At 42.3% G+C, this 72089-nt stretch overlaps 3 protein-coding genes across 3 annotated transcripts in view; 2 read left to right on the forward strand and 1 right to left on the reverse strand.

Annotated features, from left to right (window-relative positions):
• Positions 1-9402: 9402 nt before the first annotated feature.
• Positions 9403-11686, forward strand: ier5l (immediate early response 5-like). Its single transcript, XM_084158865.1, has one exon. It carries the CDS (start codon positions 9531-9533, stop codon positions 10449-10451), a length of 921 nt encoding a protein of 306 aa, XP_084014991.1. The 5' UTR covers positions 9403-9530; the 3' UTR covers positions 10452-11686.
• A 2966-nt stretch (positions 11687-14652) lies between these two features.
• ptpa (protein phosphatase 2 phosphatase activator) lies at positions 14653-31718 on the reverse strand. The gene is made up of 10 exons (XM_084158902.1): positions 31661-31718; positions 28717-28826; positions 28209-28295; positions 26746-26871; positions 26464-26581; positions 26117-26216; positions 25864-25988; positions 25573-25673; positions 19692-19799; positions 14653-15790 (listed from the first exon to the last, which is right to left on the reverse strand). Exons 1-10 carry the CDS (start codon positions 31683-31685, stop codon positions 15716-15718), a joined length of 975 nt encoding a protein of 324 aa, XP_084015028.1. The 5' UTR covers positions 31686-31718; the 3' UTR covers positions 14653-15715.
• Positions 31719-35394: 3676 nt separating this feature from the next.
• crata (carnitine O-acetyltransferase a) overlaps positions 35395-72089 on the forward strand; it is a 43507-nt gene continuing 6812 nt past the window's right edge. The window contains exons 1-7 of the mRNA XM_084160316.1: positions 35395-35973; positions 46292-46579; positions 50447-50565; positions 54179-54232; positions 64236-64401; positions 64763-64937; positions 65189-65367. Of these exons, the coding sequence (XP_084016442.1) occupies positions 35947-35973; positions 46292-46579; positions 50447-50565; positions 54179-54232; positions 64236-64401; positions 64763-64937; positions 65189-65367 (1008 nt within the window). The 5' untranslated portion in view covers positions 35395-35946. The remainder of the gene's footprint in view (positions 35974-46291; positions 46580-50446; positions 50566-54178; positions 54233-64235; positions 64402-64762; positions 64938-65188; positions 65368-72089) is intronic.

Consider the following 72089-nt stretch of genomic DNA (forward strand, 5'->3'; position numbering starts at 1 on the left):
AGACAGACCGACAGACAGACAAACAGGCAGGCATGTAGATGAGTCTGAACAGGTCACAGGAAAATAAATCCACATTCCATCCTGGCGCTGTCTGCCTGGCAAAGTAGCGAACACAGGAGAGCACTGTGGAGCACAACACTAACACTACACGAGAACAAATAAATAAACACACACACAAACATACACACACACAAACACACACACACAAACCTACACACACACAAACACAAACATACACACACACACAAATTGCATAGCGATTCATGCACAAATAAACAAGTATGCACACATACACATGGACATACACAACAGGGGAGTCACATGCACCCACAAACAAGTGCATGCATGTACACAAACACACACAATTAGAGTGTATTTATGTTGTTCACTGCTACACAAGTAATATCCCGTTTAGGGTAATGATGACACACATCTATAGCGTAGCAGTACTATGCACATCCAATTGGGTTACACCAATACTATGCATAAGGTTAGGAAAAGGGTAAGGGAAAATGCTCTCCTGACCTGCTACGAAAAGTAACTTCCAGATGTAGCTGTATCGAAATGGCGTGTTTTTTAAGGAGTCCCATTCGGATAGTGGTAGGAGAAAACGTATTTCTGACCATTGCCTAGACCCACTTTACGGGAATGGGAACATGTTTGCGGCTAGAGACATCTCCATGGAAACTAATCCATTGCCTGAGGGGGGTGGAGGGGATGTGGAGGGATATGGAGAGGTCAAGACGTGCTGTTCCTTGGAAACTGTGCACATAGCTCAAGCCGTGAGCCCGCCCTTTTCCCGACTGGCGCTCACGAGGGGGTGGTTAGGGTTTTTTAATTGGCTGAAATTCTGCCTCTAGGCTTGACACCTCCTCCATGACAGGGTCTCCAGCTCTTAAAGGGGAAAGGAGAGACAATCCTATATCCATGCATTGGGCGCGTTTGAGTGGTAAAGCTAAAGCAACTCACTGTAGATGAAAAGTTGAGGAGTGGAGTTGGAGGAGGTGCATCTGCGACAGCGAAAGTCAGACACTAATGTGGTTTTCAACAGCAAGGCTCAGATCAACATGGCAGTGTTTCCATTGTTTATGTAAGGTTTTATTTCTAATGTTGAAATAAACATGTATCTAACCCCCATAGTACACACTCACAAACTGACATAATAATATAATATTATGTGTCAGAGATGGGCTCAATCCAAATTGAAGTTTTTTATTATTTTTTTATTTCACCTTTGTTTAACCAGGTAAGCCAGTTGAGAACAAGTTCTCACTTACAACTGCGACCTGGCCAAGATAAAGCAAAGCAGTGCGATAAAAACAACAACACAGAGTTACATATGGGGTAAAACAAAACATAAAGTCAAAAATACAACAGAAAATATATATACAGTGTGTGCAAATGTAGCAAGTTATGGAGGTAAGGCAATAAATAGGCCATAGTGCAAAATAATTACAATTAGTATTAACACTGGAATGATATATGTGCAAGAGATGATGTGCAAATAGAGATACTGAAGTCAGTCAATTCAGAAAGTCATTTCAATTTGAAATCCAAAAATGTAAAAACGTTTTACATAAACCGCTTCTCCTTTTCAGTTTATTGAGAAGTAATAGGAAATATATGCCCTTTTATCAATCATTGAATTGGAATTTCAGTTTACTTCCTGAATTGACTACCTTCAATTTGAATTGAGCCCAACCCTGGTGTACATTGTACAATCACTTAGTGAGAGAGAGCCTGAAATATCACATTCATTTGTATATGTCCACAGTACACATAAATCGAGGCAAATTGGTTCCTGTTTCAGTCATGTCTTTGGTCACATTCGCTGGGGTCAAACAAAAACATAATGATTGGTTGACAATAGAGCCTCCCACAACGCAGGCGATGGCTGCCGGATGGAGTTGGTAAAGAGCAACTGCAGAAACTTGCAGTCGACTGCAGTCAAAACTTCATGATCTTTGTTCAAATGATTTTTTTCAAGTTCATGCCATTGACATGTAGGTGCAAGTCAGACCATTTTTATCCCCAGAATGCAACACACTTTAAGCTGCAATATGTAACTTTTTGGCCGACCTGACCAAATTCACATAGAAATGTGAGTTATAGATCTGTCATTCTCGTTGAAAGCAAGTCTAAGAAGCGGTAGATCTGTTCTATGTGCATTATTTCTATGCTTCCCATTCTTACGTTTTGTCTTTGCATGTTTTACTATCGGTTTTGTACAGCAGCTTCAAACAGCTGGAAAATACAATATTTTGGGTTATGGAAAATATATTTCACAGCAGTTTAGATGGTACAATGATTATCTACACTATACTTGCTTGTTTTGTCACATAAACTGAAATTAGGCGAACTATTAGCATTTTAGCAACCAGGAAATTGTGTAGCGATTTCTGCATAGTGCATCTTTAATAGACCAATGATGGTCTACAACTTGCCAAAAGTGATCTGCTCAAACGCTCCCATTAAATTCGTGACTCTATGCCAATTCACCAAGCATAAATATTAAAGTCGGTGTAGTTCCTTTCATGGTTCCTATTGGTTGTTTTATGGAGTTTGCATGGACTAAAATAATGTAAGCATAAACCACTTTCAAGCTATGTATGCTGTAGTTTAGTGCCCAATACAAAGTATCTTTCCCAATAATCCATTGTAAGGGACAATAAGGTTATTATTTTTCCTTGATCATGTTGTGGGTATTTATTTAATCATAAGCCTACATAGCATATTAAAAGCATATTAATACATGTGATAAATCGGGAATATGTCACAGCTGGGATTGTACAAAGCAACGCCTGGTCAAAGCCTCATCAATCAACCAGCATAACCTATCATATGGTTATAGGCTAACAAAAAAGCTCGTTGGAAGCTTTTTAAATTCATAAATCACAAGATGAGGATATACATTGCGCAACATATATTTATTTATCTAGAGGACTCTTGCAATAAAACATGAATTGGTCGATAAAGAGAGAGGATAGAACCTTACCGTAAGGTTACAACACATCATCGTCATAGGCTACGACGCATCGGCTAAAGGCTATCTACATCTAACCAAGAACAACCAAAGAACTTTGCTATTTGGGTCAATAACGTGCCTTTTATATGATCTATCCAAATTCATTCACATAGATATCAGATACGGGTCGAGGGAAAATAGGCTTCTACTCTGCAAACGCGGTTCGCCCTGTGGAGCGTTTCCTGTCCAAAATGACCCGAAATAAACTGAACAGAGGCTGGCGGCACTATGAACCAGCAACTGCCGATTTATGTTTAAATTGATTACTTTGCCTTTAAGTTCAGAAAACATTTATCTGCCAAGCACCGCCCCTGATATTTTACCTTGAAGTCATCCTGCCACCGGAGTGCCTGCGAGTGTCCAGGGTAAGATAAATCACAACTTCAATTCCCACAATGCTTTCATGTGAGGTTTCCTAAAATTGACCGACCATAAAGCGGGACTTGTAGTTTTCTGACTGTTAATTTTGGGGGATTTTGATGAATGAGGCGTCATATCACACTAATATTGCATGTTGCATCACTTGCAAGAGTTTGAGTTCACACGTTTGTTATGTCTGGAGTTAAAAAACAAGCATGCATATGATGCAGGGATTCTATAAGTAGTTAATCTTATAAAAAAGCATTGACTAATATGTGATTATAAAATCAATTAACAGTATTTAGCTCCATGTTACCTCCAAACAGTTTAAACAACTTGTTGTTATATTCAAATGTTATGTTATTGTAATATAATTTAACCATTGTGGTTTTGCGTGTAAAAAAACACATTTGTGCATGAAAACATTACATTGAGTAATATGTTGTAGTCATAAAAATGTTTAAGACTACATTCGTTGCAAGACAGGTGTCATGTATGAAAAACACACGTGTGAAAACATGGCTGTATTGTCAATGAACAGTCGACTAACGTGATGCGTAATGACGCATGTCAAAAAGTGCATAGCACATTCTAAACCCAGGCAAGTCAACTCATAGTAAGCTAGTCCCACCATCATTTAGAATGGCTCTGAAATAGATGTATATTTCAACAGAAATTAGAAGTAGGCTATTCATAACAGTTAACATGCATGGGTGATCACAAATAAATAGCCTATTTATAGACTATTTATAAGCAACTAACCAAACTTGGGCATGGCTGACACAAAACAAAAAGACATAGGTTCCATGAATTACAGGACTGGGTTGACAAACTGATGTAGCCCACATTTCCGATTGATGCTGTGCCAAGATTACATGAGATCATGTGTTTATAGGTGTTATGTAGACTACAGATGTAGGATCTTAATTTGAGCCAGTTTGCTACAGCAGGAAAATTATCCTGCAGCAACAGGAAATGTGAATTATTGGTTGGATTATAATTAATGGAAATGTTTGTAGGGGTTGATACATTTTTCATTAGGGAAAATCAAGTCTGAAATTTAAAAGTGGAAATTACAAACTTCAGAAGCCTTTTTAAACTTCAAATATACTACACGTTTTACATTTCCTGCATTGCAGGAACGTTTTCCTGCAACAGGGTGATCAAATTAAGATCTGTACAAATATTCAGGATGGTCACCCGTGATACAAGTCAGTATTCGACGTCCATCCATGTCTGAGGACGTCAGGAGATGACGTGGAAACCGGCCACTGGGGGCAAGAGTGAGCGCTTGTTACCTTCAACACAGGGATGGTGGACAGGCGAATGAACATTATTGATATTTTTGCTTTAAGCCTATCGCTTACTTTAACCATTCAGAGTTAATGCCTAACCTTAAGAATTTGGAGTTAATGCCTGAACTTAACACTGACCTTAAAAATTCTAAATTAATGTCTAAACGTTACCTTAAACACTTCGAAATTTGACGTTTTGAACAACATCGAAATGTATTTGATGTTTGAGAAACACGGATGAACGTCTAATTTTGATGTGAGACTGTGAGAGCTGGTTGAAAGATTATGTGACAGGTAATTCTTACATCTCAAACCATACTAGGCAGTCCACTGTCCAAAGTAGAAAAGGTTACATGTAGGTTGCACAAATGGGGGGAAAACACTTTATACAATTGTAGAAGAAGTTAGGTAGACAAATAGTGCCATTTCCTGTGAGCAGCATCATGGAATTGATGATGAAATGGTTGGCAATCAGAATTATTCAGATGAGTGTGTTCCAAACACAAAACAGAACAATGAACTTATAACATTTGCCTCACTTGGTTGGCTTACAAATATTTAGACATTTCAGAGAGAAATGTAATCATGTCTTATTTACCTCAGAAAAATAGCATTATAGTACGGTGGGGTTCTTCAGAACAGACAGAAATATAAGGTTATGTAGACAGGATTGGAGAGAACAGTGTTGTTGTGCAGAGTGTGTGCATCCCAAATGGCACCCTATTCCCTATTTAGTGCACTACTTTTGACCAGGGCCCATGGGGCTCTGATCCAAAGTAGTACACTAAAGGGAAAGGGGTGCCATTTGGGACGCAATGTTGTTATGATCAAACTCAAGGGTGCCACCAATTAGCTTCAACAGTACAATGTCTCTCATAAAATTAATAGATTTGTGAAAGGTGCAGATATCTAAAACAACTTACTTTTTCAACTTATCTCGTATAGAGAGTGGCATCTGAGGAGGTCGAGCACTAAAAACATTAAATGTAGAGAACATGGAAAGAGGTTTAGACCTCTTGGCATAACGGTTTAGGTGTTGCATTAACAGTCGACAGTTCCACTGCAAAAGTAGAACTGTACAGTTTGGTATAGTAAAATCATACACTCTTCGGAAGGGACTGCTTTGGAGCAATTTAAAGGAATATTTCATAGCAACAAGACAACAGTGAATATCTTAATGTTTCCAAATAACATAGAGTCACATGGCAGGTTACTATTTGTTTTCAAATATGACATGTTATCAATGTAGCCTGTTAACCTTGACAATAATGGATGACACTAGGTATCTTTCGTATACATTCATTAAGCCTTATTAGGACACCTACAGTAAAGTGTTACTGTTTCTCTAACACTATACATTAAGTTGCTATTATATCTGTGTAGTAACAATGTTATTACACAAGTAACAAAATTGAATTAAAGTTTTGTTGCATAAGTCTAAAGCAAATACACTTTGGCCCTGTCCAGAAACAACCCTGACCACTACCCCTTTAGATTGGATAGGTGTGTGAACATCATGGCAAAATTATATCTGGCCTACCAGAGAGCAAAATGGAGCTACATCCATAATGCTTACACCTATCCAATTCTTTCAGATCTACATGGAGTACCTGTGGTGCAGGGACTAGGGATATGGGTTGTTTCTGATTATACAACGTGTGGGTCTGATCCTGAATGCTGATTGGTTAAAACCACATTCCAGCCGGTGTCTATTCCACAAGTTACCACCGGCTAAATCTATGACGTTAAAATGCCTACTTACTCTGTTCCATCTGACTTCGCAATCCACTGTCTCATCAGCCCTGCCAGGCAATTTATAAACTTGATCAACTTGAACCACCATAAATTAAAAGTATAATAATCCTGATAATTGATATAATTTGAAGATGAAGATGCTTTGGCAACACTTTGTAACATTGTTATGAGCATGTATGACCCCCTTATAATGTTATATTATCATCTCATAATGATCCTGACTAAATAGCAGCCATTTTTACTGAGTCACAAGACATTATAGAGGCTTATACATGCTTATAACATGTCATAGCGCATTATACCAATTATACCTGTTATAAGTAAAGTGTTACCGATTCTTTCCCTAAGGGTCATGTTATGGAGCTGCAACACTTCCAACAAAAAGTTATGATATCAGTTATTACAACACCTCAAATAATCATAAGAATTACATTGATGTGTGTGTGTCTGTCTGTGTGTCTTTCTCTCTCTCTCTCTGTGTGTGTGTGTGTGTGTGTGTGTGTGTGTGTGTGTGTGTGTGTGTGTGTGTGTGTGTGTGTGTGTGTGTGTGTGTGTGTGTGTGTGCGTGTGTGTGCGTGTGTGTGTGTGTGAGTGTGCGTGTTGGGTCAGTATAGTGGTGTTGTGTAGAGAAGTGTTGGCAAGGTGTGATAATTGTACACTTTCTGTGATGGATTCCGTATCGAAAACACACCTTTCACAACACACACCTTGCTCACTAAGGGCCCGCAGGGAAATGATTCACCCCCCCCACACACACACACACTCTCTCTCTCTCTCTTCCCCCCACACACACACACACTCTCTCTCTTCCACAAACACACACACTCTCTCTCTTCCACACACACACACACTCACCACACATACACCATCCCATTGTGGTTGGTAGGCTTATCACCATTCCAGTTTGGTAGTCTGTCTTAGTTACACATGCAGTTATTGATTTCTTCCCTCCCTCCCCTATCGCAATGCATAGCTCAGAGAAGAGAAAGGCCCTGGGTTCCCAAGCATTGTTAAGATGCAGCAGTGCTACTCTCTCTGTCTGAGGAGGAGGAGGAAGAGGAGGAGGAGGAGGAGGAGCCGAACAGGCAGCACCATCAGAGGCAGCGCTGCAATAGATCTGCTGTATCTGCATGATTCCCCCATCACTCCCTCTGCCCTTCCACACCACTTCCAAGCTGAGGTGGGGAGGGAGGGAGGGAGGGAGGGAGGGAGGGAGGGAGGGAGGGAGGGAGGGAGGAAAGGGAGGGAGGGAGGAAAGGGAGGAGAGAGGGGGAGAGTTAAGAGGTAGCTGGGTGAGGTGTGTCTTGGGGGTGGTGGGGGAAGGTGCTGTGTGTGTGTGTGTGTGTGTGAGAGAGAGAGAGAGAGAGAGAGAGAGAGAGAGAGAGAGAGAGAGAGAGAGAGAGAGAGAGAGAGAGAGAGAGAGAGAGAGAGAGAGAGTAGGTGTCTGAGGTGTGAATAAGGTGGATCATTTTGCATTTATTTCCGATATTGGGTAACACTATGTTACAGGTGTCACTGTTTGATATCATCATTAATGAGGTATGAAAGCCTTTAGACAAAAAAAACGTGGGTCATAGGGCACAAAATAGGTTAATGGCCCTATTCATTGTCCAGGTGGGTTGTAGACCTTTTTAAATGCCCACTGTTCAAATGGAAAATCAAATTTCTTTAAAAAGATATGTTTGACATGAATGGGATGCAATACATATTATACAGCTTTCTGGTTTGACAATCAGAATGGATAGACATGCACTACATCACATGCATGTTTTAACACATGAGATACATTGGCCAGACATGCATGACAGGGATAATTAAGGGACACACCACATCCAAGGCTAATGTAAGAATAGTGTAAACAGAAAAGTTGCATATTTGATATTGAAGAAAGGCAGATCTTACTTCATATATTTTGTTAATGGAAAGATAGCTAAAGACTGTGAGAAAAGATTCTCACTCTATAAAACAGAATAGAAAAGTATAGAATATTACAGTATAGAATATTACAGTATAGAATATTACAGTATAGAATATTACTGTATAGAATATTACAGTATAGAATATTACAGTATAGAATAGTACAGTATAGAATAAAATAGAAAATAATAGAATAGAATAGAATAGAACAACTCTACTTTATACTTCCCTCTGATAGTTTATATATTAAAATGTAATAAGAATAGTTCTGAGATAAATACGTTGAAATTAAATGTAGGTTGTCTGTCCGTTTGCCGTTGTCTGGATCTTTATCGGCTTGTTAAAAAAATGCACAGAGGTGGCTTGCGACATTACAATATTCGTTATAACATTATAAAAGCCATTTCAAAGGCATGTAACATTATTTATTATAACATTATAATAGAGGTACAGTATAACATGCATAGGCTAAAACAAAGTAATAATGAGCAAGTGGAGAATACAAATTAAAACAGATCATTTAACAATGAATTAATCAATCAAATAAGAAATTAATATCATTATGTGGACATGGACAAAAATAGTCAAGTATGTTCTTATTCTAAACACTCATTTTAAGTGCCCTAGACTTTATTATTTGTTTGTGGCAGAATTAAGATCTGAAACGAATTCATCATTCAAGATTAATGTACTAAATATTACTGCCATTTTTTTCTTTAGATTAATCTATCAGAAAAGTTTCATTCTCATGTAGGCTTGTCATAGCCACACAAACGTAGACTTCTATTTGACCAGGCGCTCTAGCCCAGTGAGTCTCATGAGAGCATTCCAGTTTGGTAGTCAGTTTGGAATTTGAATAGCACAGAAGAACCGCCTCTGTCTGATTGGCCCTGAGCACCACATATGGGTGGAGTTTGCATGTCAATCAATAGGGAGCCCGGGTCCTCATTGGCGCAAGCCGAGGTGGGCCGACTCCTCCTCGTAATATATATACTCTGGCTAAGTATCCCTAGCAAATGATTGCTTGCTCGCATACAGAGGGAAGCGGACAGCCGTGTTCAATGTTTCACCACCGAGCTGACTTAAGCCTTCGCCCCCGAACGAAATATCGTGACTTCCACTGAGAGAAAGTCGCTTTTCTGCGTCGGAGAGCAGCGGGAAACGACTATTTCATCACCATGATCAACACAATGGAGTGTGCAGTGGATGCACAAAGTCTAATATCCATTTCCTTACGGAAGATTCACAACTCCAGGACGCAGAGAGGAGGGATCAAGCTGCACAAAAACCTCCTGGTGTCCTATGTACTGAGGAACGCCAGACAGGTCTACATGAACGAGAAGTACGCAGAGATCTACAGGATGCAGCAGTACGAGGAGGTGATGACCGTCTGCAACGAGATCCAGGAGTTAAACCCGCTGGATTTGGCCGAGGACTGCGAGGAGCAGAGCGGGGACTGCTGCGGCAACGACGGGGTGAGCGAACCGGCGAGTCTCTGCTGTGCGCTGCTGCCAGTAAGCCACCTAACAGCAGTGCAGTCAGCGCATATCCAAGCCCCATCCGCCTGCTCCGCGCCTCTCTCTCTCCAAAGCGACGAGGTATGCAAGGAGACGGAGCCCTCGTTCTACCGGAGCTGTTGTGCGGAGGCTTACCCTGTATCAAATTGTGACTTTTCCCCGGTGAACAACAACCTACACTGCAACAAAACGACAGTGCTCGATCTGGACACGCACGTAGTGACCACTGTGGAGAATGGGTACCTGCACCAGGACTGCTGCGCGTCGTTCCAACAGTGCTGCCAGGGCGCACAGTCCCCAGCCAAGAAACGCAAGGTTGACTTTGAATATTATATATCCGATATTGAGGAAGTACCGGATTTCACGCCATGTAAAAGGGCGAAATTCGAGGACTGTTCCTACGCAAATTCGGAACACTTGGACACGTCGAACATTTCCAATCTGATCTCGATTTTCGGCTCGGGGTTTTCGGGGCTGGTGAGCAGACAGGCGGACTTTGAGCAAGCCATGAACGGACAGTTCTGTAGCAAACAAGCCCTAGCGAGCCTAGGGGCATGGACTAGAGCTATAGTAGCTTTTTGACTCCATGGTCAACTAGAATCAAACACTTTATGAAATTGTACAAAGTCTAAATCAAATTGACTTTATTTTTGCAAGAAAGGCTATTTAAACATTGAACAGTTTTTGTTTGTTTGTTTGTTGACTCTCGTTTTTACGGAGAGGGAGAGGAAGGTTGTGCCACATATGATGTGCAGGCTTTCCTTTTAAACCGAAAATGTCTACATAACACATTTTTACATGCAGTTGTGAATTTTATCTAACGAAGTTGATTTCGTTGCCTTAAACCCAACGCATACTACTGCTAGCTATTGTTGCAAACATTGAAAGTGGTTGAATGTCTCGCTCGCGGATTATGTTTTGATTTGGTCTCACCTACAGAACACTTTTGAACACAATGTCTCGTTTTAAGACGCTACACAAGTATTGTGACTGAATAGCAAGCATTTAATGTAGCCTCAGCTCCAGGCTAAATAGAAAAGTGTGCCCATGGATGGCTTTTCAACATGCTTTTGTTGTGCGTAGTGGTTTAATACGGTAAACAACTAACAAAAAGCTATAACAAACATAGGCTACACAAATACTGTTGTGTTGTACTTGGTTTAATATCTTGTATTTCTGGGTTGATATTTAAATCTTGGATATCGAAACTCATATTCTAAGGAGTCGGACACCAGTAGGCTATGTTACATGGGAACTACATGGCACATTCTGACCACACATAAATTGACAGGTAAAGGCGCAATGGCTCAGACTTAAATTTCCCTCTCAAACTCGTGGGTGCATTAACTCTGAACCAGCTTGCTGCGTCTCTCTCTATTGATGTGCTAGTTGTAGGCTACCCAACTTTCCACCTCATCTCTGATCAGAACCATTAATTCCTCCAAATCCCAGAATGCACGTGTAATCGACTCAATCCAGGTATTTGTTTTTGACAGTTCGATCTGTTGAGCGTTCCCCCTCCCCCTGAACCTATAACAAAAAGTTACTGATCAAGCCTTCACAGTAATTCATGATGCCAACATGGCTTGGTTTTGTGAGTTTTGTTTTATTTTCTAAAAATTTAAGACCTTTTGTTCTAAAAAGGCAAGCTCATAATTTTGCCATACATCCACACATTATAAGCACTATGTGTACTGAAATAAAGATGTCTTTACAGACGTCCTCTCCATATTTTGTTGGTATTCTTGTATTTTTGTGCATATTAAATTGTATATCACCGGGTAAAACTGTTTAGAACATATTTGTTAAGAATTTATAATCTTAATAAAAAAAATGCAACAAATCCACTCTCTCCTTGATTTATTGTTTGAATGGCATGCTGCCCAAACTTTGTGCGTTGAAGTCATATTTTGTCTCAAATATATGTTTTAATTCCCTGAAACTACAGTCAGAACCATAATCACCTGACGTCTGTGAGGGATTCTGTCCCACTCAGATGCTGCAATAAGGGAGAGATGTAGGCCTATTCTGTAACCAGTGTTAGAAAAGGGGATTGGGGCCTTCATTCATATGTTCCATACACCATACAGTTTATCTTCTCACACCACTGTGGGTAACTTAATAGATATGCAGCCATCAATGGCCATTTTTAACACTTCCTCTAGATCAGAAAGACCTGGTTATCAACACAAATATCCATGACATGTATCATGTATTTTGGGCTACTACATTTCATTTTATGAGCCTCTTCGTCTAAAGACTTTACATCTACCAGGTCTCTGCTTTTTGGACTTGGCTATTATTGACAACATTCATGTTATTGACAAATGGGGAAAAACAGGTTTCAATCTAAAACAAAAGTAGTGTATGAGGTGATACAATTTTACAAATTGGTTGTTAAAACTATGTGGAGTGCAACATTGTAACAACAATGCAGGATATATTTTGTATCTAATAGAGATTGTGTTTAAAACTGTTCCACTTGAGAAAAGGCAGTGGTTAATTTCTAGTCCAAACTCACATATGACTGACTGTGCTACGTGTGCTTGGTTGCAGTGCTGACTGGGATCCGGCTGTGAGCTCTGAGCTTTTTTGCCAGGCATTTCCCCCAAAACTTGCAGTCGTGTTATCTCCGCTATATGCCACTTGGTGGTGTTCTTCAAAATCAATGAATGAAGGTATTAGAAAGCCTATGTAGCGGCACCTCAGGCTGACCTCAGCTTCGCTGCTCCCCCCTCGACACCCTCCCCAACCTCATCCATTCCGCTTCCCATCCCTCCTCCTCTCTCCCCGTCTCCCTCGTTTTTATTCCAACCCGAAACCTCTCGACTCTTCTCAATTTGAGATAGCGCAGTAGGCTACGTCCAACACATCAACGCAGCTATACCTTTAGCCTAGGCATCTCTTTCAAGTCTCGGTTGCCGGCACTGTTTTCCATTTTCCGTTGTGCATAATAATTTGGCATAGGTAGGTCGTAAATAGAAGGCATCACTATGCGCGTCGGTTTTATTAGATTATACTATTATTTAGCATGATTTGAGGATACTACGACTAATAATGGAAGATCAGAATGCGTTTTATATAGGTTACAATTAATGTAGCCATTTTAGCCAAACGGGTAATGGACATCTGATTATGCTTTTTTAATTCTCTCTCTAATTCGATTATTATTTGGAGCATTTGGTCGTGGTAGAGGGGTTTCATCTCCAAAAAGCGATCTGGAAAATATTTTTATATAAAGCTTTAAAATGAGAGCGTTCTCCTCCCACTGTGACAAATGGTGTGGATTAGGTTTCGTTTAGTGGTGTAGAGCGAGCTCCTCCGCGTGGATTCCAAAGGAATAGCATCGGTCTCACAAATAATTCCAAAGACTGGTGCAGTCGGCGAGAATGTGGTTTCGCGTTACAATTTTGTAACACACATTTATAGTGACAACTGGCTTTACTACAATAGCCGTATAATAAACACATTAAAAAATGCTTAACGTGCGTAGTGTGCACTGGCCCTCGCCAAAATATCAAGCAGTTGCTCCTGTCACACACGCATGTGCTTATGTTCAGGCGGTTTCGTTCGTTTTGAGAAGTTTATAGCCTATCATCAACAAGAGTATGCGTCTAGTTTCTTTTAACCCATTGAAGTGACAGAAGGCCGCTTTACCCGCGCGCATGGTCTAAAAGCCCCTCCACCATCCCCATCCTTATCTGCGTCGCCAGCAGTTGATGATCACAGCACAACAGTCGCACCATGCATTTGAATATGTGGGGGGGCTGGGATGAATATAGGGTGATTCCGAACGCTATGCTCAGGCTCCTCTCCTCTCTTCCCTTTAATTAGGCAGCAGCAAGCAGCACTTTCAGGGGCCACTTTTCTGAACGCGCACAACCCGACAGTGACGAGGCAGAAATTAAGAACGGAATTTGCGTGGAGAATTCGGATCAACTGCAGAGAGGGAAAGAGAGACAGAGGCCTATGAGTGTTTACATTTAACTATGAAATGATGAATGCCTGGAACTATCTATGCCTATAGATCATTTGTGTTACCTGGCCTTCCATATGGACAAAAGAGGTTGGGTTTACAAACTAAACTAATGCTATCAGCACACTGATGACAGGATTGCACCTTTTGTAAAATGTGCAATCTGCTCAAAGCATGAGGGCTCCACAACGGTACAAAATGTAAATGTCCTGTTATTCTCACCTACCAGGAAGAAAAAGAAAACCAGTATGCCAGATCTGTGTTCAAGTTTAAATATCCTATAGCTCCATTGAGTAAGCCCCACCTCTTCATAATTTATAATTCATGGGTGTTGTTGCTGGTGACCTACTGAACCCCAATATACCAAAGTCTGGTTGATAATTGTGTACCATCAGAGGTATGGGCTCCCGAGTGGCACAGCGGTCTAAGGCACTGCATCTCAGTGCTTGAGGCATCACTTCAGACCCCCTGGTTCGATTCCAGGCTGTATCACAACCGGCCGTGATTGGGAGTCCCATAGGGCGGCGCACAATTGGCCCAGCGTCGTCCGGGTTTGGCCGGTGTAGGCCGTCATTGTAAATAAGAATTTGTTCTTAACTGACTTGCCTAGTTAAATAAATAAAAAATGACTATAATTATTTTCACAATACTGAGCAAACCCAAACCAAGCTGACCCAAACCAAGCTGAGATGAGATGTACTGCCCTGGCATGGTTACACATCCACCATGGATACACATCCACCATGGTTGCTGGAACAGTGTTGGAAAAGACAAGGCCTATGTGAAAGGAAAATGACCAAGCCAGCACGGTACAGTTCGGGTTGGTATTATAGTGTCAAAAGGGTATATTACAATTATTTCATTTTTCATTTCTAACCCTATTTCAGTTGAATGAGTTTGTCGAGAACCATGTAGACATTTTCAAAACCAACCACCAGCTTCCACAAAATAATGACCAAACACCAAAATTATTAACAAATTATTATAATAGGACTTACAACTTGGATGATCGTACAGGCAATAATGACATTGATACATTATGCGACAAAACTGAACAGTTGGCCAAAACATCAGTGGACACTCAAAACAAAAATCTGAGAACTGCTAAAGAAATTAGAATATCTCAAATCATCCAATTCATCAGAGAAACACATGCAAATCACATTCATATCACAACCCCTTGTAATGAAGAACCAAATATAAAAAAAACTGCTCTGTATCAAGGACTCAAGTGTCCAGTATGGGGTAAGAGATATACACATCAGGCCACTCACAGTAAAGCCAAGCTCTTGTCTCGGCAATGTTTATCCAACAAGGCTAACCTATCCCCTCTACACCAGGGGCGTGTTCATTAGTGCACACAATGGAAAACGTTCCAAAATATTACGCAACAGAAAACGAAAATGCGTTTCTTATTGGACAAGTTCAGGTAGCCCCCTCTTTCAGTCCATTTTCTTCCATTTGGTGCCTAATGAACACGACCCTGGTCAGCACTTGTACATTTATAGAAATAAATAGACACACTAGTAAAGGTACACACTCTCTCAGTGTTGCATTGAGAATGACTAACAGCTTTCCATAACACGCTTACACGCTTACACACACACACACACACAAAAACGCTTCAATCTCCAGGGGGACAGTAAGAGAACAAAACCAAACTGAATTGAGTCACTGATCATCGTGGTGCCGTCATTGGCAATTTGGGGAGGGTCTTTTTTTGTCTAAAGAGAAAACTTTGGGGTTGGTGTCTGTGCTAATATTGGGGAGGAATTTGGGGGTCTTTCTTGTGCGAGGATCAAGCGTTCATCCTCAAGGGATGCTGGGAGTTTTGTCTCTCCGTCACACACATGGTTTCCTTGGATGGCCGTCAGGGCTTCACAGGCTGGATGGAGATGAGACTGCCAAACTTGAAGTGCTGAATGACGGGGAACTTCTCCAAGCACTAGGAGTAGATGAGGAGAAAGAGAGAGAGAGAAGGGAGGGAGGGAATTTACAAGGATGATTAGAGATAAAAAGAAGATGGTCAAAGAAAGAAGGAAGAAAGAAAACGTTGGGGGGGGGGGGGGGGTTAAAAAGTAAGAGGGAGAGACAGGAAAGAAAGAGAGATGGGGTATCAGATAGAGATGAGGAGAGAAACATTTGAGATATTTGTTTAACCTATGAGAAATACATAAAGCGAATAGAGGACGGGTGGTGAAGAACAGAAGCGGTACAATTTGCTTTACTTTGTCTAGTGCGAACTTGGTTTAGCATAATCCATACACACCAACCAAAGCCAAAGCTATGGACTTGGCTAGAACAAGCAACTTCGTGCAATTCACATACGGTGGTCTAGGTCCTAAAATAAAGGTGTCAAAGCTTGCTAGCGAGAGCTTCCCTCCACTGATTATTATCACAAATTTGCGTCGCTGAATATTTGCATACATTTGAAACTTTCCCGGCTCTAGGATAATACAAGGGTAGCTTCAGTGACTGAAGCTACCACAGGGCAGCTATCATTAGCCCTTATCAGCGCACCTTTCATCTCCTCCACAGCTGCCAGTCCATGGCTCAGTTACCTCTGGCTGTGACAATTTGGTCACATTTACATTCGTCTAAACATTGAGAGTTGTATCTGCCTTTCGTGTGGCTAGCTAGCCACTTTCAGACCCGACATTGCTCTTTATACTCTCCATGGACCTCTCAAAATCAGGGCCGTTGTACAAAACAAATTCATCATTGGATCGTCTCTAACCAATCAGAGTATCAAAGCCAATGACGACTCAGGACCAACCCATCGGTATCTGTGACCAATCAGAAGGGTCAGAATGTGTTCGCATTCTACAAGGCATCAGGTAGGAAAGCATAGCCAGACTCACTGTGGAGAAGAAACGCTAGCGGGCGTGGCGTTGGGCCGGCGTGAACCAGCTAACTTCACACTCAGATCATTGGCATATGAAACTTTGATAAATAAAATGGGAGTTTTTGAGTACAATCTGTTTCTACAATCGTGTGATCGCCATTGAAAACAATTAAATGGAGATGGCTTTCACCTGGCCAGTAGTTCACACTCCTAGAGGTGATAGACTGTTGGGGAGATTGAGTTGCCCAGTTCCAAATTGACCTCTAGTCCCTAGTTAAAATAATAATATAAAAAATAAAATATATATAAATATATATATATATCCCAAAAAATATATATATAAATATATCTAAATAAAAAGTAACAGCTGGATGGTATCAGCAATATTGCTTCTACTTACTACCTTGTAGCACCACATTGCCAAAATCTCCCCTCGTGGGTGTTTCTTCGGAACGGCCTGTAAAACTGGTCTAAAACTAGTCTATCAAGCAAGGTGTCAAAGCTTGCTAACGAGAGCTTCCCTCCGCTGATTGTTAACGCAATGTTGCGTCGCTGATAATTTGCAAGAAGTTGAAACTTTCTCGCCCTGAAGAATGCACACTGTGTGCCGAAATGTTTGTTTACCCATTAAAATGTTGGGATCATATATAGTGTGACTTTCTTTTCATACACATCTCTAACTGCGAAGAGTGAAAATATTAAATGTCTCATTGTGCCTCCATCCATTGGAAATGACTGATTTACAGGGGGCCAGTATGAAAAATGTATGCACTCACTAAAACTGTAAGTCGCTCTGGATAAGAGCGTCTGCTAAATGACAAAAAGAAAATGTTTACGGTAGTTCAGTGGCTCAAAGTAATAAACAATGTGAATCCACAGCAAATGCTAAAGTTTTAGATGTGTGGAGTCAAAATTATTATTGCGCAACCTTGGGTAACACTTAATTTACCTAGTATTAGTGCTGAAATATTAACCATTTTTAAACATGTAATTGACCGAAGTAGGTTCAATTATTTGAATTCTATTTTGTTCTGTTTTTTTCTGTGAGCTCCATGCACATTTTCTCACTGCAGTTTCTCAAGAGATAAATCAGATCAAGCCCGAACTGGATCAAGAGGGATAGAGAGATCGAGAGGTATAGAAAGCAGTTGCTTCGTGAGTTCTCTACCTGAAAATACATGATCTAAGTGATTGATAGTTAGTTAGAATTCAGCAGTCATAAAAGTATATCTTATTTACTTAGAAGAACTACTAAAATAGTGATTTTGTCAAGACAGCATAGGCAGCAGCTCTATAGAGATGAGATGATGACTTGGAATGAAATAAAAGCCATCAAATAAAACAAATGTAATATACACAACGGAAATATTTTATTAAAGTAATGTGAATAAATAATGGTTAATAAGTGATAAGCAGTAAAATAATAAAAAATGAAAACCGCTATTATTTTTTGTAATCGAACCGAAACCGAACTGACCTCAAAAAGCACTAATCACTCAGCACTACATTTTACATTTACATTTTAGTCATTTAGCAGACGCTCTTATCCAGAGCGACTTACAGTTAGTGAGTGCATACATTTTTCATACTGGCCCCCCGTGGGAAACGAACCCACAACCCTGGCGTTGCAAGCGCCATGCTCTACCGACTGAGCTACAGGGGACACTACCTATTATCTACTTCAATATTCCAAGGTATTACATGGTAATAGCATAACAATACTCAATAATAACTATTTTAGTATATTTGTGGTTCATACAACTGGCACCTTGACATACTACACTTGTACCAGTATCAGAGGTCTCTAAAAAAAGGTAAGTACTTCTTCAATCAGCATTTGTTCAGTCATTGTCAATTGACTATATAACATCTGTAAATGAACACCAAAAAAAAAACATCCACACCAGGGTCAGGATAAACATTTGAACAGAACGACTTGTCTGAGTTGCATATTTTATTGTTGAGCCCTGGCAGAAATGGAGAAATTGCGAAAGGGCTGAGGAGGGAAGCAAGCAGCAGGCTAGAGGCAGGGCAGTGGTAGAGAGAAACGCAGAAAAGAGAGGGAGAGAGACAAGAGCACAGAGCTGATTCCCTATGTGGGGCCGGGGGAGGGAGAGTGGAATGCGAGCCTGGGAAGGATGGGGGGGGGTGTTAGCAGACAGCTTGGCCCCTCAGCTCTGGGAAGACTAGCAGGCCCACTCTTGAAAACACAGGATGTGGGCTCAGGCAGGAGAAGGGGGTGGGGCCAGCGATGCTCTCACACACACACACACACACAGACACTGTTCCGCTCTCTCAGTTCCTCTCTTGTTTAACCCTTGCCTGCCTCTTAACTTCTCAATAGAATCATTAGCCTACTATCTCTTTAGAACAAATGTGCAGTTATAAATCACACTACAAGACAGTTTCTATTTTCTCTTTCTTCCATTCCACTTGGGAGGACTACACTTCTGTTTGAATGAACTTGTGTAAACTTTAACGATTAAACTACACTACCCACACACTCAACAAAACTATTTCATTACCCCTGACATGAAATTGAATCCCTAATATGTAGTACCTCAAACTGCCCCTGGGGAAATCCAAATGACAGAATCACCTTTAAAGGCACAGTCTGTGATTTCAACTAATGAAACTTACCCCTTGATTTGGAAGGGTATGACTCATAAATATCTTAATGGGATAAGTACAACTGCCTTGTAACCTGACTTGACGTATGACTTCACTGTTTATGTCTTTGTTGTCATAGGATACTGTGTTAACTAAAAGATCTACATCTTTAAATCGTGTTTTGTGAAAATAATGTCGCTCGCAGGGAATGTTACTCTTTGAAACTACAGATGTATCATAGAAATTGCTATTTCCATGTTAAAATGTTATGGGACACATTTGCTTTATCGTTTACGTTTTATTTTAGGGGGACCAACTCTGTCAAGGTTCATCATCTTACAAAGTGCACTAGACAGATTGTTTTCACTCTGTGGGGTGTGTCTCCTCTTACCTCTGCCTTGTACATTCGGATCAGGCCCTGGTTGACTTTGGACCAGGTGGGGACAGCACTGATGTTCCACAGCTGATTGGAGTGCTCAGCAAATGGACCAGTTTTCATCTGGGGGGGGGGGATACAGAAAGCGAGAGAAAGAGAGAGGGGGGAGGGAGAGAGAGAGAATAATGAATAATAAGAGAAAGAGAGACAGAAAGAGAGAGGGGGGAGGGGGTGAGAGAGGGGGAAGAGAGAGGATAATAAGAGAAAGAGAGAAAGGAGGAGAGCAGAAAGATATACATTTAATTCATCTATAAGCTAACCAGCCAATATGGAATATATAAGCCTAAGACATTACAAGACATAATGGTAGGCAGGTCAACATCTCATTCTTTTTGGGGTGCCAGTGAGGAGAGTGCATTTATTTTTTTCTTTCTTTGTGTGTGTGTGTGTGTGTGCCCTTATATTTGCCCCAAGGGAAGAAAGAGAGAGAGACAGACAGAGACAAAGAGAGCAAGAAGGGCCCTGAATGAATGAATGGATGTAGTGGTAGTGTGTGGACACTGTCTCCCTCCACAGCTCCCCCATTCCGTTCCCAGCACCTCCCCCCCACCAGAACCCTGAGTGCGGCTTGTGACCGGGGCAGGAACCCAACCCCAGCCCCTGGCTTCCCCCGGGCCTCCACAAACACACACACACAGAGACACCACCAGAGAGGGGGTGGGGTCGAGCGAGGGTACCCTGGAGGAAGGAGTGATTCACAACAGCATGTGGGGAAGGAAATGACTCTCGTTGTTAGTACACTACACACAACCTCCCAGAGAGGCTGAGACTGTTTGAGAGCATGTGTGTGTGTGTGTGTGTGTGTGTGTGTGTGTGTGTGTGTGTGTGTGTGTGTGTATATATGCACGTTTGTGTGTCAGCATATGAGAGTGTTCCGGTGAAAGGGTAAGAGAGAGAAAATAGGCAAGCAGAACAACTGTACGTCTGAGCGTCTGAGACAGTGGATGAAGGAGAGACCATCCAAACACACACAAACAAACAAACAAACAAACAAAAAACAGGAGCACAGAGAGTGGAATGTGCTGAACGCACACATCCATAAACATAGGGTAGAGCTGAAGAACTAAAAAGATCTGCATATACACAGAGAGAAACTCATTTCTTCTGCCTCCTCACATAAGGAAAGAAAGAGAGCGAGCGATAGAGAAAAATCTCACTCACAACACACTACGGAACACAAAGCTTTTACAATCTCATCCTGGAATATTCAAGGTCTGAAGTCATCTGTCTTGACACTCTCAGCACACAGGGGAACAAACTCCTATCTGGAGGTGACAGTATTCCCTCCCAAATATACCCTCCTAGACACAACTATGACAAAACAACCAACAAAACCGGGTCACAACTCCTGCAGATCTGTCGCACGCTGGGTCTGTACATAGTCAATGGTAGGCTTTGAGGAGACTCCTATGGTAGGTACACCTACAGCTCATCCCTTGGCAGTAGTACTGTAGATTACTTTATCACTGACCTCAACCCAGAGTCTCTCAGTGTTCACAGTCAGCCCACTGACACCCCTATCAGATCACAGCAAAATCACAGTCTACTTGAACAGAGCAATACTCAATAATGAGGCATCAAAGCCAAAGGAACTGAATAATATTAAGAAATGCTATAGATGAAAGGACAGTAGTGTAGAAACCTAACAAAAACTAATTAGGCAACAACAAATTCAATCCCTTTTAGATAACTTCCTGGACAAAACATTTCACTGTAATAGTGACGGTGTAAACTTGGCAGTAGAAAGCCTAAACAGTATATTTGACCTTTCAGCTTCCCTATCAAATAAAAAAATGTCAAGCAGACAACCTAATAAAATTAAAAACAACAAATGGTTTGATGAAGAATGCAAAAACCTAAGAAAGAAATTGAAAAACCTATCCAACCAAACACAGAGACCAAGAAAACCTGAGCTTATGCCTTTACTATGGCAAATCACTAAAACAATACAGAAATACACTACAGAAAAAGATGGAACAGCATGTCAGAAAACAGCTCAATGTGAATCCATAGAATCTAACCACTTCTGGGAAAATTGGAACACACTAAACAAACAACACAAAGCGTTATCTGTCCAAAATGGCGATGTATGGGTAAACCACTTCTCCAATCTTTTTGGCTCTATAACAAAGAACAAACAGCAAAAACATATACATGATCAATTACAAATCTGAGAATCAGCTATTAAAGACTACCAGAACCCACTGGATTATCCAATTACATTGAATGAACTACAGGACAAAATACAAACCCTTCAACCCAAAAAGGCCTGTAGTGTTGATTGAATATACTTAAACTCTTTAACATAATCCTTCAATCTGGCATCTTCCTCAATATTTGGAACCAAGGACTGATCACCCATATCCACAAAAGTGGAGACAAATTTGACCCCAATAACTTCCGTGGAATATGCGTCAACAGCAACCTTGGGAAAATCCTCTGCATTACCATTAACAGCAGACTCGTACATTTCCTCATTGAAAACAATGTACTGAGCAAATGTCAAATTGCCTTTTTACCTAATTACCGTACGACATACCACGTATTCACCCTGCACACCCTAACTGATAAACAAACAAACCAAACCAAAGGCAAAGTCTTCTCATGCTTTGTTGATTTCAAAAAAGCATTTGACTCAATTTGGTCTGCTATACAAATTGATGGAAAGAGGTGTTGCGGGAAAAACATACGACATTATCAAAAAAGGTCCAGTTGCCAGGACCACAAATACAAATTCCATCTAGACACTGTTGACCTAGAGCACACAAAAAAACTATACCTACCTCGGCCTAAACATCAGCACCACAGGTAACTTCCACAAAGCTGTGAACGATCTGAGACAAGGCAAGAAAGGCCTTCTAAGCCATAAAAAGGAACATAAAATTTGACATCCCAATTAGGATCTGGCTAAAAATACTTGAATCAGTTATAGAACCCATTGCTCTGTATGGTTGTGAGGTCTGGGGTCCGCTCACCAACCAAGAATTCACAAAATGGGACAAACACCAAATTGAGACTCTGCATGCAGAATTCTGCTAAAACATCCTCTGTGTAGAAGGTAAAACACCAAATAATGCATGCAGAACAGAATTAGGCCGATACACACTAATTATCCAAACCAGAAAAGAGCTGTTAAATTCTACAACCACCTAAAAGGAAGTGATTCCCAAACCCTCCTTAAGAAATCCATCACCTACAGAGAGACTAACCTAGAGAAGAGTCACCTAAGCAAGCTGGTACTGGGCTCTGTTCACAAACACAAACAGACTCCACAGAGCCCCAGGACAGCAACAGCAACACAAATAGACCCAACCAAATCATGAGAAAACAAAAATATAATTACTTGACACATTGGAAAGAATTTACCAAAAAACTAGAATGCTATTTGGCCCCAAACAGAGAGTACACAGTGGCAGAATACCTGACCACTGTGACTGACCCAAAATTAAGGAAAGTTGGACTATGTACAGACTCAGTGAGCATAGCCTTGCTATTGAGAGAGGCCGCCGTAGGCAGACCTGGCTCTCAAGAGAAGACAGGCCATGTGCACACTGCCCACAAAATGAGGTGGAAACTGAGCTGCACTTCCTAACCTCCTGCCAAATGTATGACCATTTTAGAGACACATATTTCCCTCAGATTACACAGAACCACAAAGAATTCGAAAAAAAATCCAATTTTGATAAACTCCTATATCTATTGGGTGAAATACCACAGTGTGCCATCACAGCAGCAAGATTTGTGACCTGTTGCCACAAGAAAAGGGCAACCAGTGAAGAACAAACCCCATTGTAAATACAACCCATATTTATGTTGATTCATTTTCCCTTTTGTACTTTAACTATATGCACATCGTTACAACACTGTATATAGACATAATATAACATTTGAAATGTCTCTATTCCTTTGAAACTTTTGTGAGTGTAATGTTTACTGTTCATTTTGTATTGTTTATTTGACTTTGTTTATTATCTATTTCATTTGCTTTGGCAATGTAAACATATGTTTCTCATGCCAATAAAGCCCTTTGAATTGAATTGAGAGAAAAAGTGAAAGAGCGAGAGAGAAAGAGATCGGGAGAGAGAGAGGGAGATCGGGAGAGAGAGAGGGAGGGAGAGAGAAAGAGAGATCGGGAGAGAGAGAGGGAGATCGGGAGAGAGAGAGGGAGGGAGAGAGAAAGAGATCGGGAGAGAGAGAGGGAGATCGGGAGAGAGAGAGGGAGGGAGAGAGAAAGAGAGATCGGGAGAGAGAGAGGGAGATCGGGAGAGAGAGAGGGAGGGAGAGAGAAAGAGAGGGAGGGAGATCGGGAGAGAGAGAGGGAGGGAGAGAGAAAGAGAGGGAGGGAGAGAGAGAGGGAGATCGGGAGAGAGAGAGGGAGGGAGAGAGAAAGAGATCGGGAGAGAGAGAGGGAGATCGGGAGAGAGAGAGGGAGGGAGAGAGAAAGAGATCGGGAGAGAGAGAGGGAGATCGGGAGAGAGAGAGGGAGGGAGAGAGAAAGAGAGATCGGGAGAGAGAGAGGGAGATCGGGAGAGAGAGAGGGAGGGAGAGAGAAAGAGAGGGAGGGAGAGAGAGAGGGAGATCGGGAGAGAGAGAGGGAGGGAGAGAGAAAGAGATCGGGAGAGAGAGAGGGAGATCGGGAGAGAGAGAGGGAGGGAGAGAGAAAGAGAGATCGGGAGAGAGAGAGGGAGGGAGAGAGAAAGAGAGATCGGGAGAGAGAGAGGGAGATCGGGAGAGAGAGAGGGAGGGAGAGAGAAAGAGAGATCGGGAGAGAGAGAGGGAGATCGGGAGAGAGAGAGGGAGGGAGAGAGAAAGAGAGATCGGGGGAGAGAGAGGGAGATCGGGAGAGAGAGAGGGAGGGAGAGAGAAAGAGAGATCGGGAGAGAGAGAGGGAGATCGGGAGAGAGAGAGGGAGATCGGGAGAGAGAGAGGGAGGGAGAGAGAAAGAGATCGGGAGAGAGAGAAAGAGATCGGGAGAGAGAGAGGGAGATCGGGAGAGAGAGAGGGAGATCGGGAGAGAGAGAGGGAGATCGGGAGAGAGAGAGGGAGATCGGGAGAGAGAGAGAGAAAGAGAGAGATCGGGAGAGAGAGAGGGAGGGAGAGAGAGAGAGAGGGAGATCGGGAGAGAGAGAGGGAGAGAGAGAGAGAGAGAGAGAGAGAGAGAGAGAGGGAGAGAGAAAGAGAGATCGGGAGAGAGGCTGCAGCATCTTTTTGCTGTTCAGGGGAAGGAACAGGACATAGCAGCACCTCCTCCCCTCCCATCCTGCCACAGTCTCAAAATCACATTCCCCTCTCTCCGCCAGGTTTACTGGCTCACTGATGTAAAGATGGATATGGGGTACTGTGTGTGTGTGTGTGTGAGAGAATCTTGTCGGTGGAATGGCTTACACAAATCAGTCCTATATAATCAGTCCTTACTAGCACTGAATTTGCTTATAGCTGCTTTAATCACTATGACTGAGATGTGGTCGTCTCACCTAGCTACCTTAAGATGAATGCACTAACTGTAAGTTGCTCTGGATAAAAGCGTCTGCTAAATGACTAAAATGTAAAAACAAATATGTAAATATACATAACAAGTCCAATTCCTCTGTCTCCCAAAATGATCAGAGTTCTGTGAACCAAAATTCAGTCAACTCAATTCAATTCAGTGATTCAATTAACACATAAAAAAATTGAATACAATGCATAGAATGCAATAGGGAGAAAAGATCAACTCACGACTCGCGTCAAACACAATTCATGTTGTGTATGAGCTGAACTGCGGTGGCATTGACACTGAACCGTGCAGAACACCCATTTTCAGTTTGTCTTTCTTCTGCCTCTATGTCCATCTCACCTCATTAATGAATTTGATGCACTCCAGAAACATGTAGTCCTGGTGATTCTCGTTGACCACTTTCTCATCGATGAAGTGCTTGGGCTCCAGCGTGGGGTGGTCTGGGACAAAAGGAGGGGGAGGAGAAGAACGAAGGAATGTATTAGACACACTGACCACTGGGTGTCACCCTCTCCCTTGCAACACTGCAGTATACCCTTCATAACTATCAAATATGCATGACACATATTTTCAAATACTTGCGCTGTGCATGAGTAGACTTAGCCGGGGCTAGGGGAGTAGGCCTCTTACCTACAAACTGGGAGCTGCCCCATATGAAAGGTAGAAATTGGAAATCATCCAACCCCCAGACCCCCTGGCTGCCGGCAGGCTCCATTCTGTACGTTTTCTGAAGCTTGCGCATGACCTCCAGATACCTGGTGGGGTTTTAAAAAGAAGGTTGTAGTTTCATTTATAGTCCATACGAAGTACATACAATAGACATACAATCGTTTACAGATTGTGCACACATGCACGCACACACACAAAACAGTGCCCGTCTCACCTGTCAAACACCTTGAAAATGATGGCCAACTGGTCATCTACCCTGAGAGCTCCGATCTTGCAGAGACAGCAGAGGAAGATGGCAAAGGCAGCCTCGTGACCTGACAACACAACAACCTGTGTTATTCATGAACAGGCACACACGCAGATGTGATGAATATAAGTATCTCCTACTGTTACTAATGGAGTTACAATGGGCAATACCAAAGTCAAAGTCAAAGTATATTTGTAAAGGACAGCATTCTGAAGAGGGAAAGAAGGGGATTTGTGTTTCAACAGTGCCCTCTAGTGGGCATATGAAAACAGGGACGCACACACGTTAAGGACGTGTCTGTGTGTGTGTGTTACCTGTTCCGTAGTCTATCCTGGTGGAGTTGCCCACCGCCTCCTTCAAATACACAGCTATCTCTGGAGCCGCAGCTGCCTTGTCTTCTGGGATGACTGCTGCAACCAGGCCCTCTGCTTCCTACACACACCAGTTTTTTTAAACATTTTTGTCATTTAGCAGAAACTCAGAGCGACTGCATATCACAACAAAACCTTCAACACACAAACAATTTCAATTCTATCTATTTTATTAAAAGACTTGTGGATAGGATAAACCCTTTGTGTGTGTGCGTGCGTGCTTACCTGGTCGAGCTTGGCGTACCAAGTCCTGTAGGCCTTGTTGCCGAAGCGAGAGGGCTGGTCTTCAGGAGGGGTCTCATCTATCCAGCGGTCCAGAGTCCCCAACAGAGCCAGAAGCTTCTCTATGGTCTGAAATGAGAACAGAAACATTCACAAAAACCCTGCTAACACATTTAACTGTTGTTATTTGGATACATTTGATTCAATTTTGCCAAGAAGGATAGATAATTATTATTGAGGTGACATGAAAAGCTAGTGGAGACCTATCCAAAAAGACACAAAACTGTAATTGCTGCCTAACGTGCTTCCACCATGTATTGACTCAGGAGTAGGCGGTATACTTCAATATCATCAAGATATGTTTTTATTTCAAATTAATTAATACATTTGCCATCAATTGTTACTTCCCAAGGCTCTAAGGGAAAGAAATGTGAAAAGAACACAAAGGGAGTGAATACTTGTAGTTTGTGTACCAACAATGACCCCATTCTCCCTATAACTCTCTCTCGGTCTCCCTGATGATGGAAAGAAAAGTTTCCTCCAGAGACCCATTACGGAAGGGGGGGGGGGGCGTCGCCCATCTTTCACACTGACTGACAGCGTCGCTATGGCTGCAGATGCCCCTCCCCCTTCACCTCCCAAACTACTCCATAATTCATGAAAAGGCTGGACAGTAGCAGTCCGTGTGTGTGTGCCGCTACCAAAGGCAAGAATACAATATAATGGATTTACATTTATTTTTTACACATTAAATTTCAGCCTGTTCCGGTGGGATGGAGTTTTTGGCCCACAGTATAACATCCCAATCTGATCTGATTATTCTTATCAATGACCAGTCATCTTTTATTTGCATTTGTATCTTCCTACTTTGAAGGAGTAAGCGGGGTAGGCTCTAGAGAAAGGGGCGGCAGGTAGCCTAGCGGTTAACCGAAAGGTTGCTGGATTAATCCCTGAGCTGACAAGGTGGTAAAATTGGCCATTCTGCCCTTGAGCAATGCAGTTAACCTCCAACAACAACTGCTCCCCAGACACCGATGACGTGGAAGTCGATTAAGGAAGCACCCCGCACCTCTCTGATTCAGAGGGGTTGGGTTAAATGCGGAAACACAGATTTTGGTTGAATGCATTCAGTTTTTCAACTGACTAGTATCCCCCTTTCCCTTCCCTTAGAGTCTAGACGATCCTATCTGCCAATCTGGGCGGTGTATGTAAATATATTAAAATTTGCATCAACACACCCACATGATCAGACTGAGCATTTTAATGGCAAAAGGAGGCTCAGGGAAATACATTTTGATTTATTAGACATACAGTGATTTAAAAATTCAATTAAAAAGACTGTATGGTGGCTTTCAATGAACAATGTGTGTATATCAATACAAATATGTAATAACAAGAAACACATAGTTTCCATCTGAAGGGATATGTCACTAAATCAAAGTGTTGTTAGAAGGGGTGCTACATACCTCGGACACTTTGTATTCACATGTAAGTTTCTTCCCCTTCACTCCCTCGTTCAGCGTCAGAATGAATCCCATGTAATCAGCGTACGCCTTTGAGGGAGAAAGAGAGAGGGAGAGAAAGAAGGGCAGAGAGATATGGTCAGTACTCTGAATGAAGGACCTGATCTTTTCTAGTTCTCCAATCACAGGTTTCTTGAAACCTTTGTTTACTCTGTTGGGATAATAAAGACTAATCTATTTGAACATGAACTGAGGCACGCTGAGTATGTGGGTTGTGTTCATTAGGCTATGCAACGTAATACGTTTTTTAAAGCTTTTGCAATGGTAAACTAAAAAGAGTTTCTTATTGTCCAGGTAGTCCCTCCCTGTTTAAGTCAATTTTATTCAATTTGGTGCCTAATGAACAGGACCCTGGAGTGTTTCCAATTCCATGTAGTGGGTGTCTAAACCCTCTGGGTTATAGATGGGTTTAGAATTGAACCTATATAGACCTATCATAGGTGTGGCGTACCTGGGAACGTTTCCACTTCCCCATATCAGGAACCATGCTGATCTCCTTTTTGGGCACCATGAAGTTCTGACACACAGGGATCGGTGGTGTGTCAAATTCGGGGGAGGAGCCTGAAGAGTAGAAGGGGAAACTAGTCATGGCATGTCAGCTGTGTCCCAATAGCTTGAGTTGCATGCTAGCTGTTCCAGTCATTGCACTAATTAGCAATGGCTCGCGAAATTACCGTCAGCTTCCTTCAAACTGCACGCAGAGACATAAAAATGGTATCCATGAGTTCATCTGACTCTGGGTAAGTAGAAAAAGCTAAATTGCCAAAATCTTGCACTATCCCTTTAACCAAAGGGTCAGATTAACATATCCGCACTCTGACCCTGTTTCGATTGGAGCAACTTCTGCTCCTACTTCTAATGCTGCACTGTTAGATGCCTGTTTCTGAGACAGATAATAAAATACTGTCCGCTTCACCCCAAAAAATAAATAATAATCCTTGTGTTTGAGTAATCCCTCTGGAATAAATAAATAAAATTGTAAGAATAACCACACACAAAAATACATGACACACAATACACATGCACACTTTAAATGATTTCATGTTCTGGGTTTTCACAGTCTTTGGACCACTCAGCAAAGTGACAGGGCAAAATAAAGAATGTAACATTGCATAGTGCAGGGGAGTTTTCCAGTTGCAAGTACAGCTTGAATGGAGGCAAACCAAATACAGTAAAATAATTATTTCAAGGACTGAAGGCCTACAGTTGTGTGTGACTGTGTGGAAAACACCCACCCACATAATGCAGACTATATAGGGCATTCTTTAGTTAACCTTTATTTAACCATCATCAAGCATTGGCACATCATCCCTACAGATGTTTTTTAAACATAGATGCAGGCATTACATTATGACAATAAAATCATTACTGAGCAGCACATGAAAACATTGATATAGTCTAGCTAATGTCAGTTTTCCCTGTATAAAGCTATGGCACCATGTATGACAAAGCCTAACACCGAAAGGGAAAGGCAGTGACAATAATGAATTTTTCCGTCCATTGACAGTGGCAGTGCATTAGCACGTTCTATCAATAGCTAGCTAGCTAGGTTAGCAAGTTATGTAGCTAGTGTAACAGTCATTTGCCATTAATTGGCTCATGCTGACTGTACAAAATGAACATAGCTAACGATCATCTATATCATGCATTATACAACGGGTGGGTCTAATCCTGATTGGTTAAAATCGCATTCCAAACGGTGTCTATTCCACAAATTATCACCTGCTAAATCTATGACGTTAAAATGCCTATTTACTTATAATAATAATAATATGCCATTTAGCAGACGCTTTTATCCAAAGCGACTTACAGTCATGCGTGCATACATTTTTGTGTATGGGTGGTCCCGGGGATCGAACCCACTACCTTGGCGTTACAAGCGCCGTGCTCTACCAGTTGAGCTACAGAGGACCACACTTGGTTTCATCTGACTGCACAATCCACTGTCTCATCAGCCCTGCCAGTCACTTCATAAACTTGATTTCTACTATAAAAAGCATCTAGACATTATCTCACATTTCTTTTAGACTAACATTTAGTTAGTCTAAAAGAAATGGGTGGTCCTCTGTAGCTCAGCTGGTAGAGCACGGCGCTTGTAACGCCAAGGTAGTGGGTTCGATCCCCGGGACCACCCATACACAAAAATGTATGCACGCACGACTGTAAGTCGCTTTGGATAAAAGCGTCTGCTAAATGGCATATTATTATTATTATTATTATTATTATTATTATTTAGTTTTCAACAGCGGATATTTGTATAAACCTTAATGTCTGTCTCTCCGACATTTGCAACATTGTTTAAATATTCAAATTCGATCTCCAGCTGTCCCATAGTAATGGACGTGTTGGGAGTCCGGACAAGACAGACAGCATTTCTCAGCCAGTCGAAATCATGAATCAGCAGGTATCATTTTTATGGATATATACAAAGAAATGTCAATTGAAAAAAGGTAAAACGAAACGAAGTGCAGCTATTTTGCAGACTTTCCAGCTTCAGTTTGAAGCGATTGTGTTAGCTGTGTTATTGGCTAGTTCCTCTGAACAACAGTGTCCTGATGAGTGAGCACATTTTCTATGCCAGGCGAAATCACTCCTCATTAGCTCATTGTTATGTCCCAAAATAAATCTCACTAGAACACAGCTTAAACAAATGCGACTACTTTGTTGTTATTCTGGGTACACTTTGACGTGACTGTAAGTTAGCCATAGTTGGCTAGCTATCAAGCAAGGGATAAGAACATTGCCAGCCAGTATGGCAATGGAACATTTAGAACGTTGCGTTCATAGATACAGAACAAAGACTTAACGACTGGGTCGGGTCTCTAGCAACCGAACCGAGCATAGCACATGAAACATTGATATAGTCTAGGTAATGTCAGTGTGCCCTGTATAAAGCTATGGCACCATGTATGACAAAGCCTGACACCGAAAGGGAAAAGCAGGGACAATATTGCGTTTTTCCGTCCATTGACTTCATGCCCAAATGGCTATCTAGTGGCAGTGCATTAGCACATTCTATCAATAGCTGGCTAGTTAAGCAAGTTACGTAGCTACTGTAACATAGTCAGTAGCCATTAATTGGCTCATGCTGATTGTACAAAATGAACTTAGCTAGCTATCATCTACATCATGCAATAGATGATACAAGGTTGTTCTATAATTTGCTCACTACTAGCTAGCGCCTCGAATTAGATAGCTAGTTAACCACTACTGGCACTAGCAGATAGTCTAGCTGGCTAGCTACATTGCTAACCAGGACCCATTCATTGCATTGGCTCACGAAAAGTTAAGAGCAGCATTGTTCCACATGGGGAATCTACTTCTTTCTAATGAGAAACCATTGCATTCATTTAAATACTCCAGAAAACTCAGCATTAAACGATTAAATTAGCTACCTGAATGGTGTTCAGTCTCCGCCATGTTTACAAGAGTTGAGGCAGAGCTAGAACGATGAGCCAGATATTTCATCGGATGTATAAATGTGAAGCATCCGGTTGGCGTTTCCACTTACTACCGAATATGGTGATGAGAGGAAGCCAAGCGGGAGAAGATGGCGCGAGATTGATTTTGGCCTACATTCTGCAAATGTTCTCATCGATGAAACATTTGATCTCAATACAGTTTTCTGTTTCCAAAAATAGAATCGGACTGTTTTGTAGACTTTACCCTTTGGCAAAGTAAAAAAAATAAAATGCGTTGTTTAGAAGGGCGAAGTGAGTTATTGCACACGCGCGCTTCACAGAGTAGGCGTTCCCAAACGGAAATATGTAAATACATGCTAGAACAAGCCAATAGGATCTCGCTAGCTCGAGCTTGGCTCTGCCCACCTCCTTGCTTGTTCTTGCCATTATTATTAATTTGCTCCCATTGGAAACAACAGGATGTGGTCTATCTTGGGTTAGCTATAAAAATCTTTGGTTGAGGTTTTGACAACATCAGTCACCTTTCAACTTTCACCCTAGTCTTGAGCGTCTTTTGCAGCGCCCTCGTGCGTTGTTGCGGTGCACTGCACGAGACTAGTGCGTAGGCACCATAGAGGTAGATAGAATCGGATTTGATTTGAGTCCTCTATTTGTCACATGCACCAAATACAGCAGGTGTAGACTACAGTGAAATGCTTACTTAGGAGCACTTTCCCAACAATGCAGAGTTAAAAAGTAAGAAAATATTAGCAAAAAATAAGGTAATATGAACACTATAAAATAACAATATTGAGGCTATATACAAGGAGTACCGGTACCTAGTCAATGTGCAGGGGTGCAAAGTAGTTGAGCTCATTAACATAATATGTACATATGGGTAGGACAAAAAGTGTCTAGGCCAGGGTTGCCCAACTCTGTTCCTGGAGAGCTAATTATTAGAATCAGGTGTGCTAGATTAGGGTTGGAGCAAAAACCTACAGGACGGTAGCTCTCCAGGAACAGGGTTGGGCAGTCCTGGTCTAGGCAATCAGGATAGATAATAAACAGAGTAGCAGCAGACCTGTCTTTATATCTGTGTCATTATAGCATCTGTGACAGCATGGGCAGCGCCATTGAGGCTACAACCCATAGGAATCCCCACCCAGTTGACTAATTTGACTACTTTAAAATGGCAGAAGCATGGTGGAAGCCCTCAATGGCGCTGCCCATGCTAAATTGGCCTTTTGGCCTCTAGAGGCCTTTATTATTCTCTATGGTAGCGTTATTTTCTACAAGCTCTTGGTGCTTAAAGACAATTTGGACCTCTGGAAAACAAAACGAGGTCAAATCATGACATCAGCGATCTTCAGGTCGAAGCTCTAGAAAGATGCCCGAGTTTCCGACATGGAATTCAGAGTTGGATGACCATTCAGTTCCCAATTGTCTTGAACGAACTGAAGTCGGAGGTCTGAGATTTCCGAGGTCGTAGTTGTTTTGAACGCGGCATTAATGCAGACGCAAGATTCGATGTGTTGCAATGTCGTTTTCGCCACAAAAGAGGCGGCTCCTTGTAGTACGCTCCGGCATTCGATATAATTGTTTTACTACCTGAAAATTGAGACACGCCGTATCATGCCTTCCGCAGCATGGCGGCAGTGTTGTCACTTAGTTCCTTGATCTGATCTACACAACATTAGGAACACCTGCTCTTTCCATTACATAAACCACGTTTCCATCCAGTTTTTATGGGAGTAAAGTCATACCATAATTTTAAAAAATCACTACAGCTGTGAAGGAAACTAAGTTTCGGTACAATTGTATAAATGCAGACAGATCAGTTCGACATGGTGGGATCTTTTTGTGTTGGTAAAATGTATTATAAGAGAAATGGCGGTGGAAACGCCTTTATAAACAAATATGATATAACAACCATCATATCGAAGTAAACTTGGAGTCAGGCCATGACATGGTGCGTGGTCCTCCCACTACAACTCGGGAAACAGTTTATTAACAGATTAAATAATAAGGTATGATCAGTGGTGTAAAGTACTTAAGTAAAAATACTTTCAATTACTACTTAAGTAGTTTTTTTGGTATCTGTACTTAACTTTTTATATTTTGGACTACTTTTACTTCACTATATTCCTAAAGAAAATAATGTACTTTTTACTCCATACATTTTCCCTGACACCCAAAGGTACTCGTTACATGATGAATGCTTAGCAGACCAGGAAAATGGTCCAATTCACTCACTTATCAAGAGAACACGTGGTCATCCCTACTGCCTCTGATCTGTCAGACTCACTAAATACAAATGCATCGTTTGTAAATGGTGTTGGAGTGTGCCCCTGGCTATTCCTAAATTTTAAAAACAAGAAAATGGTGCCATCTGCTTTGCTTAATATAAGGCATTTGAAATTATTTATACTTTTACTTTTGATACTTAAGTATATTTTAGCAATTACATTTACTTTTGATACTTAAGTATATTTTGAACCAAATACTTTTAGACTTTTACTCAAGTAGTATTTTACTGGGTGACTTTTACTTGAGTAACTTTCTATTAAGATATCTATACTTTTACTCAAGTATGACAATTTGGGTACTTTTCCCACTACTGAGTGTTGTCCACATTATCCTGCTTTTTATTCTCATGTTCTGACAAAAGATGGCTTTGTCCTATTTCTGTCTTCTTTCAGTTTTCACAGGCAACAACTGTAGTTTAGATATTTGTGATCTAACTGCGCCACAATCCAAAGTAATAAAGTTGTAGTCTATCAAAGTAATTAGACCAATTATTTTCCTATATTTAACTTTGACTACATGTAAGTGCTTTGATTTGAATAGTAAAGTAAAACTTTTAAAAGAGCTAAAGAAAGACATCTAGTTTTTAATTATACATCAGATTATTTCACATGAAGATGTGGGAAGCTAAAAAGTTTAGTTAGCCACGCTGCCAGTGCATCTTCTTCTTCTGTGGATTTCATATGGCGGTTGGCAACCAACTTTAAGGTGCATTACCGCCACCAACTGGACTGGAGTGTGTACCAGAGACAGTGAAGGTCTAAATCCTACCCAATAATCTCGTCTCCCTAAGGAAACTAAATACATAATGAAATGCTACATCCCCTGAAGATTTCCCCAGCAGTTCACTTAATCCTGGCTCTGCAACCCCATTACTCCTCAAATCTAATAACAATCGCTCCCTTTCTCTCACATATTTCTGGCACTGAAATAGAACATGTTCCACTGTCTCCATCTCCTCCTGACAATGATCACACCTCCCAGTCGGATGTTTCCCCACCACTTTCAATGTACTATTTAGCCTTGTGTGTCCCAGTCTCAGCCTTGTGACTACACTTTCCTCCCGTCCCTCTCGGCCTGAGGACCTCCCTGTCCCCACCTTTTCCTGGATCTTATACAGGGGTCTTCCCTTACTCTCCCTGTTCCACAACTCTTGCCACTTATTTTTAACCACTGCTCTTATTAATCCCTTGGCTTCTGCTATACTGATTGACAATTATATCTCAACATTAGGATGTTTAAGAGCCTGCTTGGCAATAATATCCACTTCCTCATTCCCCTCTACTCCCACATGAGCTTGTGCCCAGAGGAACATCACAAATACCCCAATCTGTTTCACCCTATACAAACGCTGCAAAACCTCATACAATACATCCTGTCTGCTCTGAGACACATTAATTTAAGCTCATCAGTGCTGCACAGGAGTCAGAGCAGATGACTACTCTGTCTGGCCACACCTCCTCCACCCACTCTGCAGCCATCTGTGAATATATTCAAGAAAGCATAGTATTGCGTTATTAAATGTTCACTTACAACTGAATCTACTCCTTCCTCAACATCTCTTACCCTCTCAAGCAACCCTAGATATATAACTGGTTGAGGGAGAAACCAAGGTGGGATAGCAGGAAGCTGCCAGTGCCAGCGAGGGAAGGCGACTCTTCCTTGCTTTTACAAAATGAAAAGACCAAAACTTTGCCATCGCCCCTTGTGAATGGAAGTGGGAACGGCGAGGATATCATGTTACCAAAAGGTGTCAATATAGTGAAGCTGCAACTGCGCTAGCTAGTACTATCTTTGGCGTAGCTGTCATAAAGATGGCAGAGTTGTTGTTTTGAAGGGTGTTCCTGAAGTAACTATTCGCATTTGAATACGCGTTGTGGTCCGTTCATTGAAGTTCAGCTCGGAATAAGAAACCGATTCATTCCTGTACTTTGAGCACCGGCCTTTTGTGGGCGGATCTTTCCGAATCATCCAGAATGTTGGGCATTTTAGCCAGGACGATGGTGAGTACACAATCAACCATGTTAGCTAGAAAAGCTCCCTTGTAGTCCGCAAACTGTTTAGCAAGGAAAAAACAAGTGTTCGTGGGGTGTGTTCTAGTTAACTAGCTAACGTTATATATCGAAAATAATGGGCATTGAGTCAAATAACTGTAGCTAGCTAGCTAACGTTACGCAATTACAGCCTCGCTGTGTGTGTCAGGCAAACTGTAACACGTTAACTAGTCGGTGCAAAGTCAAGCTGGAGATAGGTTTGTCTTATTGATATCATTGCAGCAGTGCGATGTAATTAACATTATATTAAAGATTTGGACTTTGCTCGTTAATACCAATTAAACGAAACGTGTAAGAATGGTATACATGACATTCTGAATCAGCTGACTATAGCGAACAAGTTACACCCCTTGTTTTTGCAATTCGGTGTGTATTTTGTTTTTGGAGTCGAAATGTGGCTAAAACGTTGCTCCCCTCCGCTGAGGGTTAAGGTGGACGGTCTTAAAACTGCAACGCCTTTTTTTTTTTTTTTTTACTTTGGCTAGTTTCTATTAATTTAATTTAATTATGTCATACTTGCTTAAGTCAATAGCTTTCACCCCACTTGACTTTCATGAATACTACCAACTGTTATTGGTTCAGGGACCTTGTCTGTACAATCTGCAGCAATTACTTTTGTATTTTTTGACTTAGGCTATTGTCAATTAGTTTAAATTGAACTTACATAAAAAATACTTCCATAACTTTAATAGCGTCCACCCCATATCACTTTCATGAATACAACCAACTGCTATTGATTGAGGGACCTCTTTCCGCCAATGCACAGCAATTACTTTTTGACTTATCAATGTTAATTGTATTTACACGACATACTTCAATTACTTCCACCATATATGACTTGAATGAAAAAAGGACAGTTCAGCTTTCGCTCCACTGGCCGTTTCAGAGCAGTGTGTCACCATTTGGCTATCTAAAGAGGGTCATAGTTACTCCCACCCTTTATCAGCCCTTTATTGAATGATAGAGCTCCAGAGGGCCATGGAGGGCTGGGGTTCCAGGTGGTGCCACTCCATCCATCCAGCCAGCCCCCTGCCCCAGGGAAATTTGGGGAGAGGGCTGGGGACCGACCTGTGGCCTCCAGGGGCCGCCACTCAGTCCAGCCAGCTCCTGCCCCAGCGAAAGGACCAGGGAGGGCTGGGGCCACCCCAGGGACCCTGCTATGCCCCCCAGAAGGACAGTGTCAGTCACCCAGCCCCAGTCACCCACCCAGCCTGCTCTGCCCGCCCACTCACAAACAGACCTTCTCCCTGGGGCCTACCTGACCTCCAGGCAGACACTGGTGACGTCTCTGCCACTTGAGGCACCCGTGTCTGGGCCTCACTCCTACCTCCTTGGACCTCTCTGGGGCTCCAGTCAGGCCCCCACTGACCTGGTGACCTCTCCCCCACTCAAGGCACCCCTGTCTGGCTCTAACTCCTACCTCACCCTCTCTGGAGCACCACGCCTTACACTGTAGCTTCACAGCCTGTCCAGACCTCTAGACCTACACTGCCTGCCTACCTGCCCTCTCCCTTGGCTAGTCCAGCTTACTCCCACCCATGGAGCTCCACTTTTTCCTCTCCACAGCCTAAGTCCAGACCTCCAGGCCTCTAGGTCTGCTCTCCCTGGGCTGGAGTCCAGCTTACTCCCAGGACCTCCAGGCCTCCTAAATCAATATCAGTTGGTTGTATTCATGAAAGTCATATGGGGTGGAAGCTATTGATGTTTTAAGCAAGTACAGTGCCTTCAGAAAGTATTTATACTCCTTGACTTTTATTCCACAGTTTGCTGTGTTACGACCTTAATTCAAAATTGATTAAATATGTTTTTCTCACCCATCTACACACACTACCCCATAATGACAAAGCGAAAACATGTTTTTAGACATTTTTGCAAATTTATTGAAAATGAAATACAGAAATATCTAATTTACATAAGTATTCACAACCCTGAGTCAATACTTTTGTAGATGTGCCATTGGCAGCGATTACAGCTGTGAGTCTTTCTGGGTAAGTCTCTAAGAGCTTTCCGCACCTGGATTGTGCAACATTTCCCATTTATTCTTTTCAAAATTCTTCAAGATCTGTCAAATGTTTGTTGATCATTGCTAGCCAAGCATTTTCAGGTCTTGCCATAGATTTTCAAGTAGATCTAAGTCAAAACTGTAACTCGGCCACTCAGGAACATTCACTGTCTTCTTGGTAAGCAACTACAGTGTAGATTTGGCCTTGTGTTGTAGGTTATTGTCCTGCTGAAATGTGAATTAATCTCCCAGTGTTCAGCAGACTGAACCAGGTTTTCCTATAGGATTTTGCCTGTGCTTAGCTCCCATTTCATTTTTATCCTGAAAAACTCCCCAGTCCTTAACGATTACAAGCATACCCATAACATGATGCAGCCACCACTATGCTTGAAAATATGGAGTAATGTGTTGTTTTCGATTTTCCCCAAACATAACACAATGTATTCAGGACAAAAAGTTAATCGTTTTGCCACATTTCTTGCAGTATTACTTTAGTACCTTGTTGCAAACAGGATGCATGTTTTGGAATATGATATCTGTATATTTTAAATTCTGTACAGCAGTGTTTCCCAAACTCGGTTCCTAGCACTAGATAGCTGATTCAAATAATCAAAGCGTTATGATTACTTGATTATTTGAATCAGCTGTGTAGCGCTAGGGCAAAAATCTAAACGTGCACCCCTTGGGGTCCGAATAACCAAGTTTGGGGAAATGCTCCTCTACAGGCTTCCTTCTTTTCACTCTGTCATTAGGTTAGTATTGTGAAGTAACTACAATGTTGTTGATCCATCCTCACTTTTTTCCTATCACAGCCATTAAACTCTGTAACTGTTTTAAAGTCACAATTGGCCTCATGGTGAAATCCCTGAGCAGTTTCCTTCCTCTCCAGCAACTAAGTTAGGAAGGACACCTGCATCTTTTTAATGGCTGGGTGTATTGATACAGTGTAATTAATAACTTCACCATGCTCAAAGGGATATTCAATGTCTGCTTTTATTTTTTACTTTTACCCGTCTACCTTCTTTGCGAGGCATTGGAAAACCTCCTTGGTCTTTGTGGTTGAATCTGTGTTTGAAATTCACTGCTCGACTGAGGGACCTTACAGATAATTGTATGTGTGGGGTACAGAGATGAGGTACTCATTCAAACATCATGTTAAACACTATTATTGCACACAGTGAGTCTATGAAAATTATTATGTGACTTGTTAAGCAAATGGTTACTCCTGAACTTATTTAGGCTTGCCATAACAAAGGGGTTGAATACTTAGTGACTCAAGACATTTCAGCTTTTCATTTTTAATTCATTTGTAAAAATGTCTAAACATAATTCCACTTTGACATTATGGGGTATTGTGTGTAGGCCAGTGACAAAAACATATATACATTTAATCTATTTTAAATTCAGGCTGTAACACAACAAAAGGTGAGAAAGTCAATACTTTCTGAAGGCACTGTATTTTTGACATATTATGAAATAAAAAAAATAGACAGTCCAAAAATACAAACGTAATTGCTGTAGATTGTGCAGACAAGGTCCCTGAACCAAAAACAGTTGGTTGTATTCCTGCAAATGATATGGCGTGGAAGCTATTGAAGATTTAAGCAAGTGTTTTAGATATGTGACCCACCATCTCTTTTCAGTCACATGTTTTACATTGGATAAAAATACAGACTTAGAGCTTCAAAATGGCATGTCATAAACTGTAGTTGGAGGAAACATGGGGAAGTAATGCTGCTTTAAAAGTTGATACATTTATAATCCCATTTAGGAGAAAAGGGCATTCAAACATTTTGCTGTATTTTTCACTCTAGCTCTACATTAATTATTGGGAAACATATATTTAGAAAGTAATACTTACACCAAATTGCCAAAAAGGACTATCTGAACATTATCTCACCAAGTTACCCCATTTAGGCAAACCATGTACATTATTACATTGCCTGTTGTATAATGAAGATAACCTTTCACATTGAACAGCTACAGTGCTGTTCTTTGTGTACGCCCATTTTAACACCGTTCACACCCTCTAAAGCCTTAGACCCACCCATCTCTTATATTATTCACATTGGAACACATGCGACTGTGACCATGTGCTAAAGCAGTGAGGTAGTGCTTAAAAAAAACTTTCAAAAATGCAATAATAAATACTTTATTAACTTAAAGTGCTGAAGGTAGTAGCCTGCAATTAGGAAAAACTTAAAACACCATAAAGACTTAGGTAAAAACAATATGTACACCTATATCATAAGATCCTTTGAGTAACTTTGGTTCAGGTCATGTTCTGATATGATCAAAGGAATCTAGCCTGGGAGCATATTTCTGTCCTGCCCTTTGGAACAGGACATGTAGTGTCCTGAACAAAAATATAAATGCAACAATTTTACTGAGTTACATTTCATATAAGGCAAGAAGTAGAGGGTGCTCAACCAATGTGAGTTGGTGCAACCTAAAAATGTGTAAACTTGATTGGACAGGAAAAGGCGCAACGCTCGCTCACCATAAATCTGTAGTTTTATTTGGCAAGTTTAAAATATTGCAGTTTCTTCAGAATAATCACAAAGGGAATGGACAAGTTCATACAGGGCATGGGGAAGACAATTGGGGAGAAATCTCTTCAGCTGGTGCTGCTGATGAGAGACAGTGCGGTAGACCTTACAGGTTTCAAATAAGGAAATCAGTCAATTGAAGTAAATAAATTAGGCCCTAATCTATCGATTTTACATGAATGGGTAGGGACACAGCCATGGGTGGGCCTGGAAGGGCATAGGTCCACCCACTGGGGAGCTAGGCCCACCCACTGGGGAGCCAGGCCCAGCCAATCAGAATGAGTTTTTCCCCAGAAAAGGGTTTTATTACAGACAGAAATACTCCTCAGTTTCATCAGCTGTCCAGTTGGCTGGTCTCAGACGATCCTGCAGGGGAAGAAGCCGGATGTGGAGGTCCTGGACTGGCGTGGTTACACGTGGTCTGCGGTTGTGAGGCCGTTTGGTCGTACTGCCAAATTCTCTAAAACGATGTTGGAGGCAGCTTATGGTAGAGACCACCTTAAGCTGAATCTCGGCAAGACGGAGCTGCTCTTCCTCCCGGGAAGGACTGCCCGCTCCATGATCTCGCCATCACGGTTGACAACTCCATTGTGTCCTCCTCCCAGAGTGCAAAGAACCTTGGGGTGACCCTGGACAACACCCTGTCGTTCTCCGCTAACATCAAAGCGGTGACCCGATCCTGCAGGTTCATGCTCTACAACATTTGCAGAGTACGACCCTACCTTACACAGAAAGCGGCACAGGTCCTAATCCAGGCACTTGTCATCTCCCGTCTGGATTACTGCAACTCGCTGTTGGCTGGGCTCCCTGCCTGTACCATTAAACCCCTACAACTTAACCAGAACGCTGCAGCCCGTCTGGTGTTCAACCTTCCCAAGTTCTCTCATGTCACCCCGCTCCTCCGCACACTCCACTGGCTTCCAGTTGAGGCTCGCATCTACTACAAGACCATGGTGCTTGCCTATGGAGCTGTGAGAGGAACGGCACCTCCTTACCTTCAGGCTCTGATCAGACCCTACACCCAAAAGAGGGCACTGCGTTCATCCACCTCTGGCCTGCTAGCTCCCCTACCTCTACGGAAGCACAGTTCCCGCTCAACCCAGTCAAAGCTATTTGCTGCTCTGGCACCCCAATGGTGGAACAAGCTCCCTCATGACGCCAGGACAGCGGAGTCACTGACCACCTTCCGGAGACACTTGAAACCCTACCTCTTTAAGGAATACCTGGGATAGTATAAAGTAATCCTTCTACCCCACCCCCCCCCCATTAAAAAAAAAAAGTAGTGGTTGTCCCACTGGCTATCATAAGTTGAATGCACCAATTTGTAAGTCGCTCTGGATAAGAGCGTCTGCTAAATGATGTAAATGTAATGAACATTCAATTCTCTGGCAGCAGCTCTGGTGGACATTCCTGCAGGCAGCATGGCCTTTTATTGTCCCCAGCACAAGGTGCTGTTTAATTCAGCTCTTGATCAAGAAGCTGTTTAATTCAGCTTCTTGATATGCCACACCTGTCAGGTGGATGGATTATCTTGGCAAAGGAGAAATGCTTACTAACAGGGATGTAAACAAATTTGTGCACAACATTTTAGAGAAATACGCATTTTGTGCATATGGAACATTTCTGGGTTATTTTAGTTCAGCTCATAAAACATGGGACCAAGACTTTACATGTTGCATTTTATGTTTTTGTTCGGTGTATATACAGTGCATTCGGAAAGTATTCAGACCCCTTGACTTTTTCCACATTTTGTTAAATTACAGCCTTATTCTAAAATGGATGAAATAGTTTTTTTTCCCCCGCTCATCAATCTACACACAATACCCCATAATGACAAAGCAAAAACAGGTTTTTAGAATTTTTTGCAAATGTATTAAAAATAAAAAACAGATCACATTTACATACAGTATTCAGACCCTTTACACAGTACTTTGTTGAAGCACCTTTGGCAGAGATTACAGCCTCGAGTTGTCTTGGGGATGACGCTACAAGCTTGGCACACCTGTATTTGGAGTTTCTCCCATTCTTCTCTGCAGATCCTCTCAAGCTCTGTCAGGTTGGATGGGGAGCGTCGCTGCACAGCTATTTTCAGATCTCTCCAGAGATGTTCAAGTCTGAGGTCCTGAGCACTCTAGAGCAGGTTTTCATCAAGGATCTCTCTGTACTTTGCTCCATTCATCTTTGCCTCGATCCTGACTAGTCTCCCAGTCCCTGCCGCTGAAAAACATTCCCACAGCATGATGCTGCCACCACCATGCTTCACTGTAGGGATGGTGCCTGGTTTCCTCCAGACGTGACGCTTGGCATTCAGGCCAAAGAGTTCAATCTTGGTTTTATCAGACCAGAGAATATTTTTCTCATGGTCTGAGAGTCCTTTAGGTGCCTTTTGGCAAACTCCAAGCGGGCTGTCATGTGCCTTTTACTGAGGAGTGGCTTCCGTCTGGCCACTCTACCATAAAGGCCTGATTGGTGGAGTGCTGCAGAGATGGTTGTCCTTCTGGGAGGTTCTCCCATCTCCACAGAGGAACTCTGGAGCTCTGTCAGTGTGACCATCGGGTTCTTGGTCACCTCCCTGACCAAGGCCCTTCTCCCCCGATTGCTCAGTTTGGCCAGGCGGCCAGCTCTAGGAAGAGTCTTGGTGGTTCCAAACTTATTTCCATTTAAGAATGATGGAGGCCTCTGTGTTCTTGGGGACCTTCAATGCTGCAGACAATTAACTCATCCCAAACCATCTCAATTGGGTTGAGGTCGGGTGATTGTGGAGGCCAGTTCATCTAATGCAGCACTCCATCACTCTCCTTCTTTGTCAAAAAGCCCTTACACAGCCTGGAGGTGTGTTGGGTCATTGTCCTGTTGAAAAACAAGTGATAGTCCCACTAAGTGCAAAACAGATCACTGACAGTGTCACCAGCAAAGTACCATCACACCACCTCCTCCATGCTTCATGGTGGGAACCACACATGTAGAGATCATCCGTTCACCTACTCTGCGTCTCACAAAGACACGGCGGTTGGAACCAAAAATCTCAAATTTGGACTCATCAGACCAAAGGACAGATTTCCACCGGTCTAATGTCCATTGCTCGTGTTTCTTGGCCCAAGCAAGTCTCTTCTTATTATTGGTGTCCCTTTAGTAGTGGTTTCTTTGCAGCAATTTGACCATGGAGGCTTGATTCACACAGTCTCCTCTGAACAGTTGATGTTGAGATATGTCTGTGACTTGAACTCTGTGAAGCATTTATTTGGGCTGCAATCTGAGGTGCAGTTAACTCTAATGAACTTATCCTCTGCAGTAGAGGTAACTCTGGGTCTTCCATTCCTGTGGCGGTCCTCATGAGAGCCAGTTTCATCATAGCGCTTGATGGTTTTTGCGACTGCACTTTCAACATTCTTGAAATGTTCCATATTGACTGACCTTCATGTCTTAAAGTAATGATGGACTGTCATTTCTCTTTGCTTATTTGAGCTGTTCTTGCCATAATATGGACTATTTGGTCAAATATAATCTTCTGTATAACACCCCTACCTTGTCACAACACAACTGATTGGCTCAAACACATTAAGAAGGAAAGAAATTCCACAAATTCACTTTTAAGGCGGCACACTTGTTAATTGAAATGCATTCCAGGTGACTACCTCATGAAGCTGGTTGAGAGTGCCAAGAGTGTGCAAAGCTGTTATCAAGGCAAAGGGTGGCTACTGTGGCCCCGTGTAGCTCAGTTGGTAGAGCATGGCGTTTGCAACGCCAGGGTTGTGGGTTCGTTTCCCACTGGGGGCCAGTATGAAAAATGTATGCAATCACTAACTGTAAGTCGCTCTGGATAAGAGCGTCTGCTAAATGACTAAAATGTAAAAATGTACTGAAGAATCTCAAATATATTTAGATTTGTTTTAACACTTTCTTTGGTTACAAGGTTCCATAAGTGTTTATTTCATAGTTGTGATGTCTTCACTATTATTCTACAATGTAGAAAATAGTAAAAATAAAGAAAAACCCTTGAATGAGTAGGTGTGTCAAACTTTTGACTGGTACTGTATATATAAAAAATATTAAGAGTTCCTGGTTAGCCAGTTTGGCTAAATATAATCAGGGTTAGCAGGATTAGGTACTGTACATGTAGCTATCTTGGCATTTTAACTATAGACTCTTACCGGTGTATGGATTATGATGATTCACGGCAGACTGAAACGCTTTCAAATCCTTCCCACTCTGCTTCAATCACTTCAGACTGCTTTAGCCACAGAAGACAGAGCTGTGTCGATACCAGCAGCTGTATTCAGGACAATACTGGTAATGAAAGCTGTGCATGTAGTCCATGATGAAAATATTAGTAAATTCAATGGATCTTTCAAATATCCGCGGTAGCAGAGAGCAGGATGTGCCATTTGACAGAGAAGCCTTGAGTGACAGAATGGACTCTCTTTCTCATGAATGTCCCAGGCCCCCTAATTATCTCAAATAATAATGGCTAGGAAAGATTCAGTATTTTCTCTGTGTCTAAACAGCTTCGTGATTTTTCACATTTTATTTACAGTTTACATAGAAGTTTGTTATTAAGGCACATCAAAGTTCACATGTTCAAGAAGGTATATCTGCAAAAACAGTTTTTGATAAACTTTGTATTTTTTAAAGTTAAAATGCCTCCTGTCAAGTAGTGACGTAAGCCCATCTTTCTGTAACGGGTCACGTATAATGACATTTAATTTAAAATAGCCAAAATATAAATGTAATTGCCATAGATTGTAAAGACAAGATCCCTGAACCAATAACATTTTGTTGTATTCATGCAAGTGATAGGGGTTGAAGCTATTGAAGTTTTATTTATTTATTACAGAATTAATTTAATTGAAAACAGCCAAATAAGAAAATAATGCAGTGGATTGGAGAGGTCCATGAACGTATTACAGTTGGTTTGAGATTTCTATGTCGTGGTTACAAAGCTATTGAAGTTTTTCACTTAACACTAGGTTTAAATTGCACTTTTTAAGACTACAAGGAGAATCAGTCATAGAAATTAACGTAAAATATATTTAAACGGAAGGGAACAGCAAAAACAAGGGGTGTAACTTGTTCTCCATCATACGCTGATTTTAGAATATGACACTTAAATAATCCTGGCATGTTCCGTTGAAGAGGTATTGACGAGCAAAGTCTGAATCTTGAATATAAAGCTAACTACACCGCACATATCTTTGCCTAGCTAGCTATCTGACAGCACAGCAACAATTTATTTAGCTAATTCATTTGTTTACCTAATTCCTAGCTATAGCTAGCCTTTTACAATTTGCTCTTTTTACATGTTGAATGTCTGTCTGACAGCTCTGACATGTCATGTGACCATTCTGTCCTTCATTGGTTTGTTGGAGTGTATTTGCCAATGTATATTGCCTATGATGACCAGTAGGTAGTCATATCGTCTTTGCAGAGCTAAATTCTTCGATAACAACTTTGGTAGTCAACATGTAATTACAGCAGAATACCTAGCTACTAGCCATACAGTATTACAGGCTAAAGAGAATGTGTTTTTATTTTTACATTTAAAAAAAACATTTTTAATCATTTAGCAGACGCTCTTATCCAGAGCGACTTACAGTTAGTGAGTGCATACATTTTCATACTCTCTGCATGGCTACAGAATACCATATAACTAACTACATTACAGTAACTGTGCCTCAGGCTCTGATCAGTATTTCCCCTACCTCACTCTATTTCCCAGGCTAAGGACCTATGGTACAAGGTGAAACCTTGTGGCCGCCTGGTGAGGCCTGTGGCGCCCACACGCATCCCCGGGCGCTACCTGAGCCACCAGGAGGGCCTCCCCAAGCTCCCGGTGCCCTCCCTCCAGCAGACGTGCGAGCGCTACCTGGCCGTCCTGGAGCCCATCGTGGATGAGGAGGAGTTGAGCCACACCAAGCAGCTGTTGGCAGAGTTCCAGAAGTCTGGGGGGGTTGGGGATAGGCTGCAGAAGGGCCTGGAGATGAGGGCCCGCAAGACTGAGAACTGGGTGAGTTGGCTGAAATCAAACCCTTACCCCATGATGGCATTTATAGATTCATAGGCAAAGCCATCCAGAGGGCTAGGGGGACAATTACCTAGGGATTGGGGTTAGGCTACAGTTTCATTTGAAATGAGGAGTTAGACTGAGGAGGCATAGGACAGACAAGATTAGGGTCGTCTGGTGATGGACAGTCTGTCTCTGTCAGTCATTGTGGCAACCACGGTAATGATGGTGTCGCTGAATGCAGATAACATTATGTACTCAAAGGTAGTACAGTATTTTACTATATAACGATATTGATGCACGGACCGGTTTGGGTTTTGCTTTACCTTCTATAACAGTATTTGAATGTTTGTTAAATATGATATGCCGTGTGTATTTTTTTAAATAGTTTACTCCGCTACTTGAGTCATCCCTCTCCATGCTGCTTTCCACAAAGACCTAGCCCCGCCCCCTGTCACTCAAGGAGCGCATTTGTTGTTGCTCGACCATGAGACACTTGCGTTCAGACTGCATGGTCAATGCAGCACATGCAGCAATGTTGATGACTATGATACTGTTTCCACTTTACTTCTTATAAATCCACAAGCATTCTTCTACAGCTAGTTTGTCTTTTCTTAGCATGTTGTGGCTAAGTCGTGTTAGCCGCTAATTCTCATCGCTAGTTAGATGGCTAACTCAAGGTTTTGCTCGCCTGAGGTAGAGTATCTCATGATAAGCTGTAGACCACACTATTTACCAATATTTTCGGAGCTGTCTATTTACCACCGCAAACCGATGCTGGCACTAAGATTGCACTCAGTGAGCTGTATAAGGCCATAAGCAAACAGGAAAACGCTCATCCAGAGGCGGCTCTCCTAGTGGCCGGGGACTTTAATGCAGGGAAACTTAAATCCGTTCTACCGCATTTCTACCAGCATGTTAAATGTGCAACCAGAGGGAAAAAAACTCTAGACCACCTTTACTCCACACACAGAGACGCGTACAAAGCTCTCCCTCGCCCTCCATTTGGCAAATCTGACCATAACTCTATCCTCCTGATTCCTGCTTATAAGCGAAAAGTAAAGCAGGAAGCACCAGTGACTCGGTTAATAAGGAAGTGGTCAGATGACGCAGATGCTAAGCTACAGGACTGTTTTGCTAGCACAGACTGGAATATGTTCCGGGATTCTTCTGATAGCATTGAGGAGTACACCACATCAGTCACTGGCTTCATCAATAAGTGCATCGATGATGTCGTCCCCACAGTGACCGTGCGTATATACCCCAACCAGAAGCCATGGATTACAGGCAACATCCGCACTGAGCTAAAGGGTAGAGCTGCCACTTTCAAGGAGTGGGACTCTAACCTGGACGCTTATAAGAAATCCCGCTATGCCCTCCGACGAACCATCAAACAGGCAAAGAGTCAATACAGGACTAAGATTGAATCGTACTACACCGGCTCTGACGCTCGTCGGATGTGGCAGGGCTTGAAAACTATTACAGTCTACAAAGGGAAGCACAGCCACGAGCTTCCCAGTGACACAAGCCTACTAGACGAGCTAAATCACTTCTATGCTCGCTTCGAGGCAAGCAACACTGAAGCATGCATGATAGCATCAGCTGTTCCGGACAACAATGTGATCACGCTCTCCGTGGCCGATGTGAGTATGATTTTTAAGCAGGTCAACATTCACAAGGCTGCAGGGCCAGACGGATTACCAGGACGTGTACTCCGAGCATTCGCTGGACCAACTGGCAAGTGTCTTCAGTGACATTTTCAACAGTCTGTAATACCAACATGTTTCAAGCAGACCACCATAGTCCCTGTGCCCAAGAACACTAAGATAACCTGCCTAAATGACTACCGACCCGTAGCACTCACGTCTGTAGCCATGAGGTGCTTTGAAAGGCTGGTCATGGCTCACATTAACACCATTATCCCAGAAACCCTAGACCCACTCCAATTTGCATACCGCCCCAACAGATCCACAGATGATGCAATCTTTATTGCACTCCACACTGCCCTTTCCCACCTGGACAAGAGGATCACCTACGTGAGAATGCTATTCATAGACTACAGCTCAGCATTCAACACCAACAAACTATTGTGGTCCAAACACACCAAGACAGTCGTGAAGAGGGCACGACAAAGCCTATTCCCCATCAGGATACTGAAAAGATTTGGCATGGATCCTCAGATCCTCAAAATGTTATACAGCTGCACCATCGAAAGCATCCTGACTGGTTGCATCACCGCCTGGTATGGCAACTGCTCGGCCTCCGACCGCAAGGCACTACAGAGGGTAGTGCATACGGCCCAGTACATCACTGGAGCCAAGCTTCCTGCCATCCAGGACCTCTATACCAGGTGGTGTCAGAGGAAGGCCCTAAAAATAGTCAAAGACTTCAGCCACCCTAGTCATAGACTGTTCTCTCTGCTACCGCACGACAAGCGGTACCGGAAGGCCAAGTCTAGGTCCAAAAGGCTTCTTTACAGCTAATCATGGCTACCCGGACTATTTGCATTGCCCCCCCCCCCACCCCAACCCCCTCTTTTACGCTGCTGCTACTCTGTTTATTATTTATGCATAGTCACTTTAACTCTACCCACATGTACATATTACCTCAATTACATCGACTAACCGGTGCCCCCGCACATTGACTCTGTACCGGTACCCCCTGTATATAGCCTCCCTACTGTTATTTTATTATACTGCTGCTCTTTAATCATTAGCTATTTTCAATTTTTTACTTAACACATTTGTTTTTCTTTTCTTAAACTGCATTGTTGGTTAAGGGCTTGTAAGTAAGCATTTCAGTGTAACCTGTTGTATTCGGCGCATGTGGCAAATAAAATTTGATTTGACTAGCTAGCTAATAAATGTACTGAGTCAGAGTGAACGTAGCTAGCTATACAGCCTGATTCCAGTGATGGTGTAGGCCTAAATCAGCATCTTGTTTTCGCAACAATATCTTCTAAATCAAATAAGAATACGCAAAGCATGAATATGTTAGCTACATGAAGTAGCTAAGAGAAAACATTTAATGTTGCCAAAGATTATAGGGTCCCCTAGGAAACACTGATCAACACTTTGGTTCCTACCCTATCACCACTCATTCCTGGCATTTTCATTCATTGTCATGTCAATCAACACTGTATTCAAAGTGCCCACTATTTTCTTCTAACTATAGAATTAGAATAATCGTTATTTTTCCATGATTCCAACAGTTCACCCAAGTGTTTTGATCTAAATCGCAAGTCAAATTGCAATTAACATTTGGTAAAAAATAAGGCTTCAATTTTTTTTCTTCCATATCGTGCAGCCCTACGTGGCAGTGTGGAAATGATCTCAAATGAATGCAGGAAATGCCAACATTTATGAAAAGTATTTTTGATTGAAGTTTAATTGAACAGTATAAAACAATCAGAATGGAGAGAGACCCATTGAAATAACTTAGAATGTATGTTTTACCACCCTAGGGTCACGCATTACTCAAAAACATAGAATACCGTCATAGCGTCAAAAATATACCGTGATATGATAGTTTGGCCATATCGCCCAGCCCTACTCAAAGGCAAGGCTAGCGATTTGGTGTCGTTGTACAAGTGGCCTGTGGTTATAGTGTCAGAGACTGCTATTCTTTTGAATAAAATCGAAGGCCACTTTTATCTATGATGAGAAACCTGTACCATGGATTAATTCCACAAACTGAACAGAGATACATTGTTATTACACAGGAACATTCTTTAGACAAGACTAGATTGGAATAAAAACTTCTCAAGGGCAAAGTTGAGAATGGTTCACTCTTATTTTTTTATAAGGCATCCCTTTATTTGACCATTCTTTCTCTCTCTCTCTCTCTTTCAACCGCTCCCTCTCTCCCCAGCTGTCAGACTGGTGGCTGACTACAGCCTATCTGGACTACCGGATGCCTGTAGTGGTCCACTCTAGTCCCGGGGTGGTCTTACCCCGCCTGGAGTTCAGCGACCGCCAGGGACAGATGAGGTGAGACGAACCAAGTCCCCCCCACATAGACGCCAGTAGGGACCAACATAACACTCAACTTTGTACAAATTCCCCACCACCACCACTACATATTTACCATTGGAAACACCTTTGTTACAGAATGCTTGTATGTACTGTATGTATCGGTAGTCACAATCAAGCAATTACTATGTTATGTGTGTATGCTGTCCCTAGCTCTGCTTTAGGTAACTTACTGTCATGTAAATACAGTCCTCTCTTGCACTGCTGTCGTGTATTACTGTTAGCAGTCATTGCAAGTCATTACTCCTGTGTAACAACCTTCACACTTTCTCTAACACCACCTCTACTCCCATATCACTTCAGTGTGTATTTTCATGTAACAGACATGTCACCACGACACAAAACCAGGGCCCTGTGTCATTCACCTGCTAATGTGAACTCAAGCTGCCATTCACCTTTCCAGTACAGTGTTGCCAATTGGGTGACATTCCACTATGGGGTCAGTGTGCTCTGTGCTGCATACGGTCCTGTTGAGATTCATACGACCTTTGTACACACTACCCTTCAGACTGCACCCCCCCCCCACCCCCTCTCTCTATTCAAAGTGCAGTAGCGGATCACTGAAGTAAGCACTGCAGCACATGGGCCCCTATTGGTTACATGTATAGAGGATTAGGTGGTCTATTGACATGGGTTACATGTATAGAGGCTTAGGTGGTCTATTGACATGGGTACATGTATAGAGGATTAGGTGGTCTATTGACATGGGTTACATGTATAGAGGATTAGGTGGTCTATTGACATGGGTACATGTATAGAGGATTAGGTGGTCTATTGACATGGGTTACATGTATAGAGGATTAGGTGGTCTATTGACATGGGTTACATGTATAGAGGATTAGGTGGTCTATTGACATGGGTACATGTATAGAGGATTAGGTGGTCTATTGACATGGGTTACATGTATAGAGGATTAGGTGGTCTATTGACATGGGTTACATGTATAGAGGATTAGGTGGTCTATTGACATGGGTACATGTATAGAGGATTAGGTGGTCTATTGACATGGGTTACATGTATAGAGGATTAGGTGGTCTATTGACATGGGTTACATGTATAGAGGATTAGGTGGTCTATTGACATGGGTTACATGTATAGAGGATTAGGTGGTCTATTGACATGGGTTACATGTATAGAGGATTAGGTGGTCTATTGACATGGGTTACATGTATAGAGGATTAGGTGGTCTATTGACATGGGTTACATGTATAGAGGATTAGGTGGTCTATTGACATGGGTTACATGTATAGAGGATTAGGTGGTCTATTGACATGGGTTACATGTATAGAGGATTAGGTGGTCTATTGACATGGGTTACATGTATAGAGGATTAGGTGGTCTATTGACATGGGTTACATGTATAGAGGATTAGGTGGTCTATTGACATGGGTTACATGTATAGAGGATTAGGTGGTCTATTGACATGGGTTACATGTATAGAGGATTAGGTGGTCTATTGACATGGGTTACATGTATAGAGGATTAGGTGGTCTATTGACATGGGTTACATGTATAGAGGATTAGGTGGTCTATTGACATGGGTTACATGTATAGAGGATTAGGTGGTCTATTGACATGGGTTACATGTATAGAGGATTAGGTGGTCTATTGACATGGGTTGCATGTATAGAGGATTAGGTGGTCTATTGACATGGGTTACATGTATAGAGGATTAGGTGGTCTATTGACATGGGTTACATGTATAGAGGATTAGGTGGTCTATTGACATGGGTTACATGTATAGAGGATTAGGTGGTCTATTGACATGGGTTACATGTATAGAGGATTAGGTGGTCTATTGACATGGGTTACATGTATAGAGGATTAGGTGGTCTATTGACATGGGTACATGTATAGAGGATTAGGTGGTCTATTGACATGGGTTACATGTATAGAGGATTAGGTGGTCTATTGACATGGGTTACATGTATAGAGGATTAGGTGGTCTATTGACATGGGTTACATGTATAGAGGATTAGGTGGTCTATTGACATGGGTTACATGTATAGAGGATTAGGTGGTCTATTGACATGGGTTACATGTATAGAGGATTAGGTGGTCTATTGACATGGGTTACATGTATAGAGGATTAGGTGGTCTATTGACATGGGTTGCATGTATAGAGGATTAGGTGGTCTATTGACATGGGTTACATGTATAGAGGATTAGGTGGTCTATTGACATGGGTTGCATGTATAGAGGATTAGGTGGTCTATTGACATGGGTTGCATGTATAGAGGATTAGGTGGTCTATTGACATGGGTTACATGTATAGAGGATTAGGTGGTCATTGTGGCAGAGAAATGGCTTGTTATCTGAGCTAAGACCATGTTGTTTTCACCTCATTGATCACGCTAATAATCCCCTGTTGATTTTTATCAAATGTATTTGTATTTTTTATGTAATTTCTACTAGTTTAAAGGGTTTTATCGGTTATTATATCTCACTGCAATTATGTTGTGCACTGTTCAGAATATCACACCATCAATATTTTTATGATTTAGTCCAGGCATAGTCATTGCTCGTCTTACTAGACGCATGCGTCTCTCTGCAACTTAATTGGTGGCTCGCGGCAATAACCTGAATGAATGCGTTGTTTTACTCAGTCAGCTGAATTTGCTGCATAGTTCATAGAACCATGGTTACCTGAGTAGCCTTTGACATCTGTGGCTGGGACAAACGGAGCGGTAAAAGCAGTTTCTGGCGCATCTTTAAATGATTTTCTTCCTACTAATTCGGCTCTAGATTTAGAACGGTTGAAGCTAGTACCAACTATGACCCCATTACTGAAAGCTAGGATTCTCAGGAACACGTACGCATCTTCTGTTTGCGCATATGAGACAAGCTGTGCAGAACTCGTTAGAATGGAGAGTGATGAATCTGCACAGAATAACTGAGGGAAATGAATTTATTCTCCACAAACGATCATTCACAAAGATTGCTTGATGATCATCCCAGATGTTTTCCTGAACTTTTCAATACCTTTCTTACTTCAGACTAAAATGTGTCATTACCTGGTTTGACATATCTTTGTGCTATTATTTTATTAAGATAATAGCAATAAGGTCAGATTCAAAAGATCCATACAATTATTTTTGCACATTGTTTCTTATACCCTCAAGTGACCTAAAATAGTGTTAGAGAATCAAATAGCTTGATGTTAATAGTATCTTAAAAATAATGTATGAATCCATTTGATATCATGTATGAATCACTTTGACTTTGTGAACCCCCAACCCCCACTCCGATGAATATGGCGGCTCGCCCAGTGATTTTGTTTGACAAAAGTGGCTCCCTCAGAAATGTTAGTTACTACCACTGATTTACTCTATCATACTGTATCAATTTTGAAACCCAATCACAGCTTTCAAGGTGATCTAAGTTAATAGTAAACTTGAGATGTTAGGTGAAGATATGGCAGGCGTACTCCATAAAAAAAGACAAGCAATTAATTATCCATAGCATTTTTAGAAGCACCCTTTACATGTATATTTTGTACCCATTCACTCAAATACATTGCCCTAACATGGAACTTGTAATAACATCATCTTGCTCAAATCTCTCCACCCAGGTTTGCTGCCAAGCTGATCGCTGGCGTTTTGGACTTCAAGACAATGATTGACAAGTGAGTGCCAGTGCTCCTCGTCTTGTGTCTGTCTGACACAGTTTAATCAGAGCGCAAAATCTAATCCAAGGCCATTAAAGAGCCATGTCAAATTGACTCAGATTGTACCAGGATCTGATTTCCTGCCCCTAATCCTGCTAACCCTGATTATATTTAGCCAAACTGGCTAACCAGGAACTCTTAATATTTTTATATATACAGTACCAGTCAAAAGTTTGGACACACCTACTCATTCAAGAGATTTATTTTTACTGTTTTCTACATTGTAGAATAATAGCAAAGACATCAAACCTATGAAATAACACACATGGAATCATGTAGTAACCAACATTTTTTGAAACAAATCAAAATAGATTTTAGATTCTTCAAAGTAGCCAACCTTTGCCTTGATGACAGCTTTGCACACTCTTGGCATTCTCTCAACCAGCTTCATGAGGAATGCTTTTCCAACAGTCTTGAAGGAGTTCACACATATGCTGAGCACTTGTTGGCTGCTTTTCCTTCACTCTGCCATCCAACTCATCCCAAACCATCTCAATTGGGTTGAGGTCGGGTGATTTGTGGAGGCCAGGTCATCTGATGAAGCACTCCATCACTCTCCTTGGTCAAATAGCCCTTACACACCCTGGAGGTGTGTTTTGGGTCATTATCCTGTTGAAAACAAATGATAGTCCCACTAAGCGCAAACCAGATGGGATGGTGTATCGCTGCTGAATGCTGTGGTAGCCATGCTGGTTAAGTGTGCCTTGAATTCTAAATAAATCACTGACAGTGTCACCAGCAAAGCACCATCACACCAACTCCTCCATGCGTCACAGTGGGAACCGCACATGCGGAGATCATCCGTTCACCTACTCTGGGTCTCACAAAGACACGCCGGTTGGAACCAAAAATATCAAATTTGGACTCATCAGACCAAAGGACAGATTTCCACTGGTCTAATGTCCATTGCTCGTGTTTCTTGGCCCAAGCAAGTCTCTTCTTATTGGTGTCCTTTAGTAGTGGTTTCTTTGCAGCAAGTCGACCATGAAGGCCTGATTCACGCAGTCTCCTCTGAACAGTTGATGTTGAGATGTGTCTGTTACTTGAATTCCGTGAAGCATTTATTTGGGCTGCAATCTGAGGTGCAGTTAACTCTAATGAACTTATCCTCTGCAGCAGAGGTAACTCTGGGTCTTCCATTCCTGTGGCGGTCCTCATGAGAGCCAGTTTCATCATAGCTCTTGATGGTTTTTGCGACTGCACTTGAAGAAACTATCAAAGTTCTTTAAATGTTCCGCATTGACTGACCTACATGTCTTAAAGTAATGATGGACTGTCATTTCTCTTTGCTTATTTGAGCTGTTCTTGCCATAATATGGACTTGGTCTTTTACCAAATAGGGCTATCTTCTGTATGCCACCCCTACCTCGTCACAACACAACTGTTTGGCTGAAACGCATTAAGAAGGAAAGAAATTCCACAAATTAACTTTTAACAAGGCACACCTGTTAATTGAAATGCATTCCAGATGACTACCTCATGAAGCTGGTTGAGAGAAAGCCAAGCGTGTGCAAAGCTGTCATCAAGGCAAAGGGTGGCTATTTGAAGAATCTCAAATATAAAATCTATTTTGATTTGTTTAACACTTTTTTTTGGTTACGATTCCATATGTGTTATTTGAACAAATGTATGCACTCACTAACTGTAAGTCGCTCTGGATATGAGCGTCTGCTAAATGACTAAAATGTCATAGTTTTGATGTCTTCACTATTATTCTACAATGTAAAAATAAAGAAAAACCCTTGAATGACTAGGTGTGTCCAAACTTTTGACAGGTACTGTGTGTGTGTGTGTGTGTGTGTGTGTGTGTGTGTGTGTGTGTGTGTATGTGTATATATATATATATATATATATATATATATATATATATATATATATATATATATATATATATATATATATATATATATATATATATATATATATAGTGAGGGAAAAAAGTATTTGATCCCCTGCTGATTTTGTACGTTTGCCCACTGACAAAGAAATGATCAGTCTATCATTTTAATGGGAGGTTTATTTGAACAGTGAGAGACAGAATAACAACAAAAAAATCCAATGTTATAAATTGATTTGCATTTGAATGAGGGAAATAAGTATTTGACCCCCTCTCAATCAGAAAGATTTCTGGCTCCCAGGTGTCTTTTATACAGGTAACAAGCTGAGATTAGGAGCACTCCCTTTAAGAGTGTGCTCCTAATCTCAGTTTGCTTCTGTGGACAGGTGTCTTTTATACAGGTAACAATCAATCAATCAGATTCCAAACTCTCCACCATGGCCAAGACCAAAGAGCTCTCCAAGGATGTCAGGGACAAGATTGTAGACCTATACAAGGCTGGAATTGGCTACAAGACCATCGCCAAGCAGCTTGGTGAGAAGGTGACAACAGTTGGTGCGATTATTCGCAAATGGAAGAAACACAAAATAACTGTCAATCTCCCTCAGCCTGGGGCTCCATGCAAGATCTCACCTTGTGGAGTTGCAATGATCATGAGAACGGTAAGGAATCAGCCCAGAACTACACTGGAGGATCTTGTCAATGATCTCAAGGCAGCTGGGACCATAGTCACCAAGAAAACAATTGGTAACACACTACGCCATGAAGGACTGAAATCCTGCAGCCTCCGCAAGGTCCCCCTGCTCAAGAAAGCACATATACATGCCCGTCTAAAGTTTGCCAATGAACATCTGAATGATTCAGAGGAGAACTGGGTGAAAGTGTTGTGGTCAGATGAGACCAAAATGGAGCTCTTTGGCATCAACTCAACTCGCTGTGTTTGGAGGAGGAGGAATGCTGCCAATGACCCCAAGAACACCATCCCCACCGTCAAACATGGAGGTGGAAACATTATGCTTTGGGGGTGTTTTTCTGCTAAGGGGACAGGACAACTTCACCGCATCAAAGGGACGATGGACGGGGCCATGTACCGTCAAATCTTGGGTGAGAAACTCCTTCCCTCAGCCAGGGCATTGAAAATGGGTCGTGGATGGGTATTCCAGCATGACAATGACCCAAAACACACGGCCAAGGCAACAAAGGAGTGGCTCAAGAAGAAGCACATTAAGGTCCTGGAGTGGCTTAGCCAGTCTCCAGACCTTAATCCCATAGAAAATCTGTGGAGGGAGCTGAAGGTTCGAGTTGCCAAACGTCAGCCTCGAAACCTTAATGACTTGGAGAAGATCTGCAAAGAGGATTGGGACAAAATCCCTCCTGAGATGTGTGCAAACCTGGTGGCCAACTACATGAAACGTCTGACCTCTGTGATTGCCAACAAGGTTTTTTGCCACCAAGTACTAAGTCATGTTTTGCAGAGGGCTCAAATACTTATTTCCCTCATTAAAATGCAAATCAATTCATAAAATTTTTTACATGCGTTTTTCTAGATTTTTTTGTTGTTATTCTGTCTCTCACTGTTCAAATAAACCTACCATTAAAATTATAGACTGATCATTTCTTTGTCAGTGGGCAAACGTACAAAATCAGCAGGGGATCAAATACTTTTTTCCCTCACTATACATACATACATACATGCATGCATGCATGCATGCATGCATGGGTGGTCCTCTGTTGCTCAATTGGTAGAGCATGGCGCTTGTAACGCCAGGGTAGTGGGTTCGATCCCCGGGAACACCCATACGTAAAAATGTATGCACGCATGACTAAGTCGCTTTGGATAAAAGCGTCTGCTAAATGGCATATTATTTACATACATAAACAGTGCCTTCGGAAAGTATTCAGACCCCTTGACTTTTCCCACATTTTGTTACATTACAGCCTTATTCTAAAATTGATTCCAAATATATATATATCTTTTTAGAAAGTTGTATTCAGACCCTTTACTCAGTACTTTGTTGAAGCACCTTTGGCAGCGACTACAGCCTCGAGTCTTCTTGGGTATGACGCTACAAGCTTGGCACACGTGTATTTGGGGAGTTTCTCCCATTCTTCTCTGCAGATCCTTTCAAGCTCTGTCAGGTTGGATGGGGATCGTTGCTGCACAGCTATTTTCAGGTCCAGGCTCTGGCTGGGCCACTCAAGGACATTGTGACTTGTCCCGAAGCCACACCTGCGTTGTCTTGGCTGTGTGCTTAGGGTTGTTGACCTTTTGGAAGGTGAACCTTCGCCCCAGTCTGAGGTCCTGAGCGCTCTGGAGCAGGTTTTCATCAAGGATCTCTCTGTACTTTGCTCCGTTCATCTTTGCCTCGATCCTGACTAGTCTCCCAGTCCCTGCCGCTGAAAAACATCCCCACAGCATGATGCTGCCACCACCATGCTTCACCGTAGGGATGGTGCCAGGTTTCCTCTAGACGTGACACTTGGCATTCAGGCCAAAGAGTTAAATCTTGGTTTCATCAGACCAGAGAATCTTGTTTCTCATGGTCTGAGAGTCTTTAGGCTTTGCCTTTTGGCAAACTCCAAGCGGGCTGTCATGTGCCTTTTACTGAGGAGTGGCTTCCGTCTGGCCACTCTACCATAAAGGCCTGATTGGTGGAGTGCTGCAGAGATGGTTGTCCTTCTGTAAAGTTCTCCCATCTCCACAGAGGAACTCTAGAGCTCTGTCAGAGTGACCATCAGGTTCTTGGTCACCTCCCTGACCAAAGCCCTTCTCCCCCGATTGTTCAGTTTGGCCGGGCGGCCAGCTCTAGGAAGAGTCTTGGTGGTTCCAAACTTCTTCCATTTAAGAATGATGTAGGGCACTGTGTTCTTGGGGATCTTCAATGCTGAAGAAATGTTTCGGTAGCTTGGTTTTTGCTGTGACATGCTCTTTCAACTGTGGGACCTTATATAGACATGTGTGTGCCTTTCCAAATCATGTCCAAGCAATTGAATTTACCACAAGTGGACTCCAATCAAGTTGTAGAAACATCTAAAGGATGATGAATGGAAACAGGATGCACCTGAGATCAATTTCGAGTCTCATAGCAAAGGGTCTGAATACTTATGTAAATAAGGTATTTCTGTTTTCTATTTTTAATAGATTTTGTAAAATTTCTAAAAACCTGTTTTCACTTTGTCATTATGGGGTATTGTGTGTAGATTGCTATGGATAAAAAAATATTTCAATTTTAGAATAAGGCTGTATCGTAACAAAATTTGGAAAAAGTCAAGGGGTTTGAATACTTTCCAAAGGCACTGTGTATAAGGTATGACAGCAATCCAAGCTTTGGTTTTGTTTAGCTGGCCAGTGTTTCAAATTTCAACTTTTTAGCATTTGTGGCTCAAATCCAATGCAAGTCAATTGCACCTATATTAGCATTTTCACACTTGTCCAAATCATTTTAAAGTATCTAAAATTGATTGTGTAGCTCAATGAAGTTACTTATAGATGATTTGGACAGGAAGCATGAAAATGCTAAAGTAAATACCATTGACTTACATTGAATTTGTGCCACAAATGCTAAAAAGTTAGCGTTTGAAAGTTAGCATTGATAGTGCCTATACACAGAGTATACAAAACATTAAGACCATCTGCTCTTTCCATGACAGACTGACCAGGTGAAAGGTGTGATCACTTATTGATGTCACTTGTTAAATCCATTACATTCAGTGTAGATGAATGGGAGGAGACAGGTTAAGGAAGGATTTTTAAGCCTTGAGACAATTGAGACATGGATTGTGTATGTGTGCCGTTCAGAGGGTGAATGGGCAAGACAAAATATTTAAGTGCCTCTGAACGGGGTATGGTAGTAGGTGCCAGGCGCACCGGTCTGTGTCAAGAACTGAAATGCTGCAACGCTCAACAGTTTCCCGTGTGTATCAATAAAGGTCCACCAACCAATGGACATCCAGCCAACTTGACACAACTGTGGGAAGCATTGGAGTAAGCATGGGCCAGCATCCCTGTGGAACGCTTTCGACACCTTGTAGGGTCCATGCCACGATGAATTGAGGCTGTTCTGAGGGCAAAAGGAGGGGTGCAACTCAATATTAGGAAGGTGTCTATAAAACAGTGCAGATGAATCAGATTTTTTTTTTTTTTTTTTTACGTATCTGTATAGTCTTTAAGTATATTTGGTTATACTTTTCTTAACCTCTCATGAGGACTATATACAGACAACGCACAAACACACATTTTTGTTTATATACAGTGAGGGAAAAAAGTATTTGATCCCCTGCTGATTTTGTACGTTTGCCCACTGACAAAGACATGATCAGTCTATAATTTTAATGGTAGGTTTATTTGAACAGTGAGAGACAGAATAACAACCAAAAAATCCAGAAAAACGCATGTCAAAAATGTTATAGATTGATTTGCATTTTAATGAGGGAAATAAGTATTTGACCCCTCAAAAAACATGACTTAGTACTTGGTGGCAAAACCCTTGTTGGCAATCATAGAGGTCAAACGTTTCTTGTAGTTGGCCACCAGGTTTGCACACATCTCAGGAGGGATTTTGTCCCACTCCTCTTTGCAGATCTTCTCCAAGTCATTAAGGTTTCGAGGCTGACGTTTGGCAACTCGAACCTTCAGCTCCCTCCACAGATTTTCTATGGGATTAAGGTCTGGAGACTGGCTAGGCCACTCCAGGACCTTAATGTGCTTCTTCTTGAGCCACTCCTTTGTTGCCTTGGCCGTGTGTTTTGGGTCATTGTCATGCTGGAATACCCATCCACGACCCATTTGCAATGCCCTGGCTGAGGGAAGGAGGTTCTCACCCAAGATTTGACGGTTCATGGCCCCGTCCATCGTCCCTTTGATGCGGTGAAGTTGTCCTGTCTCCTTAGCAGAAAAACACCCCCAAAGCATAATGTTTCCACCTCCATGTTTGATGGTGGGGATGGTGTTCTTGGGGTCATAGGCAGCATTCCTCCTCCTCCAAACACGGCGAGTTGAGTTGATGCCAAAGAGCTCCATTTTGGTCTCATCTGACCACAACACTTTCACCCAGTTCTCCTCTGAATCATTCAGATGTTCACTGGCAAACTTCAGACGGGCCTGTATATGTGCTTTCTTGAGCAGGGGGACCTCGCGGGCGCTGCAGGATTTCAGTCCTTCACAGCGTAGTGTGTAACCAATAGTTTTCTTGGTGACTATGGTCCCAGCTGCCTTGAGATCATTGACAAGATCCTCCTGTGTAGTTCTGGGCTGATTCCTCACCGTTCTCATGATCATTGCAAACCCACGAGGTGAGATCTTGCATGGAGCCCCAGGCTGAGGGAGATTGACAGTTCTTTTGTGTTTCTTCCATTTGCGAATAATCGCACCAACTGTTGTCACCTTCTCACCAAGCTGCTTGGCGATGGTCTTGTAGACCATTCCAGCCTTGTGTAGGTCTACAATCTTGTCCCTGACATCCTTGGAGAGCTCTTTGGTCTTGGCCATGGTGGAGAGTTTGGAATCTGATTGATTGATTGCTTCTGTGGACAGGTGTCTTTTATACAGGTAACAAGCTGAGATTAGGAGCACTCCCTTTAAGAGTGTGCTCCTAATCTCAGCTCGTTACCTGTATAAAAGACACCTGGGAGCCAGAAATCGTTCTGATTGAGAGGGGGTCAAATACTTATTTCCCTCACTGTATATACAGTGGGGAGAACAAGTATTTGATACACTGCCAATTTTGCAGGTTTTCCTACTTACAAAGCATGTAGAGGTCTGTAATTTTTATCATAGGTACACTTCAACTGTGAGAGACGGAATCTAAAACAAAAATCCAGAAAATCACATTTTATGATTTTTAAGTAATTAATTTGCATTTTATTGCATGACATAAGTATTTGATCACCTACCAACCAGTAAGAATTCCGGCTCTCACAGACCTGTTAGTTTTTCTTTAAGAAGCCCTCCTGTTCTCCACTCATTACCTGTATTAACTGCACCTGTTTGAACTCGTTACCTGTATAAAAGACACCTGTCCACACATTCAATCAAACAGACTCCAACCTCTCCACAATGGCCAAGACCAGAGAGCTTTGTAAGGACATCAGGGATACAATTGTAGATCTGCACAAGGCTGGGATGGGCTACAGGACAATAGGCAAGCAGCTTGGTGAGAAGGCAACAACTGTTGGCGCAATTATTAGAAAATTGAAGAAGTTCAAGATGATGGTCAGTCACCCTCGGTCTGGGGCTCCATGCAAGATCTCACCTTGTGGGGCATCAATGATCATGAGTAAGGTGAGGGATCAGCCCAGAACTACACGGCAGGACCTGGTCAATGACCTGAAGAGAGCTGGGACCACAGTCTCAAAGAAAACCATTAGTAACACACTACGCCGTCATGGATTAAAATCCTGCAGTGCACGCAAGGTCCCCCTGCTCAAGCCAGCGCATGTCCAGGCCCGTCTGAAGTTTGCCAGTGACCATCTGGATGATCCAGAGGAGGAATGGGAGAAGGTCATGTGGTCTGATGAGACAAAAATATAGCTTTTTGGTCTAAACTCCACTTGCCGTGTTTGGAGGAAGAAGAAGGATGAGTACAACCCCAAGAACACCATCCCAACCGTGAAGCATGGAGGTGGAAACATCATTCTTTGGGGATGCTTTTCTGCAATGGGGACAGGACGACTGCACCGCATTGAGGGGAGGATGGATGGGGCCATGTATCGCGAGATCTTGGCCAACAACCTCCTTCCCTCAGTAAGAGCATTGAAGATGGGTCGTGGCTGGGTCTTCCAGCATGACAACGACCCGAAACACACAGCCAGGGCAACTAAGGAGTGGCTCCGTATGAAGCATCTCAAGGTCCTGGAGTGGCCTAGCCAGTCTCCAGACCTGAACCCAATAGAACATCTTTGGAGGGAGCTGAAAGTCCGTATTTCCCAGCGACAGCCCTGAAACCTGAAGGATCTGGAGAAGGTCTGTATGGAGGAGTGGGCCAAAATCCCTGCTGCAGTGTGTGAAAACCTGGTCAAGACCTACAGGAAACATATGATCTCTGTAATTGCAAACAAAGGTTTCTGTACCAAATATTAAGTTCTGCTTTTCTGATGTATCAAATACTTATGTCATGCAATAAAATGCAAATTAATTACTTAGAAATCATACAATGTGATTTTCTGGATTTTTGTTTTAGATTCCGTCTCTCACAGTTGAAGTGTACCTATGATAAAAATGACAGACCTCTACATGCTTTGTAAGTAGGAAAACCTGCAAAATCGGCAGTGTATCAAATACTTGTTCTCCCCACTGTATATCAAATAATTGTGTTTGTGCGTTTTCTGGTTGGCAGCAGACAGCTTTTATCTAGCTTTACTTAGAGATGACAGTTTAATCACTGTGTTAATGCTGCGATATGTAACTTTTTGGCCGACCCAACAAAATTCACATAAATGTGAGTTATAGTTCTGTCATTCTCATTGTCCACAAGTCTAAGAAACGGTAGATCTCTGTGCTCTGTTTCTATGCTTCCTTTTTTAAAGTTTCGTTTTTGCATCTTTTACTTTGGGTTTTGTACACCAGCTTCAAATAGCTGAAAATACAATATTTCAAATGTATTGGTCACATACACATGGTTAGCAGATGTTGTGAGTGTAGCGAAATACTTGTGCTTCTGGTTCCGACAGTGCAGCAATATCTAGCAAGTAATATCTAACAGTTCCACAACAAAAACCTAATACACACAAATCTAAGTAAAGGAATGGAATAAGAACATATACATATATGGATGAGCAATATTTGTGGTTATGGAAAATATATTTCACAGAGGTTTAGATGGTACAATGATTCTCTACACTATACTTGCTTGTTTTGTTACAGAAACTGAAATTAGGTGAACTATTCAAATTTTAGCAACCAGGAAAGGGTGGAGAGATTTCTGCATAGTTCATCTTTAAGTGTATTGCCACAAGTTGACATCAGTGGTCATTACTGTGTGGATAACGCCTGAGTCATAATTATGGAATCATCACGTAGGCCTTATGACTGAATGTTCAAGAAAATTCCTGTCTAAACAGTTGAAGGACTTCAATGAGTCCATAAATCTAAATTTGACCATCCACCTCTCATTGTTCGGTCCACAGTGAGACGTTACCAGTGGAGTTCCTGGGTGGGAAGCAGTTGTGTATGAACCAGTACTATCAGATCCTGTCCTCATGTCGCGTCCCCGGCCTGAAGAGAGACACTGTGGTCAACCATGCCCGTAGTTCCAGGCCTCCCACTCACATCACTGTGGTGCACAACTTCCAGGTAAACCAAGAAAGATCTATGGAACGTGAAAGTGAAGTGTAGTCCAAAGGCGTTTATTTCACGTTTTGTCAATGGGTATGTGTAATTACAAAAAAGAAAATGATGCATCTGCACACTCTGTAACTCCAATGCAGTTGATTGTTTAGACGTCACAGCTACTGTACACCTTGCCAAATCAGGATGGTGGTCATTATTGCACTTTACAGAAAACTGAGCATTTCTTTTTGGACAAGGCCAATTAGTCACACCCTGTTTCAGTCAGTTTGGTGGTTACTGAACACGACCCAAGCTGAGCATTTTCTTCTGTCTACAAGTTGTTTGTGAATACATACTTTCTCTCCCGTCTCTCCTCCTCCATCAGTTCTTTGTCCTGGATGTGTACAACAGCAACGGCACCCCGCTGACGGTAGACCAGCTGTACATGCAGCTGGAGAAGGTCTGGAGCTCGTCCCTGCAGACCAACAAGGAGCCCATCGGCATCCTCACCTCTAACCAACGCAACAGCTGGGGCAAGGCCTACAAGAACCTCATCAAGGGTGAGGAAACAAGGAGATGAGTTGGTGCAAAGGTAGGGAAAGGGGCCGTGTCTCAATATAGTGGTTTCCTCTCTTTGAATCCTTTCACTTCAACTGTGCTGATGTGGAAGAACTGGGTCAGAGGTGAGAACTGGAGTCAAATTAGATTAGAACTGGGTTAGAACTGTTACAACTGGGTTAGAACTGTTACAACTGGGTTAGGGTAAGTGTGAATAACAAGTAGGTTGGTGTCTGTCCTTTTCTCCACCTAGATAAGACTAACAAAGACTCTGTGCGGGCCATCCAGAAGAGCATCTTCACAGTGTGTCTGGATGCTCCCATGCCCTGTGTCTCTGACGAGCTGTACCGCAGCCGGGCCGCTGTCCAGATGCTCTACGGTGGGGGCAGTCGCTGGAACAGTGGCAACCGCTGGTTTGACAAGACTTTGCAGGTGACGCTACACACACACACACACCGATGCTCCACGGAGGGGGCAGTCGCTGGAACGGCAGCAACACACATGTACAGTACACTCACTCACACAGAATACACACAAACACACACATACAGAATACACACCAACACACACATACGGAGTACACACTGTATGTATGTTCCCCTTCTTGAAGTAGTCTACAGGGTTTCTTCTGGATTGAAAAGGGATTTAGGCGGTGGGCGTCGCAGGGGGCACGGTCGGCCCGTCGGCGTAGCTACATTTTAGAGAACATTTTAGAGCCCCCCATTTGGCGGTGTAGAGATGTCTTTGTATTTTTATGCCAATTCCTGCAATTCTACACATTATATTTATATATACAGTGGGGAGAACAAGTATTTGATACACTGACGATTTTGCAGGTTTTCCTACTTACAAAGCATGTAGAGGTCTGTAATTGTTATCATAGGTACACTTCAACTGTGAGAGACGGAATCTAAAACAAAAATCCAGAAAGATCTTGCATGGAGCCCCAGACCGAGGGTCATCTTGAACTTCTTCCATTTTCTAATAATTGCGCCAACAGTTGTTGCCTTCTCACCAAGCTGCTTGCCTATTGTCCTGTAGCCCATCCCAGCCTTGTGCAGGTCTACAATTTTATCCCTGATGTCCTTACACAGCTCTCTGGTCTTGGCCATTGTGGAGAGGTTGGAGTCTGTTTGATTGAGTGTGTGGACAGGTGTCTTTTATACAGGTAACGAGTTCAAACAGGTGCAGTTAATACTGGTAATGAGTGGAGAACAGGAGGGCTTCTTAAAGAAAAACTAACAGGTCTGTGAGAGCCGGAATTCTTACTGGTTGGTAGGTGATCAAATACTTATGTCATGCAATAAAATGCAAATTAATTACTTAAAAATCAAACAATGTGATTTTCTGGATTTTTGTTTTAGATTCTGTCTATCACAGTTGAAGTGTACCTATGATAACAATTACAGACCTCTACATGCTTTATAAGTAGGAAAACCTGCAAAATCGGCAGTGTATCAAATACTTGTTCTCCCCACTGTATGTTTATTTATATATATATATATATATATATATATATATATATATATATATATATATATATATATATATATATATATATATATATATATATATATATATATATATATATATATATATATATACTGCTCAAAAAAATAAAGGGAACACTAAAATAACACATCCTAGATCTGAATAAATGAAATAATCTTATTAAATACTTTTTTCTTTACATAGTTGAATGTGCTGACAACAAAATCACACAAAAATGATCAATGGAAATCAAATGTATCAACCCATGGAGGTCTCGATTTGGAGTCACCCTCAAAATTAAAGTGGAAAACCACATTACAGGCTGATCCAACTTTGATGTAATGTCCTTTAAAACAAGTCAAAATGAGGCTCAGTAGTGTGTGTGGCCTCCACGTGCCTGTATGACCTCCCTACAACGCCTGGGCATGCTCCTGATGAGGTGGCGGATGGTCTCCTGAGGGATCTCCTCCCAGACCTGGACTAAAGCATCCGCCAACTCCTGGACAGTCTGTGGTGCAACGTGGCATTGGTGGCTGGAGCGAGACATGATGTCCCAGATATGCTCAATTGGATTCAGGTCTGGGGAACGGGCGGGCCAGTCCATAGCATCAATGCCTTCCTCTTGCAGGAACTGCTGACACACTCCAGCCACATGAGGTCTAGCATTGTCTTGCATTAGGAGGAACCCAGGGCCAACCGCACCAGCATATGGTCTCACAAGGGGTCTGAGGATCTCATCTCGGTACCTAATGGCAGTCAGGCTACCTCTGGCGAGCACATGGAGGGCTGTGCGGCCCCCCAAAGAAATGCCACCCCACACCATGACTGACCCACCGCCAAACCGGTCATGCTGGAGGATGTTGCAGGCAGCAGAACGTTCTCCACGGCGTCTCCAGACTCTGTCACGTCTGTCACATGTGTTCAGTGTGAACATGCTTTCATCTGTGAAGAGCACAGGGCGCCAGTGGCAAATTTGCCAATCTTGGTGTTCTCAGGCAAATGCCAAACGTCCTGCACGATGTTGGGCTGTAAGCACAACCCCCACCTGTGGACGTCGGGCCCTCATACCACCCTCAGGGAGTCTGTTTCTGACCGTCTGAGCAGACACATGCACATTTGTGGCCTGCTGGAGGTCATTTTGCAGGGCTCTGGCAGTGCTCCTCCTGCTCCTCCTTGCACAAAGGCGGAGGTAGCGGTCCTGCTGCTGGGTTGTTGCCCTCCTACGGCCTCCTCCATGTCTCCTGATGTACTGGCCTGTCTCCTAGTAGCGCCTCCATGCTCTGGACACTACGCTGACAGACACAGCAAACCTTCTTGCCACAGCTCGCATTGATGTGCCATCCTGGATGAGCTGCACTACCTGAGCCACTTGTGTGGGTTGTAGACTCCGTCTCATGCTACCACTAGAGTGAAATCACCGCCAGCATTCAAAAGTGACCAAAACATCAGCCAGGAAGCATAGGAACTGAGAAGTGGTCTGTGGTCACCACCTGCAAAACCAGTCCTTTATTGGGGGTATCTTGCTAATTGCCTATAATTTCCACCTGTTGTCTATTCCATTTGCACAACAGCATGTGAAATGTCTTGTCAATCAGTGTTGCTTCCTAAGTGGACAGTTTGATTTCACAGAAGTGTGATTGACTTGGAGTTACATTGTGTTGTTTAAGTATTCCCTTTATTTTTTTGAGCAGGGTGTATATATATACAGTGAGGGGAAAAAAGTATTTGATCCCCTGCTGATTTTGTACTTTTGCCCACTGACAGACATGATCAGTCTATACTTTTAATGGTAGGTTTATTTGAACAGTGAGAGACAGAATCACAACAAAAAAATCCAGAAAAATGCATGTCAAATTTTTTATAAATTGATTTGCATTTTAATGAGGGAAATAAGTATTTGACCTCTCTGCAAAACATGACTTAGTACTTGGTGGCAAAAACCTTGTTGGCAATCAGAGGTCAGACGTTTCTTGTAGTTGGCCACCAGGTTTGCACACATCTCAGGAGGGATTTTGTCCCACTCCTCTTTGCAGATCTTCTCCAAGTCATTAAGGTTTCGAGGCTGACGTTTGGCAACACAAACATTCAGCTCCCTCCACAGATTTAGGTCTGGAGACTGGCTAGGCCACTTCAGGACCTTAATGTGCTTCTTCTTGAGCCACTCCTTTGTTGCCTTGGCCGTGTGTTTTGGGTCATTGTCATGCTGGAATACCCATCCACGACCCATTTTCAATGCCCTGGCTGAGGGAAGGAGCTTCTCACCCAATATTTGACGGTACATGGCGCCGTCCATCGTCCCTTTGATGCGGTGAAGTTGTCCTGTCCCCTTAGCAGAAAAACACCCCCAAAGCATAATGTTTCCACCTCCATGTTTGACTGTGGGGATGGTGTTCTTGGGGTCATAGGCAGCATTCCTCCTCCTCCAAACACGGCGAGTTGAGTTGATGCCAAAGAGCTCCATTCTGGTCTCATCTGACCACAACACTTTCACCCAGTTCTCCTCTGAATCATTCAGATGTTCATTGCCAAACTTCAGACGGGCCTGTATATGTGCTTTCTTGAGCAGGGGGACCTCGCGGGCGCTGCAGGATTTCAGTCCTTCACGGCGTAGTGTGTTACCAATTTTTTTCTTGGTGACTATGGTCCCAGCTGCCTTGAGATCATTGACAATATCCTCCTGTGTAGTTCTGGGCTGATTCCTCACCGTTCTCATGATCATTGCAACTCCACGAGGTGAGATCTTGCATGGAGCCCCAGGCCGAGGGAGATTGACAGTTATTTTTTGTTTCTTCCATTTGCGAATAATCGCACCAACTGCTGTCACCTTCTCACCAAGCTGCTTGGCGATGGTCTTGTAGCACATTCCAGCCTTGTGTAGGTCTACAATCTTGTCCCTGACATCCTTGGGGAACTCTTTGGTCTTGGCCATGGTGGAGAGTTTGGAATTTGATTGATTGATTGCTTCTGTGGACAGGTGTCTTTTATACAGGTAACAAGCTGAGATTAGGAGCACTCCCTTTAAGAGTGTGCTCCTAATCTCAGCTCGTTACCTGTATGAAAGAAACCTGGGAGCCAGAAATCTTTCTGATTGAGAGGGGGTCAAATACTTATTTCCCTCATTAAAATGCAAATCAATTCATAACATTTGTGACATGCGTTTTTCAGGATTTTTTTGTTGTTATTCTGTCTCTCAATGTTCTAATAAACCTACCATTAAAATGATAGACTGATCATTTCTTTGTCAGTGGGCAAATGTACAAAATCAGCAGGGGATCAAATACTTTTTTCCCTCACTGTATGTATGTGTGTGTGTGTGTGTGTGTGTGTGTGTGTGTGTGTGTATATATACACACGTGGTCCTCTGTAGCTCAGCTGGTAGAGCACGGTGCTTGTAACGCCAAGGTAGTGTGTTCGATCCCCGGGACCACCCATACACAAAAAAATTATTTATGCACGCATGACTGTAAGTCGCTTTGGATAAAAGCGTCTGCTAAATGGCTTATTATTATTATTATATGTGTGTATGTATGTATGTGTGTGTGTATAAAAATATACGTGTGTGTGTGTGCGTGTGTGTCTGTATATATGTACACATGCGCACACACACGAATGCAATGCCTTCGGAAAGTATTCAGACCCCTTGACTTTTTCCACATTTTGTTACGTTACAGCCTTACTCCCCTTCAAAAAATTCCTCATCAATCTACACACAATAACCCATAATGACAAAGCAAAAACAATTTTTTTTGCTATTTTATAATTTAATAAACAACTCAAATATCACATTTACATAAGTATTCAGACCCTTTACCCAGTACTTGGTTGAAGCACCTTTGGCAGCGACTACAGCCTAGAGTCTTCTTGGATATGAAGCTACAAGCTTGGAACACCTGTATTTGGGTAGTTTCTCCCATTATTCTCTGTAGATCCTCTCATGCTCTGTCAGGTTGGATGCTGAGGATTGCTGCACAGCTATTTTCAGGTCTCTCCAGAGATGTTTGATCGGGTTCAAGTCCAGGCTCATGCTGGGCCACTCAAGGACATTCAGAGACTTGTCCCAAAGCCACTCCTGTGTTGTCCTGGCTGTGTGCGTAGGGCCGTTGTCCTGTTGGAAGGTGAACCTTCGCCCTAGTCTTAGGTCCTGAGCGCTCTGGAGCAGGTTTTCATCAAGGATCTCTCTGTACTTTGCTCTGTTCATTTCTGCCTCGATCCTGACTAGTCTCCCAGTCCCTGCCGCTGAAAAACATCCCCACAGCATGATGCTGCCACCACCATGGTTCACCATAGGGATGATGCTAGGTTTTCTCCAGCCGTGACACTTGGCATTCAGGCCAAAGTTAAATCTTGGTTTCATCGGACCAGAGAATCTTGTTTCTCATGGTCTGAGAGTCTATAGGTGCCTTTTGGCAAACTCCAAGCGGGCTGTCATGTGCCTTTTTACTGAGGAGTGGCTTCCGTCTGGCCACTCTACCATAAAGGCCTGATTTGGTGGAGGGCTGCAGAGATGGTTGTCCTTCTGGAAAGTTCTCCCATCTCTGACTCCTGTGAATTTCCCAAATGTGGAGTTCTCGATTTGCATAATTTCTGGTAGTGTGGTACTGCGTTCGCGCTCTCCCCTGATGTCTTGTTTAATGATAAACTGTTGCTTAGGGCCCTGTGTAGCTCAGTTGGTAGAGCATGGCGCTTGCAACACCAGGGTTGTGGGTTCGATTCCCACGGGGGGCCAGTATGAAAAAAAATATATATATGCACTCACTAACTGTAAGTCGCTCTGGATAAGAGCGTCTGCTAAGTGACTAAAATTTTAAAATTTAAATCTCCACAGAGAAACTCTAAAGCTCTGTCAGAGTGACCATCGGGTTCTTGGTCACCTCCCTGACCAAGGCCCTTCTCCCCCGATTGTTCAGTTTGGCCGGGCGGCCAGCTCTAGGAAGAGTCTTGGTGGTTCCAAACTTCTTCCATTTAAGAATGATGTAGGGCACTGTGTTCTTGGGGACCTTCAATGCTGCAAAATGTATTTGGGACCCTTCCCCCGATCTGTGCCTCAAAACAATCCTGTCTCGGAGCTCTACGGACAATTCCTTCAACCTCATGGCTTGGTTTTTGCTGTGACATGCACTGTCAACTGTGGGATCTTTCATAAACAGTTGTGTGCCTTTCCAAATCATGTCCAATCAATTTAATTTACCACATGGACTCCAAGTTGTAGAAACATCTCAAGGATGATCAATGGAAACAGGATGCACCTGAGCTCAATTTCGAGTCTCATAGCAAAGAGTCAGAATATTTATGTAAATAAGGTGTTTCTGTTTTGATTTTTTTTTATAAATTTGGTAAAATTTATAAAAACCAGTTTTCGCTTTGTCATTATGGGGTATTGTGTGTAGATTGCTGATGATTTTTTTAATTTTTTACATCCATTTTAGAATAAGGCTGTAACGTAGCAAAATTTGGAAAAAGTCAAGGGGTCTGAATACTTTCCGAAGGCATTGTGTGTGTGTGTGTGTGTGTGTGTGTGTGTGTGTGTGTGTGTGTGTGTGTGTGTGTATATTAACAGGTGTGCCTTGTTAAAGGTTAATTTGTGCTATTTCTTTCCTTAATGCGTTTGAGCCAAACAGTTGTGTTGTGACAAGGTAGGGGTGGTATACAGAAGATAGCCCTAT

Source organism: Coregonus lavaretus (genome assembly GCF_964263955.1).
Source record: "Coregonus lavaretus genome assembly, chromosome: 4".
NCBI classification, from domain to species: Eukaryota; Metazoa; Chordata; class Actinopteri; order Salmoniformes; family Salmonidae; genus Coregonus; species Coregonus lavaretus.

What these genes read in the sequence shown, in the direction of transcription:
- ier5l (XM_084158865.1), top strand. Translation starts at nt 9,531, where the DNA reads ATGATCAACACAATGGAGTGTGCAGTGGATGCACAAAGTCTAATATCC.
- ptpa (XM_084158902.1), bottom strand. Translation starts at nt 31,685, where the DNA reads ATGGCGGAGACTGAACACCATTCAG. An exon ending in GGAGACTGAACACCATTCAG is followed by an intron (nt 28,827 to 31,660) that starts GTAGCTAATTTA and finishes TCTACTCTTCAG; the next exon opens with GCTCCTCCCCCGAATTTGAC. An exon ending in GGTACGCCAAGCTCGACCAG is followed by an intron (nt 26,582 to 26,745) that starts GTAAGCACGCAC and finishes TGGTGTGTGTAG; the next exon opens with GAAGCAGAGGGCCTGGTTGC.